The 60948-nt window shown below is 35.2% G+C and overlaps 3 protein-coding genes and 1 long non-coding RNA gene across 5 annotated transcripts; all 4 read left to right on the top strand.

Annotated features, from left to right (window-relative positions):
* Positions 1–6512: 6512 nt before the first annotated feature.
* On the top strand, positions 6513–8941 carry LOC149951513 (uncharacterized). 2 transcript variants are annotated; one of them, XM_090170043.1, is made up of 4 exons: positions 6513–7015; positions 7103–7157; positions 7233–8501; positions 8595–8938. In XM_090170043.1, exons 1-4 carry the CDS (start codon positions 6956–6958, stop codon positions 8651–8653), a joined length of 1443 nt encoding a protein of 480 aa, XP_090026169.1. In that variant the 5' UTR covers positions 6513–6955; the 3' UTR covers positions 8654–8938. The 2 variants fall into 2 exon arrangements, with proteins under 2 accessions (XP_090026169.1, XP_090026168.1); XM_090170042.1 differs by having other exon boundaries at positions 7233–8941.
* Positions 8942–27051: 18110 nt separating this feature from the next.
* Positions 27052–29079, top strand: LOC149951512 (uncharacterized). Its single transcript, XR_016480054.1, has 4 exons — positions 27052–27129; positions 27869–28028; positions 28692–28878; positions 28957–29079. It is a non-coding gene; the product is annotated as an uncharacterized LOC149951512 (long non-coding RNA).
* Positions 29080–46870: 17791 nt separating this feature from the next.
* Positions 46871–50346, top strand: LOC149951511 (uncharacterized). The gene is made up of 2 exons (XM_090170040.1): positions 46871–46958; positions 49449–50346. The coding sequence occupies exons 1-2, from the start codon at positions 46956–46958 to the stop codon at positions 50292–50294; spliced, it is 849 nt and encodes a 282-aa protein (XP_090026166.1). The 5' UTR covers positions 46871–46955; the 3' UTR covers positions 50295–50346.
* A 1824-nt stretch (positions 50347–52170) lies between these two features.
* LOC149951510 (uncharacterized) lies at positions 52171–55293 on the top strand. Its single transcript, XM_090169567.1, has 2 exons — positions 52171–52259; positions 54574–55293. The coding sequence occupies exons 1-2, from the start codon at positions 52227–52229 to the stop codon at positions 55291–55293; spliced, it is 753 nt and encodes a 250-aa protein (XP_090025693.1). The 5' UTR covers positions 52171–52226.
* The last annotated feature ends 5655 nt before the right edge of the window (positions 55294–60948 follow it).

Genomic DNA, 60948 nt, shown 5'->3' with positions numbered 1-60948 from the left:
AATAATAATTAACAAGTCGGCCCAGCCGTAATATAAGTTCAACACCGTATGTGTTAAGCCACTTCCCTATAGGCATGTCTTAACCACTATACTCTACATTTTATATCTCAAATGGGAACCAAGTATCGAATAAAAACGGGCACAGCGTCATTTAGTACCATACTTATTGGTATTATGTTACTTCTGATTGTACGTTACACAGCTTCACTTAGTATCAGACTTATGGATATTGTTACTTATGATTGTACGTTACACAGCTTTATTTTGTGTCATACTTATGGTTGTCCGTTAATCACACGGTACACAGCTTCATTTTCGGTCGTACTTATGGATATTGTTAGTTACGTGACTTATGATTGTACATAAGAACACGGGTCACAGGAAGTTGCTACTTATGATTGTACGTTACACAGCTTCATTTAGTGTCATACTTATGGATATTGATACTTATGATATTTACTTAACGGTAATAGTATGTGTAGGGAGCTGTTGGCTCGAGTGGTATGAAGGGCTTGCCAAGTTGCCACCACCCTCCTACGCATTGGAACCCGGCCACCTGTTTAAAGGTAATAAAAGTCGCTAGATGGTGCCTTGGGTATTAGCCTAGCTGATTATTATTATTATTTAATATCGATTATACATAAAAACCCGGCACACACAGGTCCGTCTTAAGACGCTTTGGGGCCCTGGGCTAAAATATTTCTTAAGACTTTTGCGATTCCCAGCGGTAAGCCTTTGTATGTCCGTTGTCTAAATTCAACTACACAATAATCAAACCAAAACATTTTATTTCAAAAGTATAACATAGGCCTACTGAAAATGAGATTTTTACTGACAGTGTTAGGTTTTAGAAATTGTAGGTACGTATGACACGGGATGTGGCGATGAGTCAAATTACTTTAGGCGTAACTAAAGACACATAATATTAAATAAGCATTAATAATATTTAACCAACTTATCCCTAGAGTAGAGGCCCCAAAACTAGCTGGGGCCCTGGGCTGTATCCCATTTAGCCCATGCATTAAGACGGCCCTGCACAGCTTCCCCCAGTGGCGTACTTATGTATATTGTTACTTGTGATTGTTAATAAAAACACTCCGCACTGCTTCACTTAGTGGCGTACTTATGGATATTGTTACTTGTGATTGTACATAAAAACCCGGCTCACAGCTTCATCTAGTGGCGTACTTATGGCTATTGTTACTTGTGATTGTACATAAAAACCCTCCGCACAGCTTCATCTAGTGGTGTACTTATTTATATTGATTATCATTGCACGTTAAGTGATAGAGTTGCAGAAAATATTGAAAAAAATTTCCCAAAACATTGGACGGCCGAAAAATCAGTTCAGTTTTATCGACAGGGACGATAGTTTTCGTAAGTCTGGCAACGCAGCCCTCAATAGTGATTTCGTGTAAGCGTATTGAGAAACCCACGCGCGCAGAGAGGCCAGGGATCGAAATCCTCTGAGACTAGTTTAAAAAAATATTAAATGCATTCGGCGCTAAAGCACAAGACTACTACTATTACTATATTTCGATCAGACCAATAGTCCCACTCGATCAACGCACTCGATATACAGTATATACACGGTGTTAACTAAAAAACGATACAGGGTCCATAACTCAAAATTTGTTTTAGCTAGAAATTGGAAATTTTCAGGACACTTAGAACGTGCAAGGGGTCACTGGTCAATGGAAATTTACATGACCTTCAACCATGTCTTCAGGGTCATTATCTCGAGAACCATTAGAGATAAAAAGTTGGTTTCAATTAGAAAAGTGTTCCCCGTCACATTTAAGGTCTCAATAGCTTTGATACCACCTAACTTTACCAATATTTAGTCTTGGGAATTTTAACAAAAACAGGAAGGTCGTGATGAAAATTTATGCACCAGAGACCAAGTTGAAGGGCTATTAACTCGAAACGTACTCATGGTAGAGTATCAAAATTTGCTAGACATACTCATCTAATAGGAAGTCTTTAGAATTTGCAAACTAGGATGGCAATCAACTCTGGGTCAAGGTCATTCAGAGTTTATCCCGAGCACCAATGGATTTAGAGAAATGGTTCCAATTCAAAAATTGTCTAAATTGAAATTTTAAGTCTAAATGTCTTTTACCCGATGCAAAACACCATGATGAAAAACCTTTCAAATTGGAACCATTTCTCTAATTCCATTGGCTCTCTAGGTAAACTTGAATTGACTTTGAACCATGAGTTAAAGGTTATCCGAATTTTACGAATTCTAAAGACGCCATACCAGGTGAGTATGTCTACCAAATTTTGACCTCTCCTCCATGGGTATTATTCGAGTTATTAGCCCTTCAACCTGGTCTTTGGTAAATTATTTTCATCGCTACCTTCATGTTTTTGTCTAAATTCTTTCGACTTGATATTGGTCAAATTAGGTGGTTTCAAAGTTATTTACACCTAAAATGAGAAGGGGAACACTTTTCTAATTGAAATCCACTTTTTCTCTTTAATGGTTCACGATATAAATTTAAATGACCTTGAAGACATGGTTCAAGGTCATTAAAATTTAACGTTTCAAATGCCTCCCTGCACGAGCTATGTAAGCTGAAAATTAAATAAAATTTTGAGTTATTAGCACTTTATCGTTTTTTGGTTTACAATAGTGTTGTTAATTTTCCGGAAAAATAAAATGCGGTAAAATTCCCAGAAAATTATCCGAAACATTATCCGAAAATCGGAAACATAAATTACTTTTTGAGGGTTTTTAATATTTTTAACTTTTTATCAATATAAAATGTCTAGTGTCACTATCTTTTCACATTTAATTCAAATTCGTTTCGGGTTGAAATTAATTGGTTTGCATCAATTGATTCGTAAATATTTGACCATCAATGCAAATAATCTGATATATGATATTTGCTACCTAGCGGAGTATTTTTTTTAAATACCAAAGGCGGGGAACTCAAACCTATTCATATTAAAATTGTATTATTGTCATTTTTACGTTGTTAAGTGACCCTCTGCACGTTCTATGTGTCCTGAAAGTTTGAAATTCCTAGCTTAAATATATTTGGAGTTATTGACCTTGTATCATTTTTTAGTTAACACCCTGTATGTTACACTGTGAAAAAAAAAACATAACATCTCTGGTAGGTAGGAACGGCTAGATGGCTTCATAAATAACATTATAACCATAAGTATTACACTTACATTAGGCCTTTTATTTCTAAATACCGCCTTCTTCGCCACGATAAAATTAGTAGAAGGATTGATAAATTCGTATTCTAGTCTAATTCGGTAGTTTTTGTGGATTTATTTTTTTCTATTGGTAAACCAAATTCTGGACAATGTTGAACGACTTTGAGAAACGGGCACATAAAACATATTTCTTTTAGATTTGAAAATTAATTTTATTCTATAATTCAATAATTAATCATTGTTTCCCCAAAATAAAATTTTAATTTCCTTTAGATGTGAAGCCGTTATATTCCCAGAAGTAAAGTTCGTGAATGCGCTAAGGGGTGGCACTTTTAATTTAATCATTACGTAGTTAAATATTTAACTATTACGTAGTTAAATGTTTATCATTACGTAGTTAAATATTTAACTATTACGTAGTTAAATGTTTATCATTACGTAGTTAAATATTTAATCATTACTTAGTTAAATATTTAATCGTTACTTAGTTAAATATTTAATCATTATTTAGTTAAATATTTAATCATTACGTAGTTAAATATTTAATCATTACGTAGTTAAATATTTAACATAACGTAGTTAAATATTTAATCATTACGTAGTTAAATATTTAATCATTACGTAGTTAAATATTTAATCATTACTTAGTTAAATATTTAATCATTACGTAGTTAAATATTTAATCATTACGTAGTTAAATATTTAATCATTACGTAGTTAAATATTTAATCATTACGTAGTTAAATATTAAATCATTACCTAGTTAAATATTTAATCATTACCTAGTTCAATATTTAATAATCAGCTAGGCTAATACCCAGGGCACCACCTTAGACCTAAGTCATCAAGCGACTTTTGAAGCCTTTTAATTAAGGTGACCGGGTTACAATGCGTGGTGGGTGGTGGCAAGCCCTCATGCCACGCGAGCCAACAGCTCCCTACACTAACTATTGCCGTTAACCTCAACAAGTTTTTATGGAATCATTACCTAGTTCAATATTTAATCATTACCTAGTTCAATATTTAATCATTATCAGTTCAATATTTAATCATTACCTAGTTCAATATTTAATCTTTACCTAGTTCAATATTTAATCATTACCTAGTTCAATATTTAATCATTACGTAATCAAATATTTAATCATTACGTAATCAAATATTTAATCATTACGTAATCAAATATTTAATCATTATGTAATCAAATATTTAATCATTACGTAATCAAATATTTAATCATTACGTAATCAAATATTTGATCATTACGTAATCAAATGTTTGATAATTACGTAATCAAATATTTAATCATTAGGTAGTTAAATAGCTACTCAAGTGTCATACGAAGTTAATTATTAAGTCAAGTGTCATACGAAGTTAATTATTAAGTCTAGTGTCATACGAAGTTAATTATTAAGTCTAGTGTCATATGAAGTTAATTATTAAGTCTAGTGTCATACGAAGTTAATTATTAAATCAAGTGTCATACGAAGTTAATTATTATTATTATTATTACGAAGTTAATTATTAAGTCTAGTGTCATACGAAGTTAATTATTAAATCAAGTGTCATACGAAGTTAATTATTAAATCAAGTGTCATACGAAGTTAAATATTTACACCAGTGGCTTACGTAGTGAAATATTTATACTAGTGGCATACGTAGTAAAATATTTACTAAAGTGTCACACGTATTGATAAATTTACTAGTGTCACACGTATTTATAAATTTACTAGTGTCACACGTATTTATATATTTACTAAAGTATCACACGTATTTATAAGTTGACTCAAGTGTCACACGTATTTATAAATGAACTTAAGTGTCACACATATTGATAAATTTATTCAAGTGTCACACGTATTTATAAATTAACTTAAGTGTCACACATATTGATAAATTTATTCAAGTGTCACACGTATTTATAAATGTACTGGTGTCACACGTATTTATATATTTACTAAAGTATCACACGTATTTATAAATTTACTAAAGTGTCACACGTATTTATATGTTTACTCAAGTGTCACACGTATTTATAAATTCACTTAAGTTTCACATGAATTTATAAGTTTACTCAAGTGTCACACGTATTTATAAATTCACTAAAGTGTCATATTTATCGATATTGTCTTACTAAATCATGTCGAGGTTTAAATTTATCCAAATTCGTTCCGAAAAGATTAAATAAGATAGGTTTTAGCCGTCAGTCGCTTCAGTTTCGATATAAAAAGGTCCAGGAAGAAGTCGGCTTGAAAATGATAGTGTGATTGAACAAGCGAAGATACGGATTCGTCTTGCCATTTTTTTATTAGACAGGGTCAAGCGATGTCAGCTATTTTTTACGAGAGTCGAAAATGGGAGCATTTTCTCATGCCACCGAAATGAAACACTTTTACCTCAAATAAATTCTACAGAGGATTAAGGAGTGTTTGTCAATTTTAGAGTTTCCTGTAATTAATCCAAGAATAAATGAAAAAAATACAAATAGGAACGCTTAAACTAAATAATTAGAAATATCGTTACAAAAAATAGGGTTAGTATATATTGTCGTAAAATTTATCAGATTTGGTTTAGAAAACGGTTTTGTTTAGAATTTAAATATATTTTAAGGAAATAAAGTTCTTTTAATATTAATTTTTTTTTTACCGAAACTGTATAAATAACATTTTAATTTATCTATCTACCTATGTAAAGATAATTTTTACCTCTTTATACTAATTACAAACAATTAAGTATGGAATTTAAATTTACAAACTGATTTTAAGAGTGAAAGTCAAATAGAAAATATTTATCACGAAGTGTTTATTAAAACCATCTTTAACGATAATATTTTCTCTCTTTCAATACCAACACATTTATTAATTTTAATTTAAAAAAATCCGTAATGAAATGAAATAAATCCAAAATTGGAAATGATAAATATAACCATATTTACAGTATAGAAAAAGACGAAACCTGCAATTTAGCCAAAGTGTCAGTGATATGAGGTTGTTTAATAACAGTCATCACAAACGTACATTTAAAAAAATATATTTCCCCGTAGAATACCTTTAGGGCGACACTAAATATACGACTACAATGGCGCATTTAATAATAATAACCTTTTCATCAAAATATTTGCGAAAGTCCAACTACCCATCGACATTCAAATTGAATCCACCCAACAATACACGGTCTACAGAACTGGCCCGTGCCCAGCGGCCAGACAAAACAGAGTGGTAATAGTGTCATCCGAACGCGCAAACTTTCTAAAAATATCGTTTTCTATTCTTTAACGATGACCGAAAGCAGAGTATAAAAATTCCCTTCCTAAAAGACCAGATAAACGTGAGGTGTATCGAAAGTAAAAAATCCCCCGAAATTCATCCGAGTAATCGGGCTAAATTTGGGGCAGAAGTTTTATTTTATTTTTGCTTTGAAAGGGAGGGTACAACGGTAAACGCCCACATTGGCTGCCAACTACTCCGGACTAAGACGAAGTCAGTGTTTCTTGGCAGGGTAGTAATTAGAAGGAAGTAAAAACAGAATGGGGGTGATCCACTAAGACTAAAGGCGGTAACGTAACAGGTGTCAAACGTCTAACCCCCCACGTATCGAGGAACTGATCTTTCCAGAGTGGAAAACACTTCTAGGGAAGATTAAAAGGAAACTTTTTTGCCACACATCCCAGCCTCAAAATGGATTACCATCCAGAAGCGTCTCTCTCCTGGTAAGAGAGAAAAAAGTCTTTTTTCAAATGTAAAAATAGCTAACGGGTTTAGGGTATAAAAGCTAAGGTCGGACCATGGTGGAGTATCATTCTCTCGCAAGGTTAGCTCCAGTGAAGAACGCAATGAGGATAACGGTAAGACGATCTTACGACAGACTCCTGTCTTGGTAAAATTGGATAAACCGTGCCTTAATTCGCTTCTTCGTGTCCGATTCTTTGCAGGTTTTGTCAATCTTGGCTTTGGCCACGGCGGTGTCGGCGACTTATAAATCGGGAGGTAATGGTTTAGGTTTGGGCAGTTATTTTGGGGGTGGTCACGGTCTTGATCTATATGGTGGACACGGTATTTCAGGTGGCTACGGAGGTGGCGTCCAAATCCTGAGTGGAGGACACGGATTAGGACTCGGTGGATTAGGAGGAGGACACGGTGGAGGAATATCCCTCGGCGGACTCGGAGGTGGTCACGGAGGTGGAATCGTCCTCGGAGGTGGACACGGTGGTGGATTAGCCCTCGGAGGACTCGGAGGTGGTCACGGTGGTGGACTCGTCCTCGGAGGTGGACACGGCGGTGGTCACGGTGGTGGAATCGTCCTCGGAGGACTCGGAGGTGGTCATGGTGGCGGACTCGGAGGAGGACTCGGTGGCGGCTTAGGAGGTGGTTTAGGATTAGGAGGTGGCTTGGGCGGCGGTGGCGAAGTTGTCGGAATCTCATCCGTGCAAGTACAAACCGTACCAGTACCAGTACCAGTTGCCGTAGAACGTCGTATTCCAGTCGCTGTCCCAAAACCTGTCCCCGTACACATCCCACGACCATACCCAGTTCATATTACCAAGCGCATCCCAGTACCAGTGACCAGAACTGTTAGGGTACCCGTCCCAGTATACCAACCAATCATCATCAGAGAGGGCGGATTCGGCGGTGGTTTAGGAGGAGGAATTGGTCTGGGAGGTGGTCTGGGAGGTGGTCTTGGCGGTGGAATCGGTCTTGGCGGCGGTTACGGTGGACTTGGAGGCGGAAAGAGTATCGGAGGAGGGGGATCGGCTCTCGTCCTTGATGGCGGACATGGTGGTCTCGGCGGTGGTCTTTCTCTTGGAGGAGGAAAGGGTCTCGGAGGTGGATCCGCAATCGTCCTAAGCGGAGGACATGGAGGTCTCGGAGGTGGTTACGGAGGTGGTCTCGGAGGAGGAAAGGGTCTCGGAGGTGGATCCGCACTAGTCCTTGATGGTGGACACGGCGGTCTCGGAGGCGGTTACGGAGGTGGTCTCGGAGGAGGAAAAGGTCTCGGAGGTGGATCCGCACTCGTCCTTGATGGTGGACACGGAGGTCTCGGAGGTGGTTACGGAGGTGGTCTTGGAGGAGGAAAAAGTATCGGAGGAGGCGCTATCTTGTCCGCTGGCGGAAAGGGCTTAGGAGGTGGTCTTGGCGGTGGCTACGGAGGTGGTCTTGGCGGTGGCTACGGAGGAGGCTACAATGGAAAAATCACCGTTGTTTCTACCGCTGGTGGCCTCGGACACGGAGGCTTAGGAGGCTTAGGCGGTGGTCTCGGCCACGGAGGTATTGGACTTGGAGGTGGCAAAAGCATCGGAGGAGGCGGCTTAGGAGGAATCAAACGCAGCGGAGGTATTGGAATTGGGTTCCCCCAAGCTAGCATTAAAATAAACTCCGGTCACGGTGGTCATGGAAGTGGTCACAAAACATATTCTCTTCCCTTAGGCATTCAAATCTTGGGTGTGGGCTTCGGTGCTGGTCCATCAGGCTCCAAAGGATGGTAATCAGCGACCTTTCGCAAGTCCTCCATCGCCCCAAGCGAACTTTCAATTTCTCACTCGCTAGAAACGTCGTGTAAATAGTAGGGTTTACAATTGAATTCCTAATTTTTTCCCCAAAAGAACACTTTTCCTCTCACTAGAAAATTTCCTTGTACATAGACATCATTGTAGATTTTGTTTTAGAAGAAATTTCGATTAACGCGTTTGCATTCTTCGAAACGTGGTCTAGTTGATTGTTTATTACATAAACCTCGTTTAGAGGTAGTTTGTTTATATTTTCGTGTTATATATAACATGTGAACGCACGTGCCAATTGTAATGTGTAAATAATGATCATATTTTTTGTATCAATAAATTTGTATAACAATTTTAAACATAAACTTTTGATTTAAACCTACATTTAATTTGGGATTCACTTTAGATTTAAGGGAACAATTTTAACTTGGGCCAAAATACTATTTAGCTATTTGATAAAATCACATTTAAATCAATTTACGACAAACAAATAAAAATAAACACTAAAAAGGCAATCAATAAGTTTGGAAAATATGGAGATTTCTTTCAGGGGTTTTCTATATAAAAGCAAAATTTTAGATTTTTAGCAGATATTTTATTTGGGATTTTACCAAGTGCGCCATACTCGTGAGTTTTCTGACTCCTTTGAAATAATTTTAACGTTTATAGAAACAGTAAAATTATAATTATAATTAAAAAACGTTATAAGTGGTAGAAAGAAAAATGTTCATTTCAAGATTGTGTCAAAATAAAGTCATACAGGGTCGTACAAAGGGACTACATAGTTTCCCAAGGACCGAAAAAATATCAACATGGTCCTGACAATTATAAAATATAAATAAAATTAATTTGTTTAGTTTAGTTTCTTGGTGAGGTTTGACTAACGCTATGCATTAAGATATTAAAATAAAACAAAAACAACCACTTTTGCATAGTAGTCCTTAATTAAATTTACTATGCAAAAGTGGTTGTTTTTATTTTATTTTAATAGTTTAGTTTCCTTTAAAAATTTCCAAAGGGTTCAAAACTAAGCATTCATTATATTTGGGTAGAAGTGAGAGTGAAATTGCCATGTATCTCACGGAACACCAAATCGTATAAGAGAACTACAAAATATGAAAAGCGAAAATAGCTTCAGGGTCGGATTCTCCGTAACGAGAAACCGTTTTCAAGCCGGCTAATGCCCGTTAAAAAGAATAAATCGAGAAAAACAAGTATAATCGGCCCCTGCACACACACTTATGGGCGTCCAAAATACGCCCGAAGAGCATCAATGAGGAAAAAGTCATTAAACGTATACGGCGAAATTATCATTTAAATCCACCGAAAGCGACGGTAGAGACCCCAATGGCGTAATTAGAACATTAAATAAGAAATGTCCTTTTGTCCCGGGGGTTCTACTTCTGTGAAAAGTGTCACATCAAACGAAACCGGCCTTTTAGAAATTCAACAGACCGTAACACGTTTGACAAAGGAAAAGACCCATTCTAAGGAGTAACGCCATTAGAGGTCGATTTTTAAATATCACGAGATGGCGTTAACAATATGAAACTACGCAAGAACCTCGAAAAATATAATTTTTTCTGTTTTTGTTTCATTTAAATTCAGTAGACTGATACGTATTTGATATAGGATTAGATGCTTTCACAGGGGTAACGCCATTAGTGGTCAGATTTTAAAAATCGGGAGTTTCACCAGATGGCGTCAACAATATGAAATTACCCAAAAACCTCGAAAAATATAAATTTTTCTGAATTTCTTTCATTTAAATTCAGTAGACTGATACGTATTTGATACTTTCACAGGGGTAGCGCCATTAGAGGTCTTTTTAAATATCGTAAGTTGCACCAGATGGCGTCAACAATATGAAATTTCCCGAAAACTGCGAATTTTTTTTTCAAGCAATGCGTTCAACCCCTGATTGGCCAGATCCACTCACTTTTTCACATCATTTGTAACGTATTTGCACTTGTAATGAAGTTATTGCTTGATTGATCAACGAGCCACGAATTCTAAGAAATAAAAGACTTTGAAAGCAAAGAAAACAAAGTAATAATTTTGCTAAAAATTAGACATAACCACAAAATAATTACGAAGCCTTAAAAACTGTTTCAATTCATAAGTATATTTATTGCAATTTCTGATATTAAACTGTGTTTATTCTATGGTTCTAATACTAAACAGGGCGTTTTTCTTTTTGCTCGAAAAAGTGATTTTTTTTTTCAAAAACCATGTTTTCTAGAAAGTTGAAATTTGTACTGTACATTATACGTGCCGAGGACTTTCTACCAAAATTGCATCTAAATCGAAAAATATTTTCACGTTTTTTGAAAATTTAAATTTTAACCGCTAGGTGCTATAGGAAAATTGTCAATGAGAAAATTGTAGAGGGTCACCGAAAACGTACAATTAGCATAGGCGCGAAAAAATAGACGTCTTTTTCGCTGACAAAATACGACTTGAAAAAGTGACAAGTTGGGCAAGCTAAAATAACTTTTTTTGAATTCCATTGGGAGAGTAATGTAACTTTATGAAAGTCAGAAATTTGTTAATCTGGAGTTTAATGCAATAGACACAGCTGAAAAACCGAGGAAACAGTGGCGAAGAAATTAAATTAATTAAGTAAACTATTAATGGCGATTTAAATTACGTAAGATCTGGCGACCTTGCTGGCCAATGTGCCGAACCATTTCACCCTATTCATCGTTTTGAAATACAGTATTTCACATTTCAGGGGTAATGTAACTTTATGAAAGTCAGAAATTTGTTAATCTGGTGTTTAATGCAATAAACACCGCTTAAAAATCGAGGAGACAATGGTGAAGAAGGTATTATACGATTTAATTTAGTAGGATGAAAAATGCGAATTTTTTGAAAAAACGAAGAGATATTTTATTTATCTACTTATAAACAAAAAACATAAGTACGTTTCGAAAATACCACCTTCGGCTGCGATGCAGGCTTGGGCGCGAACAATCATATTGTCGAAGGCAGCTTGAATCATTTCCGGGGCTACTTCCCGGCAAGCGCTTACAATTCGTTGACGCAGCTCTTCAAGGGTCTCAACCGGAGTGGCGTACACCTTGTCCTTGACGAAGCCCCAAAGAAAGAAATCCAACGGAGTCAGATCGGGGACCTTGCTGGCCAGTGTACGGGACCGTTTCTCACTATCCATCGTTGTGGAAATTCGTTGTTTAGGTAATATCTCACGGCTCTGTGGCAATGAGGTGGGGCACAGTCTTGCTGAAACCACAGTCTTGCTCGTTGCGCCAACAGCAGTTCGTCAAGTTGTTGTTCTAGCTCATTTCTCAAGAAATATGGCCATTTAAATTTTGTGGTAAGAATACTGGACCAATTAACCAGTTTCCAACAAGACCAATCCAAACATTCAAGCGCCCAAATTGAAATTGGTGACGGTGTTCATATCCCCAGTGTGGATTTGTGTCTTCCCAAACATGATTATTTTGGTGATTGTAAGGGCCGTCTCTTGCAAACGAGGATTCATCCGAGAATAGCATGTTGCGGAGGAATTGTGGGTCGTCGTGCACGGAATTTAGCAGCCAGTTGCAAAAATCCAGCCGTTGTCGTAAACCGTGGTGAAGCGTTGCTCTGTAAGGATGGTACTATGTCTATGTAAAATTTCCCAAATGCGAGTTTTACTGCAAATCAAATCCTTACTCGCCGCGGCACAACTACTACGTACGTGGGTATGCGGCAAAATAGGCTAAAATGGGGTTTTCAAAGTCCAAATCCCGCTGACCAGGCCCACGTTACTATACTGGTGAAAGTCATTTACAGCTCGCCAGTAGTTATGGATGGTCTTCTATCTGGATGTCGTTGCTCAAAGATCTCACTCACTCGTCGTAGATTTCTTCCACCATTCGCGTAGTAAATGGCCACTAGTTCCCTACGATAAGCTCTGGAATATTGAGGCATGATTGTTAAGATTGATTACGACAATAATGTTACACAGTTTGTATTACAGTTATTTAAATACTAAATAAATTTAAGGTTTTTACTGACCTTTAAACCTGTGGTCTATTTATCTTCTCGCCTATCAGGGTTAAAATAGGTTTCGAATACGACTAGATGCAAACACAGGCCTATTAGATTAAAAAAACTAATAGGAAAAGCCAATAGCTAAATGAGCCTGATTGTGGTTTCAACAAGTTGGCAAGCCAAAATATACCTCTCCTCGGAAGAATTGTCCCTAGTGGTATTAATTTCTCGAGATAACCCTAAAAGATATATCTCCGCAATTTAGAGTTATTTGTTAAAAATATTAACCCATTTCTATCCCGCCCGGTATAAAATTTTAATTATAATTAAAATAATTGAGACGAAACGACCAATTTTAATTTATTCAGAATATCATAAGTTAAGTAGTTACAACAGTAAGTTAGACGTACTATAACAATGCACAATTGAATTAAACCCTTTTACAGAACAAGTTTATCAGTTAAATATAATACGAAGCAAATTTTAATGAAAGAAATATCTACAGAGGCTTTTTGGAATTACTCGCTTACGAAATACTTGCCGCATCTTTAACGCTCATTTTATTTCAACACTCGCCCTTGATGAAGATACCGTAGATATCTGGTAGTGGACGACTCGTTCACTTCCTGTTGACGTTGTGACACATACCACATGAAAAAGACCAATGCCGTCCAATTTCCAATATCATATAATGACTCGCACACCCAAGAAATCATTGACTGCGTTAGAAATCGTAGATATCCAAATATCCACACCAAATGTATTTACAAGAAGCAAAAACCTTACCATCAACAAAGCACAGAGAGCCACTTGACTAACCGCCAGCTCTTAAAGCAATTAACGTTAAATTATCTCCTTTGAATTAACAGAACTATATATAGGTCGTTAAGAAAGTGGACCACCCACAGGGTCTACCCTTTAAACCTCTAATCTCGGCTGACTGCGCTAAAACAAGATTTAACCTTTAAAAAATACCAGATTAGGCCTTCATAAATTAATTAATAAAAAAAGACTTTATTACCTATTATGCTTACGATGCCTGTCTTAATTTCAGTGAATCTAAGCAGCTATCGGTGGTTCTGTGGTAGAGCGCTCGACTGCCAAGCCGAATGGTCTGGGTTCGAAACCTGGGTGGCGCATTTGCTTTTAATCAATAGAGAAACGCTAAATTAGAATTTCTTCGATGCAATAATTTCAATTTCAATTCTATTTCAATTAAACCAAAATTTCGTACTCTATTAAATACGCTTCCGATAAAGCTGAAGGTCTAATTTTCAATAAGGCGTAACAAGTGTCGGTGGTTCTGTGGTAGAACGTCCGCCTGTCAATCAGGAGGTCTCGGGTTCAAATCCCGCCCGATGCGATCGCAAATTGATACTAAGACGAATACCGTGTACAACTGGTGGAAACCCTGCCATTGGACGTTGGGAGGTAGCATTACACTCAGCACTCGGTCCGTCCCAAAGTCATTAAGAAAAAGTTGGAGAGAAAACGCCCATATAAACACAACAGACTCAACATGCACAACCATCAGAACACAAACACAACAAATTCAACACTCACAACCTACGCATAAACATTACAAAAACGTAATACACGAAACCGTCACGACGGTGAGCGAAAAAACACCATCCAAACCAAACCGCAAATGCATCCGTTAACGCTCACCGTCACACGGTGGTTTTGCCAACCCTTTGAGAAACTGCGTACGCAGTGATTACACTTTGCACCGAAAATGCGAACGCGTTCGCAGGCCTGACAGACAGACAGACCCACCCACAGACCCACCCACAGACCCACCCACAGACAGACACGGTCGTTGTATAACCCCTCCTAGGGGACTTTGTCCCCTCGGAGAGGTAAAAAGAGTGCCACGCCTCATGACCCCCGAAATGTGAAATACTGTATTTCAAAACGATGAATAGGGTGAAACGGTTCGGCACATTGGCCCGCAAGGTCGCCAGATCTTACGTAATTTAAATCGCCATTAATAATTTAATTAATTAATTAATTTAATTTCTTCGCCATTGTCTCCTCGATTTTTCAGTGGTGTTTATTGCATTAAACACCAGATTAACAAATTTCTGACTTTCATAAAGTTACACTACTCTCCCAATGGAATTCAAAAAAAGTTATTTTAGCTTGCCCAACTTGTCACTTTTTCAAGTCATATTTTGTCAGTGAAAAAGACGTCTATTTTTTCGCGCCAACGCTATTTGTACGTTTTCGGTGACGCTCTACAACTTTCTCATGAACAATTTTCTTATAGCACCTAGCGATTAAAACTTAAATTTTCAAAAAACGTGAAAATATTTTTCGAATTAAATGCAATTTTGGTAGAAAGTTTCCCCCTTCACGTATAATGTACAGAACACATTTCAACTTTCTAGAAAACATATTTTTTGAAAAAAATCACTTTTTCGATCAAAAAAACCACCCTGTATAATGCCTATTTTAACAATTTACATGAATTTGGTTTATTATTTTAACTTTCGCTGAATATACGTGATTTATGATGTCAAGTTAATAAAAGTTATACGAATAAATTTAGAGTTGTTAGTTTTCCGGAAAAATCAAATGCGGAAAATTTTACGCAAATCGGAAAATTAAAAAATTGAAACACATTTTACTTTTTAAGGGTTTTAATTTTAGACTAGTCTAGAGGTTTAGTTTTACTTTTGGATGCGATAAAAAAAGGCGAAAATACCACGAAATTGAAATTGGTGAACAATATTAGACTAATCATGGCATGAAAACCTTTTTTATTTTCTTCGGAAAAATACGGAAAATTTTCCGGAATAAAGTCCTCGGGAATTTTCTTCTTTCCTTACAGCACTTGGGGAGTGGGAGATAAGACGACGGAGCAGACGACGATATGACGTACAGGAAAGTACTCTTCATAAGAGAGGGAGGATACATTTTTAGGTAAACACAAAGGTGATCTCAAACCCACTAACACCTAGTACTGTCACTGTAAGATTATAAAGGTATAGAAGTCACTTTCACTTGTCAGTTAATTAGCTTTAGTAATTAGTAAAATGGTTTCAGCACGTAGAACTATTTATTTATCTTGATCGGGTTGTGACCATTTGTAAAGCATCTGTTTATCGCTAATAAAAGGAGTGCCTTATTAACTCTCTCTAAACGAAAGCTCATTAAATTACCAAATATTTATCTATATCTACCCTCGCTTTTATGTAAAACCATAAGTGTATCACATAAGTCTTGCGAGAGAAGTTGCACTTTCGCCTCGCAGCAAGAGGAGCCGGATTCGATCCCAACTTGTGGCACAATAACTCCTTCTGCGTTTTGCAAGTTCTCTCCCCACTGGTTTAAGGGGTTTTCCCTCGAGCTCTTCGGTTTACCCTTCCGTAATAACTTGTTGAGGTTGACGGTAATAGTTAGTGTAGGGAGCTGGAATGAAGGGCTGGCGACCACCTACCTACTCATTGTAACCTGGCCACCTTAATTAATGGCTTTCAAAGGCGCATGATGACTTAGGCCTAAGGTGGTGCCTTGCTGATTGTTTTTTATTATTTAGGTCACCGAGGTCACGCTGAGGTGTGACGTCAAAGTACCATCCTCGTCTGCTTGTTAGTCCAACTGCGCGTGTGTCAGATATTATTGAAACTCGCTTATTTTAGTCGAATTGGCGAAATTGAAATTTTAACCGACCTTTTGTTGGATCAATTCGGTTAGATCTCATTGCGTTTCGAACTTACGAATTTCTAAAAATAGTACAACTAGCAAATTTTATTTTTAAAATATATATCTCTACGAATTCTAATTTTTACATTTTACATTATCGCGCGGAGTAATACAGGTCGCAAATTGGAAACTGCCTCGAGCCTGCGAATGTACATGTTTCACCTTAAAGGGAGTATAACCCCTCTTGTTAGGTAGGGTGCGCTTAGACTACACCGAGTAGCTTCCACAAGCCTTCCTAGCGGGGGGCAAGGAAGTAGTAGGAAGGCTTGTAGAAGCTAGTCGGTGTAGTCTAAGCGCACCCTACCAAACAAGGGGGGTTATACTCCCTTTAATCACTTAGATGTATATATATACTACTCTCGTAAAGGGTGTTTTATAGACATCTGGTGGTACTATACTCAGTATATGCAGGGAATTATATAACTTCAATTATTAACCTTTCGAGGAGATCATATTTGTTTTATTTAAAATAATCAACACGAAATTTTTTTTGGCATACATAATCAGATCAAAGTGTCAAATCGGTGCCCAGTCAAGCGTATCAGCTGTTGGGTGTCCAAACCTGATGGATCACCCTCGTTCACGCCACTGGCTGGTTTACAAAAATGGTCCAGATTAAACCGGACGACACACCAAAAGTAACGGGCATTTTAAGGTTCCTAAAGCGATTAACTAAACATTATTAAACTACGGTTTCCTGGAGATTTAAGTCTTTATACCGGTAGATGTAAATATTGGAATGACTGGAAAAATATGACTAGTGAAAAAAGGGGGAAATCCGCTAGACAGGTGAAAAAATAATTTGGTATTCTTGTCTGTACGCGTATCACGAAAAGGTGACCCAACAGGTATATTTTAATTAAGACTTTTCCAAACGCCTTTTTTTTCATAATCGTGATTTCTAATGATTATCAGATAAAAAATGGCGAGGGAACTATTAAAACAGTATCCGTATTCCCGGAGGCTTGATTGGATTGAATATATTAAAGACCGAAGTTAATGAACCGTGGTTTTCGGTTAGTAATAAATGCTAGAATTTAGCTGAAAATACGGCATCGGGTTGAACGAGTAGGTATAGATCCATTCTATTTTAATGATAAATGTGACGATATTTTAGAATGCCAATGTGAAAAGATACTACATTTTGATCATAGTCAATCGATGAAGAATCTAATTTTTTAATTTAATTCTTTTAACCAAATTATCTAATATATTTTGTTGATGCGATTACTTTTGTCAAACGACAAAGAAGCTGATTTAGATATTTATTTTTTAACCAATCCATCTATTTACTATGCGAATAGATACTACACTTTGATCTTTTTCAAACGATGAAGCAACTTTTTTCTTTTTTTTTCAAATCCAAATCATCTATTTTTTATGTTAAAAGATTTTTACACTTTAATCTTTGTCAAACGACGAAAAAGCTTATTAATAAATATAATTTTTAAACTAAATTATCTATTTTGTTGGTGCGAATAGATGCTTCACTTTGATCATAGTGAAACTACGAAAAAGCTAATTATTAATTTATTTTTTTAAAACCAAATCATCTATTTTTTAAGCAAATAGATACTATTCTTTGATCATAGTGAAACAACGAAGAAGGTTAGTATTAAACCTAATTTTTTTAAACAATTATCCATTATTTTAAGCAAATAGATACTACACTTTGATCTTTGTCACACGACAAAGTTTATTATGAAATTTTTTTAACAAATCATCCATTATTTTAGGTGAATATATACTACACTTTGATCTTTGTCACACGACAAAGTTTATTATGAAATTTTTTTAACAAATCATCCATTATTTTATGTGAATATATACTACACTTTGATCATTGTCAAACGACAAAGTTTATTATGAAATTTTTTTTTAACAAATCATCCATTATTTTAGGTGAATATATACTACACTTTGATCTTTGTCACACGACAAAGTTTATTATGAATTTTTTTTTAACAAATCATCCATTATTTTAGGTGAATATATACTACACTTTGATCATTGTCAAACGACAAAGTTTATTATGAAATTTTTTTTAACAAATCATCCATTATTTTAGGTGAATATATACTACACTTTGATCATTGTCAAACGACGAAGAAGCTTATTATTAAGTTTCAAAAAACTCTTTATAGGAAATCAGCAAAACCAAGCTGCAGGGACTTTAAATGCTGTTTAAGTTTACTTTTTTACGTTGGTTACCTCGATTTGCTTACAAAGTCCTTTTTTATCTATCACACGAACCCAATCCTTAATGTTCGCGTTTCCCTGCTGCTTGGTTTTGCGCTTGCTGCAGTCTATTTCCATTGGCTAGTAGGCCACACTTTGAAGCGCTCTGGCGCTCTTTTCATTCATCGTAGGAAAATAGGAAAAAAAACTGGCATACTTATCAACTTATATATATATATATATATATAAATATATGTTTCAAAAGGTTATGTAGAATTTTTAAGGAGTTGTAGAGTGTGAGTTGGTGAGACCGATTCATAAATTGGATGTCCGAAGCCAGATTACTCATGGCCTCGCTAGTCCAATGGTAGTGGCGTTGAGGCGGTACACAAAAGGTTGTAGGTTTGATTCCTGCACGAGGCCTAGGGTGGTGCCTTGGGTATTAGCCAGCTGACTATTATTATTATTATTATTATTATTATTATTATTATTATTATTATTATTATTATTATTATTATTATTATTATTATTATTATTATTATTATGTTTATTTCTCAGTCATTCTTGTATGGCAACACGCGCAGACGTATTCCTTGATTAAAAGAAACCTTTATAATTATACTACACTTTGATCTCAGTAATTTTACGAAACTGTTTATTATTAAATTTAAAAAATCTATGCAAAAGTGCTACAATTTGATCTAAGACAATCGAATAAAATTATTATTATTAAAATCCAAGAATATTAAGAAGATTATGATTAAATTTGTTAAACCGTCATGATCATTTTCTTAATTGTATTTAAACTCTGTATAGCTGTAAATCGAGTTTCACTCTTAACAATGGTACCATGAAGAATACGAAAACTTGGGTCGATTTTAATCATTAAACTTTTAATTGTAAACCAGAGCATTTCATTAGGATTTCATTCTAACATATATTATTTTACGCAAGTTTAAGCTAATTTTAAATAATTAAATTCTAAAAAGAATTTATGTGAAGATACTACACTTTGATATCAGTCAAACAATAAACAATCTAAATTTTTAATTTCTAAACAGTTACGAAATCATCTACTCTGTGCATAATAAAATATTTTAGAGCTCCCTATCTAAACATGAATGTTTTATTTAAGTTTTTCAATAAGCACGTTACCGAATTGTACCAAAAATATCCAGAAAAGAAAATTAACTTGGTAATCCGTGGTACACGACGAAAATAAAATCGTGTTTGAACAATACTAAAACATGCCTTATGTCTAGCTGTGAGAATTGTCTAAACACAAAAGTGCTCTTGTCGTGTGTCCTGTTTTACGGTAATGTCTCACCTTGTAAACTCGTACCAATTTCATCTTCATTATTCAAAGTTCGACTCATTTCAATTTACGCTTTCTGGATTTGCTGAACTAGAAATTTGAAATATTCAGTATTTTTATTTAAACACTGACGCCGGGGCATTCTCGGGAGCAGCCCTCTCATGTTCGTCACCCTCCTCAATCGCGTCCTCGAAAGGAGTCCCATGTACAAGTTAAGGAAGCCAAGCCCGGTGACAGGGCCCCCAAGCGCCGCCGTAAAATTACTAAACCCCGTGGCAGTGTCGTCACTGGTCAGGCAACAGGAGAGCTGGCAGGCGGCCTCCTTGCCGCTGAAGCCACTAAGAAGATATACATCTCTCGCCTTCACCCAGCTGATACCAATTCTGTCCTGGACTCCTACGTCCAGAGTCTGGGCGTCACTCCATCCGGCGTCCGAATACTTACCCTACGGAAGCACGATTTCCAAACCGCGTTCCTCGAGGTCAACCCGAAGGACGAGGGCACTATCCTAGAAAAGATCCACTGGCCTACTGGAATCGATGTCTCGCCCAGTGTCAAAGACAAGGCCAACCGTCCAGTAGCTAGTTGGGGCACAAACGATGACCCAGCTTGGTCCCATCTCGCCGCCAAACTCACAAAATCACTTATCGTCTCGAAGGCTCACGTAGCTGCCAAGGCCTCCCAGGTCGAGGATCACTTGCACAAACTTGGCCTACATCCGCTCTCTGTCTCTGCGGTAGTTAATGGTCCGCAACAGTCATCCAGCCCCTTCACAATTGAACTTCCGGCGCAAGAAGTCCGCCAGGCGCTTCTTCCTGAAAACTGGGCCAAAGGCATCAATGTCGCCCTGTCTAGGCCTCCGGCTGTTGAGCAGTCCAAGCAGTCCATCCAACAGCAAGGCTCGCAGGTGTGACTCGGCACTGCGGGGATCTCCCTGCTGTACACGAATCTGTGCTCCATCACAAACAAGCACCTCGCCCTCCGGGCCTTCACTGACACTCTCCAGCCTTCCATAATTGCTCTTACTAAGACGCACTTGGACTCCTCGCTCTCTTCCCTTGAGCTCTTTGGGTCAACCTTCAACGTCTATAGGAAGGACAGGAACAGGAACGGTGGAGGGGTATGTTTAGCCATCGACAGTAGACTCCGCTCTTTCCCTCTGGACCTTCGCACTGAGGTCGAGGCCATCGCTGCTAGGATCACCATTGGCTCTTCCTGCCTCCGCACGCCATCGGCTAAACCAGCGTACTATAAGCGCCTCAACAAACTTATCGCCAGTCTCTCCACTGCGGAGTCTGACCTCGTTCTCGTTGGCGACTTTAACTTTCCCAAAATCGACTGGCCGTCGCTTACATCTTTCCTTCACACCCTGCTGTCCTCCAATCTGTCGCAGTGTGTGACGGAGTCCACCCGTGACAACGCCAATGGTGGGAACATCCTTGACCTCCTTCTCGTATCCAACCCAACCCTGGTGGGTGAAGTCACTCACCTTCCTGGAATCAGCGATCATGACTTTCTCTTCTGCCCTATCCGGGGGGTTAAGCCTCCAGCCCGGGTGCCCCCCCGCTCGGTCATGGACTATAAACACGCTGACTTCTCGAGTATATCCGCTTGTCTCTCTACTATTCACCTCCCATCGTCGGTTCACGAAGCTTGGATCACTATACGATCGGCCATTGAAGATGCCACGAAGGCATACGTGCCCGTCAAGCGCATTTCTTCTCGCCAGAACCTTCCCTGGGTTGGGCCATCGCTTCGCCGGCTGATCCGCAAGACCAAATGACGCTACAATCGCACCAAGCATCACCCTAGTGATGCCAATCGCCGACATTTTTCGCAACATCGCGCCATCGTGAAGTTTGCTCTTCGGGCTGCGCGCACGCACCATCTCGACCTGGTTGCCTCGGACCTGAAATCAAACCGGAAGCGGTTTTTTCAACTCGTCTCGCGAAAGTCAAAGTCATCTCCGGTCCCGGACCTCAAGATGGGCTCGGACATATACACCTCTGCCACCGACAAGGCAAACCTGCTTGCTGCTTCTTTCAGGAAAACGTTTCCCGTTTATACCCTTGACTCGGTCCCCCTTCTACCCCGGAGGGCCCCGACCATGGATCCCATCTATTTCTCAAGGCAGGGTATTCTGAAGCTGCTTAAATCAGTCAAGCCCTTCAAGGCCCCCGGCCCTGACGGGATTCCCTCTATCCTGTTGCGAAACTGTGCGGACGCTCTTGCTGCTCCCCTGGCTGCCCTCTTCCAACAGTCGTATGATGCTGGAGCCTTCCCCTCCGACTGGAGCACAGCTAACGTTACCCCGGTTCCGAAGGGAGGTGATCCCTCTGACCCGTCTGAGTATCGCCCGATAACCCTTCTCTCCCAGGTCCTCAAGCTGGACGAGCACGTTAATGCCTCCCAGATTACTACACATCTTACTACTCACGATGTTCTCATGCCGTATCAGCATGGTTTCCGCAGTAGTTTTAGCACTGAGACTCAGCTTCTCTGTTGCCTTGAGGACTGGACCGCCGGTCTGGAGGCAGCGGGTCGGGTTGACGTTATATTCCTCGACTTCCGGAAAGCTTTCGACTCGGTTCCGAATGAACTTCTGAAAGCCAAGCTGCACTCTTATGGGGTCCGTGGCAAAACTCTCAACTGGCTGTCGGCCTATCTTAGTGACCGAAAGTTCCGCGTAGTTCTCCCTGGAGCTGCTTCTGCTTGGCTCCCTGCTTCCTCCGGGGTCCCTCAGGGATCGGTCCTTGGACCGCTCCTCTTCATAATTTACATCAACGACATTGGGGATAATGTTGTCTCAACCCTCTACATTTTCGCTGACGATGTGGCCCTATCCCGGGCAATCTTTTCGTCCCATGACTATCAACTCCTGCAAGGGGATCTCGACGCCATCACTACATGGAGCAAACAATGGAAGCTCCCTCTGAACACTGCAAAATGCGCCATGCTCTGCCTTCGTCGCTCCGGTCAACCACCCGTGGTGCCCGTCTATCGCATCGATGGTGTCGCGCTCAAGGTTGTCACTTCTCAGAAATATTTGGGTGTCACCATCACCGACACCCTGGAGTGGGCTACCCACGTTGCACGGGTCACCTCCCAAGCCGCTCGCGCCCTGGGCTTCGTTAAGCGCCATCTGGCCCATTGCGCTTTTGCCACTAAGACCCTGCGTGTAAAAACTTATGTCCTTCCTATCCTGGAGTACTGCTCGGCGGTCTGGGCCCCCAACTCGGCAAGCGGGATCCATTCTATTGAGTCTATCCAGCGTCGTGCTCTTCGTTTCGCGGCGAGCGTTGGCTTTTCGTGGGTCACTTGTATGACAAACGTTCTAACTAATTTCAAATGGAACACGCTCGCTTCGCGCCGCCGTTTTAGGCGCCTAGTTCTGGTAAACTCTGTCGTTCACCGCCATGGAGGTGCCCTGGCGCCTCTTTCCGCGGTGGCCTCTCAGTGGTTTCGTAAACCCCGCGGTGTCCGCACGGTGTCTGTGGTGCCTCCGGGATTCCGTATTGCGTGCCTCAAGCACTCATTCCTTCCCTCGTCCATTCGGGACTGGAATTCCTTGCCAGACCATCTTAAGGGCATTCCCGTGTAAACTCTATTCCGGAAGGAGTGGGCGAACTATCTCGAACTCTATGACTGAGTGTCCATAATCTCTCAAGCTATTTTATTTTACAATTGTATTACCCTTTTTCGTTGTCTGTATATTGTTTTTGCTTATTGACTGTACATATCTCATTTCTCACTGTCTTGACGTGATGGGTCTCTGACCTTTTGTTAAGCTAATAAAGAACTAAAGAACTAAAGATGTGGATTTATCGTAATTCAGAAGTAATCTCAACTTCTTGACCTTTACATTTTAAGGGACTCCCACAATTTAAAGTTATTGAGTCGCTCTAAGACTTTCTTGATCCATAGTGGATTCCAAATACGCCTACAGACTGCGCTTGTGAAATTAAAATCGTGTAATAAACACTTTCTTAACCCGTGCAAATTTAAGTTTTAATTACCCCTCTTGCAGCCCTCTAAAGCGGAATTCGATTTTTTCAAAACGCCTAGACACAAAAAAAGGTCAACGTTTTGATTAATCCCAAAAGCAATCTCAAGTACAATAAAATGCCGCGGAACCCAGTTCACTCGGTTAATGACCATTGTTGTCACGGATAACGCCGTCTCAGATTTTCAAATCGTATCACTTCGCCGGGACGGAAGCAACTGAGAACTTCGAACAATAATGTAAACAAATTTACGCGAACAACGCCCTGCCTAAAACCCACTTAATCAGCGTATGCATGGGAAATAATTAATTTTCGCCGTATTGAAAAACACGTAAAATATTCAAACGGGCGATATTACCAAACGTAATTTAAAACGATTAAATATTTTAATTATTTAACATCAATAACGCCCTAAGATCCATTTAATAAGAGTATGGGAAATATGTAATTTCTGGGGAAGGGAATATTATTACTATTATTACAAAACCTAAACTGACGATATGACCAAACATGAGTTAAAACAGGTAAAATTATTAATTATGAAAAAAAAATTTTGGTTTCGTGAAATATTATGAACATTTTCCGGTATTGAAAAACATATTAAAAATTTCATAACAAATCCGTAACCAAACAATCAATTAAAAATTTTTATTATTAAAAATAAATAATTTATTGGACGAGGGCAAAATATTATTTAGATTTCCCAGTATTGAAAAACATGTAAATATGTTGTTTAGAAATCCTAAACGTACGATATTACTGAACGTAATTAAAAAGTTAACTTATTTAACACCAATAAATTAATTTAGAATAAAAAAATAATAGAAAAATATATCTGAAAAGCCTGTGTTGAAAAATGAATTTATGTCAAATTTGTATTTCAATTTTGCGAAACATATTCCCGCACGATTCATCGAGAAATTGGAAGAAATTAACTATAGACCTTAAGAAATTTAAGGGTCCTCCTAAGCTCGCCGACCAGGAAGTTTATGATCCTATTTCATCAAAAACTATGTCTAAAAATCGTGAGAAGTCAAATATGAAAATTTACAATATACGAAAGGCCATAAACTTAATTTGCCTGAAGCCACAGCGGAATTTACCCAAAATCAAAAGAATGCGATCATAAACATTAAAAGATAAGATGTTATACTTTCTAACTAGAATATATATTATACGAATACAAGTCTCGCTTGTCGTACGAAAACATTAATTAGTAGTACTTCCTTTAGTGAAAAAGCTCTCCCTTGTAGCAAAAAAACCTTATCGTAAACGTCGGTAAACAAATCTTTTAAATACAGCTTTCCAAAATATTTAATTCTAGTCCGACTAGCATCACGTGCCGTGACCTCATATTTTTTCCATTGATTCTGTTTCGTTACGAATTGGATTTTCCTACTTTAATTACACAAAATGGTTCTTTTATTGGACGAACGCTTATTCTAATCGAACCAAATTTTCAAGTCATAATTAAATTTAATTAAAATTTTAGTTTTCTCAAACGACACAAAGTATACAATAGCCGGGGAAAAATTGCACTGAATGTGAATAATTTTATAAATATATTAAATTAAATTATAATTTGTTTTCTTATGCGAAAAATCTAGTAATGGGTTTTATAAAACTAAGTTTATTGTTCCAGGATCGATTAAATTTCAAAATATTATACGGATATTGAGAATAAACTAAATATTTTTACGAAATAAAATGTTTTATTAATATTGTTATCTGTAAAATGAAATAATTCAGTAATTATCTTTATAAAGAATTTTTAATCTTTATAAAGAATTAGTTATTTTTAATCATTATAAAGAATTAGTTATTTTTAATCTTTATGAAGAATTAATTATTTTTAATCTTTATAAAGAATGAGTTATTTTTAATCGTTATGAAGAATTAATTATTTTTAATCTTTATAAAGAATTAGTTATTTTTAATCTTTTAAAGAATTTGTTATTTTTAATCTTTATAAAGAATTAGTTATTTTTAATCTTTAAAAATAATTAGTTATTTTTAATCTTTATAAAGAATTAGTTATTTTTAATCTTTAAAAAGAATTAGTTATTTTTAATCTTTATAAAGAAATAGTTATTTGTAATCTTTAAAAATAATTAGTTATTTTTAATCTTTAAAAATAATTAGTTATTTTTAATCTTTAAAAATAATTAGTTATTTTTAATCTTTATAAAGAAATAGTTATTTGTAATCTTTGAATATAATGACTTATTTGTAATCTTTGAATATAATGACTTATTTGTAATCTTTCAATATAATGACTTATTTTTAATATTGATATAGAATTAGTTATTTATAGTTAATTTTGTTAATTTCATGGTAAAATAAATCTTACAATTTATTAAAATTCAATGGATTTTTATAAAATAATTTTACTTTTAATAATTTATAGAAAAATTTTAATAAAAAAATAGTTTTCCCTATAAAAATCATATATTACAATTTATAACTTCAAAACCTACTTTACATACCAAACATATATTTAATAAAAATATACTTGACAACCCATAAGTTACCCACACGTACTATTTGAAATTCAACTGGAGTATATTGCGAATTCGTGAAGAAAATATAACCCAAAATTTTCAATTAAAAATAAGTAAAATCTACGAAAAAATAATAAATCCGCTGGCAGCTTTTAAGAATAAATAAAAGCTATAAAAATTTAAGAATGAAATTAATCTAGTTCTCTGGTTTTTGAGAAAGCGAAATGTCGGAGAAAAAAATGACCCGAACGTTAGATGGGAGGAGTTACCTAACCGAGATTATGCTCGGCGGAAAGTGGGGAAATCAGTATAGAGCGCGGGTTCCTAACTCGCAGCCGTGAAGGAATAAATCAAAGTCGACATGGATAGTCCGCAAACCGCCTTAGGGTCGTGTTTCCGTTATACGAGAGGAAAATCATAATGATAGTCACTTTTTTGGGGGGTTTTCTGTTTCAAGTATTTTGTTTTTATTCGAATGTTCGGGACGAAATGACCAAGCCCACCGACACGAGTCACGAGATTGGTTGGTGGCTGATTTCCGGAGGGCACCTGACGAAAGTGAATCGTGTGAACTTGGTGGCCAAAAAACTCGTTCAACGTTTCCGGCAGCACTTTCTGATGGTGGGCCCGACCAGTATATAAAGGCGACGCTGGGATTGAGAAAAGTATCATTCGCTCTACTATCGATTCAATCGAGCATTTTGTATTCTTGCGTTGGTTCGCCGATTTAACTAAATCTATTTCACAATGAAGGCTATGGTAAGTCTTTGGACGTATTATCGCTTGATTAGAAAAGGCGCTTGAAAACTGACCGAATCCGGGCTTGCGTGGTTGTCCGAACTTCGTCTGTGGGAATTTTCAACAAGCCACGCAAACTCATCGACAGAAGCTTAGTTTTGTTCGGTATTTCAAGCGCTTTTGGAAACCTAGCAAACCTAGCTAATTGGATATCTTGATATCAAAGTACTTGTTTATCAATTCGATTGATATTTCGAATTGGTAAGTGACCAACTTAGCCAGATTACGCGGAGCTTGCCATTTATCGGTTTGGAAAATTAGCGTAGGTTTTTAGTAACTTTATACCCCACTCGTTCAGCTCCGGTAGAAGTTCTTTACAGTATTTTATTCATCAAAATATACCTTTAAAAATCAACTTTTAAAACGGAAAATTCTTTAATTCGTCTTAAGACAATTGAATCTCGATATCAATTTAACTATAAATTATTCCAAAATTATATAGTAGATACAAAATTTAAGCGAGACAGTTTACCCGTGTGCAGTGACTTAGTGTACAATTTCCCTTTCTGACTTCTCTTCAAATATTTAATCTGTTTTTCGGACAATGGTCGTAGATGGCACTGCATTAAATATTTGATGTGGCGTATTTACAATGTCCAAGCCTCTTAGATTAGGGATTGTGTGGTTGAGCTTCCCAGAAAGCAAATGGACAACTTCGAGATGAGCTTTCTTGTATTAATATTGTCTTTCTCGAACACAGTTGATTCTCGCTGCTCTCTCCGCCTGCGTCGCTCTTTCCATGGGCGGCGTCTTGGGAGGATACGGAGGAGGATACGGAGGTGGATACGGAGGTGGATACGGTATCGGTTTGGGACATGGTGGATACGGTTTGGGTGGAATCGGCATTTCCCACGCTCCAGGTTTGTACATCGATTTACGTAAAAGTTTTTAACCCATGGTAGTTGTACATCGAAAAATGTGAACGGCTTTAACGTATTTTGCATCGATTAATGTAAAGGCTCTCAGCCCATGGTACCTTTACATAGATAAATATAAAAGACTTTAGCCCATTTTGCATCGATTAATATAAAGGCTCTCAGTCCATGGTACCTTTACATAGATAAATGTAAAAGACTTTAGCCCATTTTGCATCGATTAATGTAAAGGCTCTCAGTCCATGGTACCTTTACATAGATAAATATAAAAGACTTTAGCCCATTTTGCATCGATTAATATAAAGGCTCTCAGTCCATGGTACCTTTACATAGATAAATGTAAAAGACTTTAGCCCATTTTGCATCGATTAATATAAAGTGTCTCAGTCCATGGTCCATTTACATTCATTAATGTAAATGGTTTTAAGTCATTTTGCATCATTTGGTGCGTTGGGTACTAGCCTAGCTGATTATTCTTTATTTACTATTTAATTTACATCGGTTAATGCAAAGAACTATAACCCATTTTGCATATATTAATGTAAAAAGCTCAAAGCTTTACACTGATTAATGAATAGGACTCTAACCTTGGTACTTTTACATCGATGAATATTAAAAGCTCTAACCCATGATCCTTTTTCTCCACAGTCATCTCTTCCATCACTGTCGCTAAGCCAGTTCTCTCCATCGGACACGGATACGGCAGTGGTCTCGGCTATGGAGGTGGTCTTGGTTATGGCGGTGGACTCGGCCATGGAGGTTGGTGGTAAACCATGACTGTTTTTGGTCGAAGCCCGCTGGTTGGGAGCGCAGTGAAGTGACTCGAAACGTTCTGGTAAGTCTACCTTCCAATCACAATACGTAAGCGCACTACTAAAAAGCGTTTGAAATTTATATTATTTTTCCTTCGCAGCTGAAATGTTTCTGAAGTCACAAAGAATTTGTTTCAAAAAGTATTTTCATTTTCACCGCAATAACTAAGAGAAAATTTCTTTTCCTTTGTTAAATTTATGACAAAATAACAATTTGTTAAACTACACCAAAACTGTTTCTATTATACTGTAAATAAAAACTTACAAATACCAAATCTTAGTTATCTTTATTGTACCGTATCATAAGAAACTTGCAAATAACAAATCTTAAATACCTTTATTTTATTGTATCATAATTAAGAACCGTACATTTACCAAATCCTAATTACCTTTATTTTATTGTATCATAAGAAACTTACAAATACCAAAACTTAGTTACCATTATTTTACTGTATCATAAGAATCTTTCATACACCAAATCTTAATTACCTTTATTGTATTGTATCATAAGAATCTTACAAATACCAAATCTTAGTTACCTTTATTGTACTCTATCATCAGAAACTTACAAATACCAAATCTTAGTTAGCTTCATTTTACTGTATCATAAGAAACTTACAAATAACAAATCTTAGTTACCATTATTTTACTGTATCATAAGAAACTTACAAATACCAAATCTTAGTTACTTTTATTCTACTATATCATAAGAAACTGACAAATACCAAATTTTAGTTAACTTTATTGTACTGTATCATAAGAAACTTGCCAATAAAAAATCTTAGTCACCTTTATTGTACTCTATCATCAGAAACTTACAAATACCAAATCTTAGTTAGCTTCATTTTACTGTATCATAAGAATCTTTCATATACCAAATCTTAATTACCTTTATTGTATTGTATCATAAGAAACTTACAAATAACAAATCTTAGTACCTTTATTGTACTCTATCATCAGAAACTTAAAATACAAAATCTTAGTACCTTTATTGTACTCTATCATCAGAAACTTAAAATACAAAATCTAAGTTAGCTTTATTGTATTGTAGCATAAGAAACTTACAAATATCAAAACTTAATTACCAGTATTGTACTCTATCATCAGAAACTTACAAATACCAAATTTTAGTTACCTTTATTGTATTGTATCATAAGAAAATTACAATTATGAAATCACTAGGCGACACACGAACATTTTCGGAATTATTTCAGTGTCATTCTCATCCCTGCATACTAGACTCGAAATCACGGTTACCTATTAGCAATACCAAAGACAGGTATCGCTCTAAAGTATTATTGGATTAGAGTTAGTTTAAATATATTTTCTGACTTAAAAAATGGACAATAAACTTAAAAAAAACAGTAAAAAATTAATTATTTTAATCAAAATGATAATTAACGTTTGATTAATAAACATTTCCACTACCAGTTTTTAAGCAAGGGTAAATGGCGTTAGTTTCATTAAATAAAAGTCATAGAATATACTTACTTTAAACTTCATTTATAATAACATCCACTTCTTCAAGTTATATATATCAATATAACTACCACTCTTGCAAATTAACTTGTTTTTAAAAATATTTATTTATTTAAATCATTTTAAAATTTAAACACTTCTAGTTTTATTACTATTCGGTAACATCATCATGAAACTAGTAGTGTTTAAATTTTGAAATGTTTTCAATACATAAATATTTTTAAAAACAAGTTACTATACAAGAGTGGTAGTTTTATTTATATAGTTAGTTTAACGCGTAGGGTTGGACCAACCACAACAATATCCACTTCTTCAGTTAAAAAAATTGTAATAATTGACTAACGACGGGACAGAAAACTACTGATTTTTCAATCTAAATTATCACGTTTGTTTTGTCATCGCGAGTTTGCGTGCAAAGTCCGTAAGTTACGACATCGGTGTTGATGCCCTTTAAAAGTTCCGTTTAAAACCATGAATAAAGTAAAACAATAGTAAAAGGACCGTTAATTTTAAAATATGCCTTCGATTCTGCCGTTAAAATTAACGATCCTTTTACCATTGTTTTACTTTATTCATAATTCAATGACCGTTCGTAGCCTGTTCTCGTTAAAATTTCCTTTAAAAACAACTACCTATTAAGGTAATTCCACGTGAAATGTCCCGTATTTTGGAAACCCACGGCACCATCACCAATTTTGATGAAACTTAACACATTTTTCATATAAATAACTTCAGTGATAAAATTTAAATTTTAGCCCCAATTCACTTTGGTTTAATATCATATGCCTATCTTAATTGTATATCCAGTTATTTTATTATCGATTTTTGGTCGTCGTGAATTGTCGACCCCTATAGACACGTTTTTTTAAATCATATTTTAAAAACCAAAATTAGTTAGTGTACCGTGGGGAACGTTTTCCAAAAACGGAAGCCAAGTTCGTTCGCGGCGGATGTGTAAACTAAGTAATGGATAATGGTTTAAGTGTCAAAATCCCGTTTATTTTAGAACAAACATTTAACTTTAATCTATTCAATCTTAATTCTGTACAATGATTCCAAATCCCAACTTTAATCCAATTAAACCTAATTTCAAGCTCAAATCCTTACGATATGAATATTAAATAGGCTGGAAAGTGGGGTTTTGAAAAACGTCATCCGTGACGTCATTAACGAAAATTGGCGCGTAGAACTACTTTTTCTAAAGTTCGCGAAGACGTAAACAGGCTCTGCTGTGTTGGGAACTTGGGATTTTTGTATGACGAATTAAAATGAATCGAAGCCAATTTCTAAGGGCCTTGGTTTCACGGGAGCATTTTGATAAACCTTAGTACTACACCACAGTTCTTTTGCCTTTCCCCACTTATCTAATTCGCCAACAAGAGATATTTTCGTATCATCACGTTTCCGTTTTTTATTTGAATTAAACTCGTTCATTATAATTAAATAAATATTAAAATACTAGAACCAAAACCACATTCACGAGGGCCCGAATATCTTATTTCGCGTATGAATACCTCTCGCGGGTTGCTCCTCACTATTTTCAAAACATCTCCGTCAGAGCCAAATTTTTCAAGCAGGAAAAAAAGAAAATAAAGCAGGGTCCGAATATTTTTGGAGATACCACGTCACTAGACGATTTCAAAACCCCACTTTCCAGCCCCTTTAAAATAACATTTCAAAATAATTAAAAATTTAAATTCGATTACGTCTGAAATATATTTTGAATTCAAATTACGGTTTTCTCTTATCTATAAAAAAGCATAAATATTTATTTATTTTTCAGCATTCTTTTAAATTTCAATGATAATCAAAATGTGACTAAGATTGTATTATTTCACGGTGATTATTATTTGAAAATTGTCTATATTTAAATGGTAATTTAAGATCATTTGAATCAGAATTCGATTCACGAATAAAATACGGTTAAAAACTATGAAAAAAACCTTTCATATTTATATTTGATATCAAGATTGCATTATTTCAAGGTGATTTTTATCTGCCAAACTGAACGGGGAAAACTTTAGCCCTACTTTATGGAAAATGACCTATTTTCTGACGAATGCGTAAACATTGTAATTCAATACAAGAACAATGAACTACAGAAGTATTTTTTTTTGAATAGCTGGCCTAGAATGTAAAGCTATTGCTTAACGTTTAATTTAAGCATTTTATCGTAATAATTCGATAATTATTCAACCCTCAATGAAATCTCTTAATGGATAGGATATCACAATTAGCTGCGGTAGCCAAATATGAAGCGTACCTATAATTTGACTCTTGGCTCTTGAAAACAATACAAACCGATTATCACATAAAATTTCGTGCGAAGCGTAAAATTTGTTTTTTTTTACTATTACGATAAGGTATAAATGAGTGACTTGACACTGAACTGCGTTTCCGCTTTCAAAAATAAAACCACCAAAGGCTGGAAGTAGGTGAAATCACGTTCAGGGTTCCCTTAAATACATTAGTTCTGATAACTGAAACGGAATATTGTTTAGCCAACCATAACGGACATGCTTTCACGAGCCCCAATCACAAATTGCGATATAGGTCACTATATTAGTACCGTAGTAACACTATTTAAATTTTTTATCGATGGAAACGCCATCTACATGGAAGCGGATATACTATTAAGTGACGAAATGTAGAGAAGTCACGGTTACGCACTTCGATTTCAAGTGACGTAATTATCGTGTATAGAGTTATCCCGCCTCATTACCTCCATCACGCCCTGCCTTTGAGCCATGACTGCCATCTGGAACATAATTATAGCATAAGTAACATAATAAACATAAGTATGACACTGAATGTTTGCGCAATAGGATGTTAACCCCACTCTCTTAATTAGCAAAATTAAAGCTAGGAGATACAGTTAAAAGGAACCACCTATGGACTGCGTTGCAAAGGATGATTAAATTTGCGAATAAATAGATTAGTCCATTATGAAAAGGGATAATAAAGCTAAACCCGAAACAAATTTGAAGAAATTTAAAAACTTACAAATAGCTCGTACCGATAGGTCTTCGAGCAAACAAAAATACGCGAAATTCGGGACAAATAGATCTATGAGTAAAAAACTAAATTAAGACCTAGTAGTACGAGCTATTTGTAAGTTTTTAATTTTCTTCAAATTTGTTTAGGGTTTAGCTTTTTTATCCCTTTTCATAATGAACTAATTTATTTATTCGCTAATTTTATAATCCTTTGCTAGGAGATAAATACGAGCGTCTCAAACCTAACGAGTATTCATAATAGTCAAATGTAATATGTCGGTTCAATAATTTATCATTATTTTGCAAAAATAAACGTTATTTTCATTGTTGAAAGCGTGTCAATTTTGAATAAACCTTGGCGCTGATCCGTCAAATAGACATTCGGCATCCATTTCTAGTCCACCATTAACTGATACTTTTAAGGACTAGTAACAGCTCTTGCGAGGAGTTCTCAGTCCTTAGTCACGTAATAATTTATATGGTCTTTGGCGAAACAGACTATTTTTGAAAAATATAATTACAATAATAATAATCAGCTAGACTAATATTAGCGTCGTTAGAATACGAAGTGCCATACTTATGCTTGCTACGTTACTTATGAATCTAGAATTATCTAGTAACAATTTTCTATAGGGAAGGGGGTAATTTGACCATAACGACGACAAGTAGTAGGAAAGTAGTCATTTCTAAATTGAATTGTGATACAAAACGTCTAATTGAATATTTTATGAAAAATGTAACTTTGACAAATTCAATATAATAATTGTCAGGGTAACCAAAATAGATAAAATAAAATTGAAAAGATATTGTCAGTACAATATGGCAGCTGTAATTTAGCTGACATTAACACGTCAATAACCCGAGACAGCATAATAGATTTTCCAGCAGACATCCAAGGTGGTCATTCAAAGAGTAGTGCGAACAAAGCGACTCACGAAACATATAAATGGGGGATCCTGGGAGATACTCCTCGTAGAACTTTATTGAGTTAGCCCAGTTTCTATGACACCTGATATTTGTCATAGTATTAGAATATGTAATAAAAAGAAGAAAGTTAGACGACAGTACCGGGAAAAATATGTATAACATTAAAATATTTATCAGTCAATCAAAAAACTAAACCAAGAATCTCAAACCCGCAAACAGGATAAAATAGAACATCCTTCATTTGAAAAATATCATATTAACAACTTTTTCTTAAAACTGACAAGGGCTAGTTTTTGTAATAAAATAGAACGTTATAAAAAATATATTTTTTTCCAAAAAAAAAAATACACCTATTCATCGTACACGAATTCGGTATAAATTTTGGTGTCACTAAAAACTCAGTATTTAAAAAAAAAAACGATTGAGCGTGAAAATTTGATTTAAGTTTTCATTTTGAAGCATCAAATGTAATTTGGGGAGTTTAGTATGAAAATTCAATAGCATTTAACTGAGCTAGCAGGTCATCTGAACACGGATTGAATTTAATAAAACCACTTTTGAAGTGTTTTTCTTAAAAAAAAAACTACCTTAAAAATTTATTGTCCCAAAAACGTAGTTTCAAAGAAAGAATTAAACGGCGTAAGAGGGAAGATTTTACCATCAAATGTCAGATTTTGTATTTAATTTTTTTAGCGTGTGAAAAATGTCTTTTGAAATCGGTAATTTTTTTCCGAATATTTAGCGGACGGGTTTTTGAAAGTGAACAAATTTTTTAGTTTACAGTGTGACAGGGTTGTTTTATACGTAAGATAGAGTGTGTTCCCAAAGTCGCTCTACTTTTACGTATAAAATATGGCCAGCCACGGTCTTAATTTTAGAATAAGTTGAAGATTGTCCGATTAGGATTATCATGTCGATAAAAAAGAGCATATACGGGCGGCAGGATTTTTTCAATTGTGGAATTTTAATCGGAAAGCTCCATCTGTTATCGTGATTGAACAACACCTGTTTAGTTTATTTATAGATATTGGAAACGGTGAAAAAGTTTTGTTTTATAATATTTCGAATAAATCGGTTTGGTTTAGTTCTGTTTTGGAAACCGCGTTGGTTTAAGACATTTTTTTAAATTTCGGATTTGAAATGCGGTTAGTCGTTAAGTTAATTTATATTGCTTTAAAAAAATAATTATCAAAAAAATCTTATTATGTATAAAAAAATTATATTTAAGTTTTCAAAAATAGATTAAAAACAATGAAGATTTCAAACAATATTATTAAACTTTTATTTATAGTGTTAAGGTTCCAAGAATATTGATTAATTTGACAAAATGTTATTGAAGTTTAAATAAAATTATTAATTTTTCCGAAAGTAATAATTAAGTAAAGTGGCCAAAATATGAAAATTAATATTAACGTTTTGAAAATAAATAATAACGTTTTGAAAATAAATAATAACGTTTTGAAAATAAATAATAACGTTTTGAAAATAAATAATAACGTTTTGAAAATAAATAATAACGTTTTGAAAATAAATAATAACGTTTTAAAATAAATAATAACGTTTTGAAAAAATATATTAAAATTTTGAAAATTAATATTATCATTTCGAAAACTATTATTTATGTTTTGAAAACTGTTATTAACGTTTTGAAAACTATTATTAATGTTTTGAAAACTATTATTAACTTTTTGTAAATTAATATTAACGGTTTGAAAACTATTATTAACTTTTTGTAAACTAATATTAACGATTTGAAAATAAATATTGTTTTGAAAGCTATTATTAAGGTTTTGAAAATTAATATTAAAGTTTTGATAAATAAAATTAACGTTTTGATAAATGAAATTAACGTTTTGATAAATAAAATTAACGTTTTGATAAATGAAATTAACGTTTTGATAAATAAAATTAACGTTTTGATAAATAAAATTAATGTTTTGATAAATAAAATTCGTTTTGATAAATAAAATTAACGTTTTGATAAATAAAATTAACGTTTTGATAAATAAAATTAACGTTTTGATAAATAAAATTAACGTTTTGATAAATAAAATTAACGTTTTGATAAACAAAATTAACGTTTTGATAAATAAAATTAACGTTTTGATAAATAAAATTAACGTTTTGATAAATAAAATTAACGTTTTGATAAATAAAATTAACGTTTTGATAAATAAAATTAACGTTTTGATAAATAAAATTAACGTTTTGATAAATAAAATTAACGTTTGGATAAATAAAATTAACGTTTGGATAAATAAAATTAACGTTTTGATAAATAAAATTAACGTTTTGATAAATAAAATTAACGTTTTGATAAATAAAATTAACGTTTTGATAAATAAAATTAACGTTTTGATAAATAAAATTAACGTTTTGATAAATAAAATTAACGTTTTGATAAATAAAATTAACGTTTTGATAAATAAAATTAACGTTTTGATAAATAAAATTAACGTTTTGATAAATAAAATTAACCTTTTGAAAATAAATATTACGTTTTAAAACATGTAAGTAAAGTTTAAATCATATATATAACTTATAAAAGATAAAGAAAATGGAAAAAATGTCATTTAAGTTATTTAAAACCTCAAATTCGGTTTTACAGGATGTATTTTTAATTATTTTTTACCTAAACAAAGATTTTCTTCCGTTAAAATGTTAAATGCCAATAAAATGTATTTAAAAATTGAACGAAGCTATTTTTTCCTTCTTCATGGATATTTAAAGACGATTAGTAATTCCTTCGAAACGATGGATTTTTAAGTAAATTTTAAGTAGTAATTTGAAGCCGTGTTTTGGTCTTTAAACTTATTAATTTTTTTCTTGTGGAATATTATAAAGAGTTTTTTAGTCCTAGGTAAAACAAAGAAAAGCTAGGGGTAAAAAAGGCGGTAAAATGCAACGGGGAAAAACCCTAAAAGACTATATAACCGCGTTTGACAACGACATTTTCACAAATAAATTCTTTATGCTCATATTTTAAAAACGTGGTTTGTTCACGTTAATTTAATAACGAGCTGACAGTCAACGAAACCAGCCGCTGTGTGAACGGAATCAGGTCAATATTTAAAGAAGGCCGTATTTTTTTTGTTGACGGGCACGCCATGAATTGTTTACATAGCGGTATAATTAATTTAACTCAAAAGAAAAATTCGTGTGAGGGTGGTGAATAACAAGAAACCAAAGCTATTCGAGCTCGTGCCAAATACAATATTTAAAAATAAAGGAAAATAGAGCAGCCTTATTACGCGGCGAAAAGGGTTCGACTGAAACCATTGACTTCAAAAAAAATAATCTCAAATTATATGTAATCATTTCTTTAGGAAACTTGAAAGCTTCGTCTATAAAAATTTATATAATTTTATTGAACCAGGAAAGTCAAGATCAAGTTTATTTTATAATGATAGCATTAGCAAGGGCGTAAAGAAATATGTAAAAATTGTTATGTTTTAAATAAGGAGACTCAACAAAACATAAGGCTTAAAACCATATTTAATTTCTTATTTGATTCGGTAGATTTTGATAATTTGCTACTTGGAAATCTTAAAACTCTGATAAAATTCATTTAGGTACCATACTTAATATTTTTAATGCAATCAAACTGTGATTTATAGTTACAGTAAAAAAAAACGTTTATTCAACTTTTCTATATAAAAAAAACTACCTTTATAGTATGATTATTACTTTAGAGCTAAACAATAGTTTTGGTGATTTTTAGGTAAATGAAATATAATCGAGTTTTGGAGAGAAAAAACTAGGCTTTTTAGTTGAAATCTGGTTACAAAAAGTGCCCAATTTTGGAAATAATTTTGTTGTTGGAAAAACCCTTTTTTTTTTCAGAAACAAAATCTTTTAGCTTAAAAACCGCTTGTTTTAAATCAGTGTGTGCTTTAAATCACTCAACCTTGATATGGCTTTAAGGAAATAACTGTAATACGTTATATCTAATTAACTACTGAATTTGAAATTGCAAAAGCTATTTGAAGCAATACGCGATCGTGTAATCTGTACGTTAAAATTAGTTTTACGAGTGCAACAAGTAAAAAATATAAAACAGGTTTTGAATTCTAATTTTGGTTTCGCAAAAAAGGTTCAAAAATTTCTAGGTCCTCGTTTTGGCCCGAAAGAAAATAATTCTTTAACTTAATTTCAGTTTTATTTGCACCTATAAGATCAATATTAATTGTAAATCGAATGACTCACCTTTTTGTTGAGTTTTTATTTACCTTTCTCTACAGAACATTTGAAACATCGTTTCTATAACAAAAAAAGTTTAAAAGTGTCAATATTGTTTTATATTTATAGTTCTTTCCATCACAATAATCTTATTTCTCAACTTTCTTTTTCTGTTTTGGTACAATTCTGTAATATACGTTTTGAGAAACTTAAATAAATTTTCTAAAATATTTTCTAGGGTTTTTTTTTCAATTTTTATTGAAATTGAATGCTTGTCATAATTCGGTTTGTCGTTTGTTTAAGATCAAAGTGTTCCAGATCATAAAAATACATCAAATTAAAAACAATATTGAAATTTATTAAAAGATCAAAGTGTAGCATCGACAAAATATAATTTTATTTTTGTAAATTTTTTGAATAAACGGCTTAATTTTTTGAATACTATCAAAGTGTAGTAACTCTTAGCATCAACGAAATGAATTACCGTTTATAAAACATAATTTGAAATTTAATAATAATCTTCTTCCTAGTTTGACAAAGATTAAAGTGTAGTATCTTTTAGAATCAAATGACATAAATCATTTGGTATAATTAAAATTAATAAAGACACTTGTACATAAAATAACTTAAAAACAAGGTGATGATGTTCCCGAAGGGGCAACGAAACTATAGTTGTCGTTTTTAAAAATAAAACTTTTATTGTACAAGAAGTGGATGTTGTTGTTTTAAAGTGATTTGGTATAAAATAGATTTTTTTTAAATTTAATAATATGGTTCGTCGTCTTTGGATAAAGATCAAAGTGTAGTAAACTTTTGTCACCGACACAATAGATGAAATCATTTTCTTTAAATTTAGGAATTATCTTTTTCGTCGTTAGTCTAAGATCAAAGCGTAGTATCCTTTAGCATCAACAAAATGTATGACTTCGTAAAAACAACTGTTTTGAAATTGAAGAAGAATTTATCACTTGATTAAGATCAGAGTGTAGTAACTTTGTCGGATATGCTGTTAAACATAGCTCAAGACATCCACCATTGAAATTGAATAGGGCTGTTTGAGTACTCGAACATCATCGATTACTCGGCATTTTTTGAGGTCAAGTACTCGAACTGGAGCTCAAATAAGTAATTGGAAAATACTCGTCGATTATCGAGTACCAAATGACCTTGGTAATCGATCACTAAAGCTGTGGTTAATTTAAATTAAAGGAATATTTTTCAGCATTGAAAGTTAGTTTATACTAATTTCAAATTTAATTTCCTAATTACTTGAATAAAACCAGCTCCTAATCAAGTACTCAATAACACGACTCGTTAAAAATATTACTCGAGGTTTTTTCTGAATTACTTGACTCGAATAAGAGAAAATTGCCCCTTAATCAAGCACTCGATTACTCGACTCGAATACTCGATGAAAAAAATTTCGTAGTCGATACCCGACTCGATTACCTGAATCCACTACTCGCACAGCCCTAAAATTGAACCAATCAACACACGATAGTTACGCGCTTGGTAGATTGTACTAAATCCTAGTAAGGTTACATTTCTTCGCAAGTTGAAATAGCGACGTAAAATGACCTAGTATAAATTGTTGGGCTATTTTAGACCACGAAATAAAATCAGAATAGAAAAGAGGGCCATTATTTATGGTCCAACCGGTTCCTATTTTCAAGTTGGCCACCTTAAAAAGAATCGCGTTTGAAGTGTTTAGTGTTTTGTTTATTTTTTCTTTCACGGGGAGAAAATTGGATCGCACTTTTTATACCTTTTACCTGTCTTCAGAAGTAGGAGGAGGGGGTAGGAAGGATATAATCTCCGACGTCTGGAAACGTTCATTGCCAAGGCCTAGCGCTATTTATTTGTTGCCATTGAAACTGGAACGTTCCGTTTTTTCAACGATATATTATTATTATTATTATTATGATTATTAACGCCATGCTATCCTATCCCCCTATTCCGTATCAACAAGAATTTATTTAGGTTACTAAGAACGTGCGAATCTACCTCACCGGTCTGCTCGCGTGAATTCAGTGATGGGCACTCTCCTCTCAATGTGAGATCAGTGAGAGCAACTGAGAAGATGTGATATGAGTCAAATTTACAAAAAAGAGGAGTTGAGTTGAGCCCAGTTTCCAAAAGAGAGGAGGTGAGTGGAGCCAAGTTTCTAAAAGAGAGGAGGCGAGTTGAGCCAAGTTTTCAAAAGAGAGGAGGTGAGTTGAGCCAAGTTTCCAAAAGAGAGGAGGTGAGTTGAGCCAAGTTTCTAAAAGAGAGGAGGCGAAATCAGACAAGCTTCCAAAAGAGAGGAGATGAGATGGGACAAGTTTCCAAAAGAGAGGAGGCGAGTTGAGCCAAGCTTCCAAAAGAGAGGAGGTGAGTTGAGCCAAGTTTTCAAAAGAGAGGAGAGAGCTGAGCCAAATTTCCAAAAGAGAGGAGGTGAGTTGAGCTAAGTTTCCAAAAGAAAGAAGGCGAAATCAGACAAGCTTCCAAAAGAGAGGAGATGAGATGGGACAAGTTTCCAAAAGAGAGGAGGCGAGTTGAGCCAAGCTTCCAAAAGAGAGGAGATGAGATGGGACAAGTTTCCAAAAGAGAGGAGGCGAGTTGAGCCAAGCTTCCAAAAGAGAGGAGATGAGATGGGACAAGTTTCCAAAAGAGAGGAGAGAGCTGAGCCAAATTTCCAAAAGAGAGGAGGTGAGTTGAGCTAAGTTTCCAAAAGAAAGAAGGCGAAATCAGACAAGCTTCCAAAAGAGAGGAGATGAGATGGGACAAGTTTCCAAAAGAGAGGAGGCGAGTTGAGCCAAGCTTCCAAAAGAGAGGAGATGAGATGGGACAAGTTTCCAAAAGAGAGGAGGCGAGTTGAGCCAAGCTTCCAAAAGAGAGGAGATGAGATGGGACAAGTTTCCAAAAGAGAGGAGGCGAGTTGAGCCAAGCTTCCAAAAGAGAGGAGATGAGATGGGACAAGTTTCCAAAAGAGAGGAGGCGAGTTGAGCCAAGCTTCCAAAAGAGAGGAGGTGAGATCGGAAAAGTTTCAAAAAGAGAACTAGGCGAGACGGACCAAGCTTACGAAAAGAGAGGAGGTTAGATGAGTTCGGCTTCCAAAGGAGAGGAGGTGACACGAGCGAAGCTTCAAAAAGTATTAATTTTAGTGAGAATAGCACTAGAGGAGATAAAACCAAGGAAAATAATTGGAATATGGGAGATTTTGATTAATCAGTGTAATCCGTGGAGAGAACAAGAGCTGAAATATGATGGTGAGAGGAGATGAGTTTGAGTTTATCATTTGAAAAACGGAAATGAGGTGGAGTGAGGGATTTAACAATATTTTAAAAGGTGCCCATCAGCATGATCTAAACCCTTCATTTTGTAAATTGTATAGCACCTATTTTCTTCCCTGAAAACGTGAAAATTATAGAAACCTTAGAAACGCCGAGAGCACGATTTTATACGAAGGCTAGTAATTTTATTGCTTTGTAAATTTAAAACGAATTTGGGACCAAAATAAATACATAATAGCTTAAATTATTTATTTTTAACGCAACTTTCATTTAGCTTTGCTTTCATCAAATTGATTAGGGATAATCTTGTACGTCAATTTTTTATTTTTATTTTATTATTTTTAATACAAAGTTACAAATATTACTTTAATAAATAAAATATTCCTCTATTTATTTATTATAAATAGCAAAATAGTACAGTCTCAATTATAATAATAATCAGCCAATAAATAAACATTTTAAAATGAGCCCCGCAAGATGGCGTTACTGTATATTTTTTGAATTGAGATTGTCAGAGTGGCTTATAGGGAGTACTTCTTGCTTCTTTGAATTCGAACGTTCGCAGTTACTATCTACATTTTGACTTTTGATTGACAATTAGTATTTTTTTAATTATTAATAAAAGTGACTGTACTGATTCCTCCAAATTAATTAATTAATTATTTCATTTCAACAAAATGAAAATTAGTGTTATATCTTCTCCACTATTTTTCTTAAATTTAATATGTTTTTTCGTAATTTGGCTGAGTCAAAAGTGTAGTATCTTTCACTAAAATAAAATAAATAAAACATTTTTTAAATTGTATAATACCGTTTTTCATTGTTCGGTTAATCAAAGTAGATGAATTTGTGTAAATCATTTTTTAATTGTAATAAAAGCTTCTTCGTTATTTTGTTAAGATCAAAGTGTAGTATCTTTTTACATAAATAAAATAGTTAACTTCAAATAATATTTAATTTTTTGGCCAATTAAATATTATTGGTCTTTTGACCAAGTTCAAAGTGTTGTATCTTTTAGTATCTACAAAATAGTTCAATATATAAAATTGTTAATTTTTGTGCCAATTAAATATTATTTATCATTTGGCTAAGATCAAAGTGTGGTATCTTTTAGTATCTACAAAATAGCTCAATATATAAAATTGTTAATTTTTGTGCCAATTAAATATTATTTATCATTTGGCTAAGATCAAAGTGTAGTATCTTTTAGTATCTACAAAATAGTTCAATATATAAAATTGTTAATTTTTGTACCAATTAAATATTATTTATCATTTGGCTAAGATCAAAGTGTAGTATCTTTTAGTATCTACAAAATAGTTCAATATATAAAATTGTTAATTTTTGTGCCAATTAAATATTATTTATCATTTGGCTAAGATCAAAGTGTGGTATCTTTTAGTATCTACAAAATAGTTCAATATATAAAATTGTTAATTTTTGTGCCAATTAAATATTATTTATCATTTGGCTTAGATCAACGTGTAGTATCTTTTAGTATCTACAAAATAGTTCAATATATAAAATTTTTAATTTTTGTGCCAATTAAATATTATTTATCATTTGGCTAAGATCAAAGTGTGGTATCTTTTAGTATCTACAAAATAGTTCAATATATAAAATTGTTAATTTTTGTGCCAATTAAATATTATTTATCATTTGGCTAAGATCAAAGTGTAGTATCTTTTAGTATCTACAAAATAGTTCAATATATAAAATTGTTAATTTTTGTGCCAATTAAATATTATTTATCATTTGGCTAAGATCAAAGTGTGGTATCTTTTAGTATCTACAAAATAGTTCAATATATAAAATTGTTAATTTTTGTGCCAATTAAATATTATTTATCATTTGGCTTAGATCAACGTGTAGTATCTTTTAGTATCTACAAAATAGTTCAATATATAAAATTTTTAATTTTTGTGCCAATTAAATATTATTTATCATTTGGCTAAGATCAAAGTGTAGTATCTTTTAGTATCTACAAAATAGTTCAATATATAAAATTGTTAATTTTGTACCAATTAAATATTATTTATCATTTGGCTAAGATCAAAGTGTAGTATCGTTTAGTATCAACAAAATAGTTCATTTCATAAAAGTGTAATTTTTTTTGGCCAATTATATAGTATTGGTCATTTGGCCAAGATCAAAGTGTAGTATCTTATAGTATCAACAAAATAGTTCATTTGATAAAAAAACGTCTTTAAATCCAACACGACCACCACAGTGAGGATAAAAGCAATATAAACAATAATATAATTTATTTTCGGAACGACGTCAGACCCTACACAGAGTAAATCGTACTTGAAAAAATAGCGAAATTTATTCGTACAGCTCAACCCCGGTTACAATGAAAAGCTCAATATCTTTTTTTACTGCATCGTACTAAGAATGCATTTACTCATACTACGTTGAGACGAATTTTAGCGTTTCTCGTGCACGTTCTACCAGTAAGTTCCTCCCCTTATAAATCAATCAAATTGAGCCGGTGTCTCATTGGTTCCGTGAAACTGCCGTCTTCCAACACGATTGAAGAACATGCCTGTGTCGTTTTACCTTTCCCCTCATCTTCGGCCGATTATCTCAAAATATTCAATAGAGAAGTTAGCCAGAGCGATCTGTGTTTATACTCATTTAGGTCGAGCTTATTTGACACGTAGTATAATATTTATAGCTGAAACTTACAATTTTCCTGTTCATCAAATCGAAAGATAATTATGGCAATTTGTTCCTTTTCTAGAAACGTAAACACTGGTTTAAATTTAAATGCTGCTAAGCCTTGTATATTATTCGCGAAAACTGAGACACATTTAAAGTAAAACAGGTACACGAAAACCAATGTTTGACAATGTTCAAAGCGCGTTTTAGTATTGGTTAAACGTTTTTTTTAATTTTCGTCATGTACCCGGGTTTAGCAAACATTTCTAAACTGTGTTAAATTTATATTTTGTAACTGTAAAATTTTTCCTTAGCAGTCAAAGTGAAAGCGCGCTTAACCAATTTTAATGAAATTTATTAAATTCGGCAGTCAATTAATTTTTATCCATGAATAAAATAAGCTCGGCTATATTTATATAATATTTATTTAAATAACCAATATATTGGTTAAAGTTGAATAAAAATTGTAAAATTTTTAAATAATCGAAAGTGAATAAGCCTATTATTTAAATAAAACAAACAATTATTTAAGTAAATACCACTTTTATTCAAATAAATGCTTGGTTGCGTAAAAAACATAATTAAATAAGTTAAAATGATATTCTTTTTACCAACGTTTTTTAAATAAATCGGAAAATTTGTGGATAATGAATAAACAATTCCGAACACTACACAAACCTGTAAATACTCCCGACGTTGTCGTTCAAACTTCTAGAGCGTCCTGCTTAACCTCTCTATTAATTATTGACCGTACAATGATAATAGAAGTCGATGGATCATAAACCCCGATAAAAAAGAAAGCATCTTTTAAATCTTCTTTGTTTCAAGTATAAACTGCGTTGAGGCGAAAAATATAAGGAAAAACATATTTTCGATGCGAGTGTTTCTGATCATGTTCCATTGTCACGAAAACAAGGAGGGGTAGCCAAAGAAAGTAAACCACAGACGCCACCGTATTTTCTTTCCTGGTTTGTAAGTGTTATGTTTTGTAGTTAGCGCCCCTCCCCTTGCCTCCCCCCCCCCTCTTTTCAAAAACATCAGCTGCTGGTGATAAACAAGTGAGTCGCTCGGGGGTACATATATTGGTTTCACCATTCGGTGTCTATTTGAAGAAGTAGTTTTCAGGGGCGTACCGAAAAGGTTTAGATTAAGGAGGAGGATAAATCTTGATTTTATACCATCTATTTTGTCTCTGCTAATTCCAACATATCTGGTAATGTAATATCTGAAAACCTTTAATATTGGTATTTCAAAATTCAGAAATTTTAATAAAATCCAATAATACCATAAACATCAACAAAATTTTTGTAAAATCCAAAAAAAACGAAACATAAGCATTAACAAAATTTTTGTAAAATCCAAAAAAAACGAAACATAAACATCAACAAAATTTTTGTAAAATCCAAAAAAAAACGAAACATAAACATCAACAAAATTTTTGTAAAATCCAAAAAAAAACGAAACATAAACATCAACAAAATTTTTGTAAAATCCAAAAAAAACGAAACATAAACATCAACAAATTTTTTGTAAAATCCAAAAAAAAACGAAACATAAACATCAACAAAATTTTTGTAAAATCCAAAAAAACGAAACATAAACATCAACAAAATTTTTGTAAAATCCAAAAAAACGAAACATAAACATCAACAAAATTTTTGTAAAATCCAAAAAAAACGAAACATAAACATCAACAAATTTTTTGTAAAATCCAAAAAAACGAAACATAAACATCAAAAAAATTTTTGTAAAATCCAAAAAAAACGAAACATAAACATCAACAAAATTTTTGTAAAATCCAAAAAAACGAAACATAAACATCAACAAAATTTTTGTAAAATCCAAAAAAAACGAAACATAAACATCAACAAATTTTTTGTAAAATCCAAAAAAACGAAACATAAACATCAAAAAAATTTTGTAAAATCCAAAAAAAACAAAACATAAACATCAACAAAATTTTTGTAAAATCCAAAAAAATCGTAACATAAACATTAACAAACTTTTCAGTAAAACATTGAAAAAAGCGAAATGCACAAAATTCGATTTCTTTAAATTTTGTAACATCTTGAAATGAGTTATTTTTTAAATTAAAATTAATTTTTAAATAAAGAAAAACCAAAAACTTCAGCGGAAATACAAATGAATTAAGTTTTTGATCTTTGAGGTTTTTAAAATATCTACGACAACGACAACAGTAAAAATTAAAATAGTTTCGCAACCATAACATTCCACGAAGTGAGGTGTAGGAGAAAATTTCATTGTGGATGCAAATACCGAAATAGCAAACTGGGATGAGCCACAAAGTTGAAGATCTCGAATCGGTTTCGTCCCCCCCCCCCGTATGCTTTTTTTTCGACGAAAAAGATTCAGGGCGGAATCAAAGGGGGGAAGAGCAGGGGGGATGAAATCCATTTCTTTATCGGTTGCGAGACAGAAGAACAGCCCTATAAAAGGATTGACCATGACCGAAATGAAACTCAATTCTCGGCCAATGTCAACGCGACACTGACACACTCACGCTCTCACCTCCTTCTGGCATTTGGATTAAACAGTATTGGCTACTATAAAGCCCGCTTATATAAAATGGTAAGTGGATTTGGATTATCTAAATTTGTTAAATATGATTAAAAAATTATTATATCGTTTTAAATTTTGTTAAAAGACGACTTGAGAGTCTATTCGTGGGGCTAGATTTTATAATTAGTGAGAATTGTGTACACTTAGGGATAAATTTCAATTATTTAATATCAAAATCGAGATATTCAGATAAATATTAGATTTAGAAGAAAAATATTTGAAAGCTTGGAAAATTGAACGATATATTTCAAATCTATAGAAATTGAAAGAAATATATTTGAAATCTAGATAAATTGAAAGAAAAATATTTGAAATATCGGGAAATTGAAAGAAATATATTTGAAATCTAGATAAATTGAAAGAAAAATATTTGAAATATTGGGAAATTGAAAGAAAAATATTTGAAATATTGGGAAATTGAAAGAAAAATATTTGAAATATCGGGAAATTGAAAGAAAAATATTTGAAATATCGGGAAATTGAAAGAAAAAATATTTGAAATATCGGGAAATTGAAAGAAAAATATTTGAAATCTAGAGAAATGAAAAGAAATATATAGATGAAATCTCGTGAAATCAGAAAAATATATTTGAAATATCGGGAATTCAGAAAAAATATATTTGAAATATCGGGATATCAGAAGAAATATATTTGAAATCCACGGAAATTATGAACATTTCTTCTAAGAAATATCAGAACTATTGAGATGTATTAGAACTATCTACAAAATTTCAGAAATATATTGAAAAATATACAAATATTGGAAATAGAAAAATATTTGAGAAATATCCCAAATATTTGAAACATATCATAAATATTCGAGAAATATCATAAATATTCGAGAAAAACTTGAAATATCTGATAAATCGGAAGAATTTTCGGGAAACAATGGATTATACAAAAATTCGGAAATACGGTGGAAATATTAGAAATATTTAAAATCAGAACTCATTTTTTATTCAACGTCGCTAGCTTCTCTAAATCCAAAACTCGTCTGCTAACACGCGATTGGATTTGTTTAAACGTAACTAGCGCCAGCTAGCCCAAACTTCTTCTAAGCTTAAATACGGAACCGTAAGGATAATGGCTACAGCTGGCGAGCCGGGGCGTATACAAAAGTGAAGATTATAATTAAGTTAGGTATTTAACAGTAGTACTTTGGTAATTGCAAATTGAGCTTGTCAAAACGTCGGTAATTGTAGAATCTTGGCACTAGCTGTAAGGCAAAATATGGAAAAGTATTTCATTGTGTTTTGAAAAGGATTAGAAAACTAACCATTGTTATTGCAATGATTGTTTTGGCTTTTATTTGCACAAATTGATTAAAAGGATGCATTTATTTGTACTTAGGGATAATAACTATATTGAAACAATTACTAGCGCTGTTCCCAATTAAAGAAACCCGGTATCTCTGGCTCAGGCATTCCGCATCCGCTCGTAATGTCGCTAATTACGGCCATGATGCTCACGTATAGTCTCAGCATGGCTTATTTACACAGGTTAGGAATCGGTTTAGTTTCGTACGTACTAAAGAAGGGGAACCGTTACGTATTGCTGGCCTTTATCGATATTGGAATTATAGCTTCCCAAGCGCCACCTGGATTGTGAAAAAAAGTACTAATTATTATTACTATTTTAAAAGTAAGTATAACTTAATTATAACTAAATCAAAATTGTTGTTTTAAAATTTTCGTACTTTAAAAATTATATTTTAACTATCAATAATTAAAATTAGAATTCAGTTGGCGCTACTAACGGGCCTCTACTCCTAAATCGCGAAAATGTTTACCAAGGCTTAGCCGTGTGTTTACTAAACATGAGAAATGGCTTAGCCTAGGCTAAATTAAAAAATATATGATTCAAAATTGGATTAATAATAGTAGTTCCTACCTGGATATATCACTTCAAAATAAACCTGACCAGCAAATGGCTTTTGCGACAGCAGCGCCGCTTCGGCGAAGTTAGCGGATAATTTCGGAAACTCCCGTAACACGTAGCCTTCTACAAGGCAGAACCCTTAACAAACACTTAGTAAATGCACGCGGAACGCTTGAGTGATATATCCAGGTAGGAACTACTATTATTTATCCAAGATTAAACCTAAGCCACATGCCTCCACCTAATTTTTCAAAGACTTGTTTAATTAATAAACAATATGAAGATGTAACAAAATTATTTACCTCTACACTGCTATTTCAATTATCTTCAGAAACTAAAATAAACATCCGCTAATTCCATAAAAACACAAAAAATTATCTAAAAAATAGTTTCCACAATTTATTGATAGATGTCGCGTCGAATGCCATAATTCGAATGGGCCGCCATCTTTCAGTTCGTAACGGTACCCCACATATAGCTTTTGAATTTTAACCTGTGTAAATAAGCCGTGGTCTCAGCATGGTCTTTATCACAAAAATGTTTTTATTTATTTATTTATAGTTAGGGAGGGTTTTAAGAAATTTCGAAATTTCAAGACGCTAAAACTTTTTTTTTTTTCAGTTTCAATTAGCGATATTTCTAATATCAGCCATGGCGTCCAACGCGGCGCCACCCATGCACGGTCTTGGATTTCCAGGACATATGCCTCACTTCGGTGGAATGGGAGGACATATGCCACACTTTGGTGGCATGGGAGGTCACGTTCCCCACTTTGGAGGTGGAGGAGGTCACCATATGCCCATCGAACACCAACCAGGACACGGCGGCTACTTCGGAATGCCACGATACACAGGCCCAGGGTTGGGTATGCACAGTAGCCCAGTCCCGGTATACGGTGAACCCGGAGTTCGGGTGGGCGGCATGGGCATGGGCCATCATTCCTATTACGGTAGGTACGGCGGTAACGGCCTCTACGGTGGCCACGGAGGTTACCACGCCGCCTCTCATCCGATACCGTCCTACTCATCGGCGTCTCATCCGATACCGTCCTACCCATTGGGGTCCCACTCCGCTCCATCCGTCCGATGGCATGGCGCTGGACCAGGACACCCCGGAATCCCCATTGTCGATCACGGCACAGCTCGTGCCATCCAGGAAATAATGAAAGGGCACGAAAGATCCAGCAGCGGGGATCAGAGCGTTCAAGAGAGTAGTAACAACGTCGTGCTGGGCATACCGATCTTCAAAGGACAGAAGCTGACCCTTCCGGGTTTCTGGATCCACTCCGGAAGAAGACTTTCCGGGAACGGCCTAGGACAGGAGGCTGCTGACTTGTTGGGGGCACACAGTACGCAACATCCCAGGGTCGTTTTCGGCGGTATGAAGTACCCCTTCACCCCCGTCCTGGTTAAGGAACTCACTAAAGCAAACCTCAAGGCTCTCAAAGGACAACAATTGTGGGGTTGATTTAAGGTACCGGAAATTGTAAGCGAAAGCGATTTCTTTGTTTTAGATTCCATAATCACCAAAGTTTTATCTTTATGTGCAATACCAAAACGTTTTTATATTTTTTCATGGTTTTAAAAATTGATGATATTTGATTGATCGTGCGTACCTATCTAAGTCCTTTTTGTTTAGTGTGAGCGTAACTTGTCTGTGACAAAATCCTGTTAACAAAAATAAATTGGCCGAGTACTTGGGCGAATACTAAGTTCATAGTTGAGACATTTTCGTCATAACAATACTGATGTGAATATTGATGTTTAGCAAAAATTACCTATATCTTTGCTATTTTCTTAATTTTTTGTATTTTTGTATTTTTTTTAAAGAGTAAATTAATTTTTTTATTATAGTCTATAGTCTCAATACATTTGTGAACCTATAATGTTTTGATTACTAAACTAATACTTTACATGACCTTACATAAATTATTGTTTGACTGAATAATCCAAAAATATAAATCTTTGTAAGTGTAAAAATTACGAATAAACCAAAAACTGCAAACAAGAATAAGAACATATACTACGAATATTTTCACATTCGTTGGGATATAGAAGTAAGATATTTATATTGTTCGGGAATGATTTAAAATAATAATTATAAAATATTTTTATATTTCTGCCTCATATTTTCGTATCAATGTAGAATAGGCGAAACTATAAAGTCCAGGGGGGGCTGAAAAGATGGTAGTCACGTGACTTTGTGGAGAACTGCAGCGCCATCTATCCTCGGAAATAGGAATTATTATTCATTTTCTTTGGATAATGGCTGTTTAAATTTTGATCGATTCATCTAAACTATCTAATTATTATTATTATTCAAAACATTTTGTAATAGAAAGTGGAAGTTAATTAGCTGTCTGCAGTATCTGGAAGGAATAATTTATTTCTTTACCATCGCACGGCCAACTATAAACACGAGTTACCGAATCGAAGTTGGCTGTGATATGGTAGTCACATTATTTTGTTTACCATTTTAACAAATAGGTTCAGACCAAATTTACTATATAGTTTCGCCTATTGACGTCGTGCTCAAACCTCTAGCGATAAAAATACGAAATTTAAAAACTAATTATCACTATGACTACGAAGCAAAGAGCACATATTTAGCCTAATGATTTAGTATAAAGTCCACCAAAAATGTGTGCTCATTCTATGACTCTAAAAAACCATTTTATCCCTCTACGGACACACTTCTGTGATACGGGCTTATAAACTTATGAAAATATAAAATTAATTTCTGCTTTAATTTAGTTATATTTAAAGAAAAAGAGAAGCTAATTATGAAAACAATGTTGATAAAATTCAACCACAGACCAAAGCTTGACTTAAGAATTAATGGGTTCAAACCTATATACAATGACACAAAACGCCCAATATAATAGGTCCTATTATACCGTTTGTTACCATAACAAGGGAGCCCCTAAATAGGTCACATCATTGTTTACGGTTATTCAATCGCATTTTTAACAGACACCAATAATGGCTCGAATCTGCCATTTAACACCCCAAAATTCAAATCATCTCTGTAGAGTTTGTTGCCCCCATAATCAGCATAATAACAATAATAATAAATATATTTCATATTATAGAAGCATTTCCTTTTGTAAAGCTTTTTTCTCCATTTCCAAACGTATTCAGCTCCAATTTTTTGGGCTTCCGACTGCGTTTAACTGCAGTCCCAAAGGACCCACAATAGATTGAATAGAGCAGGATATAACGGTGGATGAAATATTTTGGGCACTTCCAACAAATTTCGTCTCCTGAAAATGAAAGCTAATCCATATACTCGACCTCAACGCCTCGTTCTGTCCTTACAATACTCAATCGCCAGATGAAATTATCGGGTTAAGATTTTTACAATTATTTCATTCAATTTAATCGAGATTATTCGTTGATTATGCTAATCATGGAGTTTTGGGATATCGTTTTGGTAAGTCTTTCATTTTTGGTTTAAAATAATATAGTGCTTTCTGGTAAAGTGTACTTTGCTTTCTTCAATTCTTCAATTTTTGCATTTGCATTTGAAAAAACTAACTTTAATCAGAAGCTTATAATATATATCTTACTGCAAAAGTATATAGCCAAATCAATAAAATTAAGCCTGTATCCATGGGAGCGAATTTTATTACAGCATCATGACTTAAAATTTACAGCGTTAATTACTTCAACCAAAAGTAAATAGGGGGAGAAAGTCTATCACTGCCTTCAGATTTTACCTTCCACCATGCTTGACACCCTTTTTAAAGAGCTAGTGATCACGTGATATTTATAACCAATAAGGATAGCATTGCTGCGTTGGTGGTATTCCGGTCCGCGCTCAAGATGAAATTTTTTAATTTTATTCCCTGGCAACCATGTCACCGCCTCGCGATTTCAAATAGTCTCTCTGTCAAATGCTGACCATTATTTCCTTCGATAACGGTTGATTTTAATTAATAATAACTATATCAATTGTAAAATAAACAAAAAAAGCTCGTAGCTATAGCTATTATTTCAGTTAAACTTTCAAATTGTTAGGCCTTAACATCGTAGATTTACCAATTAGTCCCCATCTCTGCTCTTAGATGGCGCCACGCTCTCCACGATTGAAGTGAGCGTTATTCTAGTTACGATTTATTTCTTTTCAAAAGTCGTGTTATTATTTTTAAAATGTCGCATTTTAGTTTCTATCATATATCTCCTTTATTTAGGAACTAAATTAAACAAATTATCGAAACCAAAAGTTTAATATTCACGTATTTTATAGAGAACTATTTTTCATCGTGGCGGAGTACAACCGATACCTTTGTGTCCCTGTAAAGAGGCTGGGGGGGGGGGGGAGTCATTTCCGAAGCCCAAATATTTTACCCCTCAAATAAGACGTCGTGCGGTTGGACCCAAGTGCCAGACTTTCTCCCCCTATTTACTTTTGCTTCAACTAACTATCATCGTGGGGTGGCGGAGTGGTTAGCACTTTCGCCAAGAGGAGCCGGGTTCGATCCCAGCTTGTGGCACCGGGTGAAAAACTCGGAACAATTCCTTCTGCGTTGAGTTTGCAAGTACTCTCCCCACTGGTTTAAGGGGATTTCCCTCGAGCTCCTCGGTTTCCCCTCCATAAAAACTTGTTGAGGTTAACGGTAATAGTTAGTGTAGGGAGCTGTTGGCTCGCGTGGCTTGCAGGGCTTGCCACCACCCTCCTATGCATTGTAACCCGGCCACCTGCTAGCGTAGGCTAACGTTATCTAATGTCATCCAGAAAATTTGCTTCCGAAACCGACACATGTTACGGCTAATATTAGGACTAGTTACTAAAATATAATTGACCTCCGCATGTTGGAGTCTATCAGGTTTCATTACCCGAATTTAAGCCCTGTTTTCAAATGCAAAATGAATTTTTAAATCATTCATATTTAGCGCGTTAATTAAAGAATATCAATAATTAGATTAAACACTAGATCAAATGAAACTGGAAATAATTCATAATTTCCCATAGAAATATACTGAACATAGTTTAATTCATTATACGCCTATATTAAATGGTCGGTAAACACGAAACTACGCGAGACAGGAAATTCGTCTCCATATAAATCAAAATTTTAATATAGGCGTATAGTAAAAGTTAGGACTTTCAACTTTTTATTATCTAAGTTGCATATTAAAATTATCACCAAAATACGTAGAAAAACCATGAATTCGAAATATCAAATAGCTCTTTATATAAAATACGAGAGGTCACATGATTACGGTAGATTCATCGTGCAGTTAAAGGGAATATAACCTCGGGTATTTGGTGTGGAACACGAACGTTTGCAGCTCTGGCCGCTCTTGCCTTTGGCTTTCAAAATGTTTGGCGCCACTGTACAGGGTAATTTGAAAAATTGAATGGGTCTTCCATAAAGATTGATTTGCAGGTTATATTCCCTTTAAAGTTAGAGAGCGCGCGCATATTTTGTGTTTGTTGAGCTCGCGCGAAAACGCACGAGACGCTCTACACGATTTTGAAATGACGTTTTAGCGCGCGACACTACAGGTACATGTCTTGGGCACACAGCCTTCTTTGCGTGCTTTTTTGACCATAACATGTAGAGGTATTTTCACGTGCAAAATGAATTTTAAAAGCCGTCAATTCTAGAAAAGAGCGTCGAATTTGTTTCATACCCAATATTACTTGAATCACAATCCTTTCGCTACGCGTTATTTCATACAGTACCACTTTCACGCTAAATTATTGTATTACGTAAAATTCCCCTTTCCAATCCCGACAGAGAGCTTGCATCGTCTGCATTGTAATGGACTCTAGCTTGGCCATAACGGGCAAAGTGGACCGGACGACGGACGCCCAGCGAATGAAAGCGAGAAACCCGGACTGGAAATACCCGGAAGTGTCTCGACTTCCGGATGATAGCGGCTACGCCGGAGCCGCGACTAGTCTTCCGCAAAGGTATCAGGACAATCGTCGTTACGGTTATGGTTACCAAGGCGGTGGCGCCATCGGTGGTGGACGCCCGTACTACGAGGGAGATCGCGTAACCGGTTTCCCCAGCGCGTTACGACCGTACACCGATTCCCCTCTTACGAGCGCCGCTGGATTCTACAACTACAATACCAAATACCCTTATAACAACTACAACTACGACACGAAGTACAATTACAAGCCGTACAACGACCAGTTTTACTCTACTAACTATCCCAAATACGTGAATAAAGTGTATTATCCAATCTACGTCCACGATTACAAACCAGTACCCGTGCCTTACCCCGTCGGTGAACAAAACGGTGGGTTTTACACCAATTACCGGCCGCAGAATATCAAAATGGGCTACGGTAGTCACTTGGGCTTCGTCGAAGCGCTAATGACTCCCAATCAAGGGGTCAAAGTTCAATACGGTCTTAATCCTTTTCTGTGCTACGGTTTGGGAATGAGGTCGTGCACTGGCTATTGGTACAAGCAGACCCAACCCGTTGTCAAATCTAAGGTTGCCTGAATTTCGAAATAAAGGTTTTTTTGATTTAAACCGTTTTTTTGGGTTATTTCCTACTATAATTCCAATTTGGGGTTGATTGCTTCTAATGTTTTCAGGTTAATTTATTCTATTGAACCGCAATGCTAATTTCTTTTGTACAGTATTAATCCGCAATATTTTTTATTAGGTCTAGATTTAAACTGTAAAATTATTCTGTTGAATTTTCATTATTTATATCAATAACGAAATACATTTTTGCCACAGTTAGGTTAATTCTAATAATCACACTAGTAGTTATAGTTAAAAATTGTCAAATTAAAATTTGAAAAAGGTCTGGGAAATTCTTTGTAAATGGTCAGGGAAAACATTGAATAGTCAAGGTATTTAAATCTTAAAAAATTGTGGCAACCCTGTATTAAATTAAAATTAACTTATATTTGATTGATTTAATAGGTACAGTAATATCAAGAATTAATTAACGTTAACTAAGAGCTTGCCGGCTGCTCGTGATTTACGGAAAAATAACCACGCCCAAAACGGGAACTAAAAATATCAAAACGGTTTCAATTTACCGGAAGTGCTAACTTTCAACGATTCTCATTATTACTTCATTATTCATTAAGCCTTTTATACCTGTAAGTCAATTTAAATCAATTGACGGGGGTGCAAATATATCAGTTAACCCATACCAATTAGGCTCAAACTTTCCATCACGGGGCGTCAACCGGATGACACTCTAGCCACTCACGTCGTCAGTTATAGAAATGGTGACGTCACTAAAGTTACAATGACGTTGCAATAGGGAGGATGACGTCACGTAAACACTATCAACATTACATGCTAGATAATTCCAATACACAATACTTAATCAAATAGTAGCAAACGTAATACTTCATTTTGTAACCTTCGTGAATGGATAATCTTTTAAGATTTTGTACTAGATTTTCGAACAATAAGAAATTCACCAGCCATAGAAAACGCCCGAAACCATCATCAATTAATTAGACCAAATGAATAACCCAATCTTTAAAACGAACTAGGCTTAGTTTCCCATTGTTTTGTCCTAAAAGACGCGTTTTTAAATGGGGCCAATTATTGCACCCCTCCCACCGAAAATCTGCTTCATTGAAACGAATTCTCGCGCATAGCGGATCATCTTAAATACTTCCTCGAGCGGACAGGAAGACTCGAAGCAGCGTAGACTTCCTTCAATTAGTGCCCAACGAATACCCACTTTGATGGGAAATAACGCAAAACCGTTCAGTGACCATAGCCAAAATCCACCGCTTAGTCACCTGACATCTCCTATCAACTGTGGTCTTCGTAGCGGGAAACCTTGCGCGTGGCATCCGAAAGAAAGTAGCCGCTAATCGGAGACCATCGTCGTCGATACGAGTAGGAAAAAATAAAAAGTGGAATTAATGAAAGGGGGAAGTATTTTGAATGGAAACAAAATGAAATGGCGTCGTTATTAAGTAATTCAACTGGAAAAAAAATTCCATTTAGTGCCCTCCTCCCTCGTTACTTTCATTCGGTAATAAACCACTCAGGTAGAGAAATTGGAGAAAAAAGCGACCCCCAAATTCACGGCGTGGTCGAGTCGGGCACACCATGGTACCCTGGAAGGCCAAGCCATTAACGGGAATCAAGCGTCCACTTATCGCAATTAGAGCCACGCGTTTAACGGGGTGGGGCAGAACAATGGCTGAGGCATAAACGAGCTATAAAATCGCGGCTGCTTCCGTAGAACTGGTTCACAACTCAGTCAGACATGAATCGGATGGTAGGTTTCTCGAAGGAATGCGGACCGATATGGGTTTAACTATTGTCTCTTCTCTATCGTAGATCTTTGCTTTTACGTTGTCAGTCACCCTGGCCGTGGCCTTAGGACAGGGTGGTGGCTTCGGAGGGGGGCAATTCGGTGTTGGACAAGGAACTGGAGGTGGTTTTGGAGGAGGAGAAGGAGGTAGAGGAGGCTTTGGCGGAGGAGAAGGAGGTAGAGGAGGCTTTGGCGGAGGAGAAGGAGGTAGAGGTGGCTTAGGCGGAGGAGAAGGTGGTAGAGGTGGTCAACAATTCGGTGTTGGCCAAGGAACAGGACTAGGTGGATTTGGAGGAGGTGCCGGAGGTGGTTTCGGCGGCGGAGGAGGAAGAGGAGGATTTGGAGGAGGAGAAGGTGGTAGAGGAGGTAGAGGCGGAATTGGAGGAGGAGAAGGAGGCAGCGGTGGTTTCGGCGTGGGCCAAGGAGCTGGACTAGGTGGAATTGGAGGAGGCGCTGGAGGTGGTTTCGGTGGAGGAGGAGGAGGAGGTAGAGGCGGAATTGGAGGAGGAGAAGGAGGCAGAGGCGGTTTCGGCGGCAGCCAACAGTTCGGCGTTGGCCAAGGAACTGGACTAGGTGGAATTGGAGGAGGCGCCGGAGGTGGTTTTGGTGGTGGAGAAGGAGGCAGAGGTGGATTTGGAGGAGGACAAGGTGGAAGAGGAGGTTTCGGAGGCGGAGAAGGCGGTAGAGGTGGATTTGGAGGAGGACAAGGTGGTAGAGGTGGTTTCGGAGGCGGAGAAGGCGGCAGAGGTGGATTTGGAGGAGGACAAGGTGGATTTGGAGGAGGACAAGGTGGTATAGGAGGTTTCGGAGGCGGAGAAGGCGGCAGAGGTGGATTTGGAGGAGGACAAGGTGGTAGAGGTGGATTTGGAGGAGGACAAGGTGGTCGAGGAGGTTTCGGAGGCGAAGGTGGAAGAGGCCATCAAGGAGGACACTTTGGATTTGGAGGACCAGGTTTTAGCAGCATCGGAAGCGGATTTGTACCAAGTGGTTACAGTTTCCTAGGAGGTGATTTTGGAGGTCCGATTGGATTTGGTAGCGGCTTCGGCGGCGGCTTTGGAGGTTCTTTCGGCGGTGGACAATTCGGTTCCGGAATCGGAGGAATTAATTTGGGTAGTTTCGGAGGATCTCAAGGAGGCTTCGGAGGTGGCTCGGGTGGTTTTAGAGCCGGTGGAGAAGGTGGTAGAGGATCTCAAGGAGGCTTAGGAGGATTTGGTGTTGGCCAAGGCAGTTTCGGAGTCGGCCAAGGAAGTAGCGGATTTGGTGGAGCTGGTGGAATCGGAAGAGGAGGCCTGGGTGGCGGAGAAGGTGGCGCCTCGGGCGGAAGTCCAATGCGTGGTCGAGCTTATCGCACCAGCTACTCTATTCATCAACCATACGGCCGTGAAGCCAAAGGCACAGGTACCCGCACCGAAATGTTCTTCAAGTAAAGAAGCCGAAACAAAAAGGTATTTTAAAAATTATAAAAGTTACCCTAGACTCTCAAGTTTAAAACTGTTTCATTCTCACAGGTTAAAACATATCTTTCTGCGGAACAATGAATTTGAAGGTGTGCTTTAAGAATTTAATCCCCTTTTGTGTTCATAAATACCAAGAAAAGTGCCAAGGTATATACTTATCATTGTAGGTCTCAGTTCATTTTAGAGAAAGTAAACTTTTGCCTTACGAGAGAGCAACTTCAATGATTTAAAGAAATTCAATGATTACATCAACCTATCCGCTGTATTATCCTTAACAAATATATTAAGGATATTTAGGAAAAACAGACGTACCATTTTGGAAAGTCAACAAACCCGCGTTAAAGTCTCACTCTTAGAAACCGACCCAGTGTCGCCATCCACAGCTAAATCGTGCAACTATTTAGCCTTGAAATTACATTTAAATTGTAGTTTAAATTTGTAAATGTATTGTCAAAAATTACACGAACGAGTGTATTTATTGTAAGTGCTGTGATTTAATGTAAAGTTAATAAATAAAAATAAATTTGTATATTTTGTCGTATATATTATTTAACCTTATGGTCTTAAATACTTATAAAATCAATTAAGTTACGTTAAATATGAATAAATTTGTGATACCTTCCTACTTTTTAATGTCAGTGCTAGGTCCTGCAGGGGTAGCAGTGTTGTTATAATTTTGTCGCAGTTACGGCGTTAGATAAAAATACAAATTTGAATAACACAAAAATCAAGGTTGGCCCATTGAAAACCATTATTGACTAAAAATAAAAAACACATTGAGATTAAACTATTTATGTCATTTTTTGGATCAATTTCCCTGTAATTTGGTTTTTGATAGAATAGTTGCTTTGGAGATAAAACTACCAAATGTATTATAGAATTTGTTCAGAACAAATTTTTATAAACCTTTTAGCTGTTTTAATAACCGTACATTTTGACAATTTGTTTTTATGAGAATGGCGTAAGATAAAATGTATGAGGTTGGTTTGATTTTGTTAAATAGGTAATAGTTTACCATTTGTTCCAATTAAAATCTTATCTACATTATTTAAAATTAACGTTTATAGAAACACTTTAACACATCGTTCTCGATAAGTATATAACATTTTATAGATTATGCTTTATATTATTTCTTACTGTTTAAAATTTTGTAATTTGCGTATTTTGCTGCCGCGATATGAATAAATTAATTAAAAATAATGTTTCGAAGCGTGCAGGCTCTTACTCTGTTTAGAGATAATTAATTTATTAGTTATTCTAATAATTCACAGCTTTGCTAGGGTAATCGTCACCCCGTTTGGTGACAAAAAACCGGTAATAAACATTTAGAGTTTTGCCGATTTTCCGATAAAATTTAAATTATCGTATTGGCCAAAAATTGATTCGAAATTATCGATTGGAACAATAATAACCGTACGACTGCCAGTAGTGTAGCCAGGTCACATAATTTCTAAAAAAAATATAATAATAATAAAAAATAATAGTAATAAAAATAAATACAAAAAATTAAAACAAAAACAATTATAAATACATTAAATCAACGATAATATGACCATTATTTTAATAATGTATTAGTTTTCACTTTTTAATTGCTTTGAATATATATTTTGCCACTGACGACTAGCAACACTCCTGAAATGGTTACTGTCTTCATACACGAATTATACGAGCATTTTGGTATATACGTCAATTTAAGAGAAAGTGGACCTATAAAAATCCCTCATAAAAGCAAGCAGGAAAGAAATAAAGAAAAAATGAATTAAATGCACCAGCGTATTTATGAAAAAATAATTGAGTGTCTGGGTGCAATAGTGGGGGGTTTTCTTCGCCATTGAAGAGAGAAAAATGGGAAATTTCGAAATGATCTGACCATTAAAAATTACCTCCAGCAAATAAGTGCGCTTTTGGGTCAAGGGCTAACTAACAAAATTGACAAATCGTTTAACCCGCCTAGCGTTTGTTTCCCGGAATGCGTCATATAGTTAGATAAAATAACAATTTGACCCCGCTGGCACGCTTCCGTGCATCCAGATTTATATAGATAGTTTACGAAATACGGGACACGCTTTATAATATAGAAATTATTCGATAGATAAGAAAAATACACGTGTCAGATTCCTGCCAAGCCAAGCGTGAAGACCCCCGTCGAGTTTCCTTTTTCATGATTTATTGTTGCGGTTCCTTGAAAAATAAACTGCTTAGAGGATACCCTTTTTAAAACGTGTGGGTAAGCTTAATTGTGTACAATAGACAATACCTTGGAATGACGTGTAAAGCAAACTTGTAGAATAATATAATTAGTTTTATTATGTACAATCTAATTCTCTACAAGTTCCTCCTACATTTTTCCAAGAGGGTAGCTTAGCCTATCTATTAAAATTTATTAACGTATAGAATCTA

The sequence above is a fragment of the Leiobunum rupestre genome, chromosome 3, assembly GCF_980474605.1.
Source record: "Leiobunum rupestre chromosome 3, qqLeiRupe1.1.hap1, whole genome shotgun sequence".
NCBI classification, from domain to species: domain Eukaryota; kingdom Metazoa; phylum Arthropoda; class Arachnida; order Opiliones; family Sclerosomatidae; genus Leiobunum; species Leiobunum rupestre.
This window is presented reverse-complemented; position numbering and strand designations above follow the sequence as displayed.

Bases quoted from the DNA above. Each gene is read 5' to 3' on its own strand.
- LOC149951513 (XM_090170042.1), top strand. From the start codon at position 6,956: ATGGTGGAGTATCATTCTCTCGCAAGGTTAGCTCCAGTGAAGAACGCA. The intron at 7,016-7,102 runs GTAAGACGATCT...GATTCTTTGCAG, and splicing joins AGAACGCAATGAGGATAACG to GTTTTGTCAATCTTGGCTTT. The intron at 7,158-7,232 runs GTAATGGTTTAG...ACGGTATTTCAG, and splicing joins GGCGACTTATAAATCGGGAG to GTGGCTACGGAGGTGGCGTC.
- LOC149951510 (XM_090169567.1), top strand. From the start codon at position 52,227: ATGCTAATCATGGAGTTTTGGGATATCGTTTTG. The intron at 52,260-54,573 runs GTAAGTCTTTCA...CAATCCCGACAG, and splicing joins AGTTTTGGGATATCGTTTTG to AGAGCTTGCATCGTCTGCAT.